At 43.1% G+C, this 70874-nt stretch overlaps 5 protein-coding genes across 5 annotated transcripts; 1 reads left to right on the top strand and 4 right to left on the bottom strand.

Annotated features, from left to right (window-relative positions):
- Positions 1-12987: 12987 nt before the first annotated feature.
- Positions 12988-15998, bottom strand: socs9 (suppressor of cytokine signaling 9). Its single transcript, XM_083637815.1, has 2 exons — positions 15957-15998; positions 12988-14984 (listed from the first exon to the last, which is right to left on the bottom strand). The coding sequence occupies exon 2, from the start codon at positions 14835-14837 to the stop codon at positions 13176-13178; it is 1662 nt and encodes a 553-aa protein (XP_083493941.1). The 5' UTR covers positions 14838-14984; positions 15957-15998; the 3' UTR covers positions 12988-13175.
- Positions 15999-16349: 351 nt separating this feature from the next.
- samd4b (sterile alpha motif domain containing 4B) lies at positions 16350-34007 on the bottom strand. The gene is made up of 13 exons (XM_083637814.1): positions 33462-34007; positions 31629-32153; positions 31007-31483; positions 29948-30190; positions 29684-29793; positions 29284-29370; positions 28901-29165; positions 27383-27468; positions 26178-26293; positions 25762-25963; positions 24839-24965; positions 20633-20716; positions 16350-19394 (listed from the first exon to the last, which is right to left on the bottom strand). The coding sequence occupies exons 2-13, from the start codon at positions 31822-31824 to the stop codon at positions 19366-19368; spliced, it is 2022 nt and encodes a 673-aa protein (XP_083493940.1). The 5' UTR covers positions 31825-32153; positions 33462-34007; the 3' UTR covers positions 16350-19365.
- Positions 34008-34858: 851 nt separating this feature from the next.
- Positions 34859-36906, top strand: gmfg (glia maturation factor, gamma). The gene is made up of 7 exons (XM_083637817.1): positions 34859-34968; positions 35391-35487; positions 35665-35714; positions 35805-35856; positions 36010-36090; positions 36333-36406; positions 36708-36906. Exons 1-7 carry the CDS (start codon positions 34966-34968, stop codon positions 36777-36779), a joined length of 429 nt encoding a protein of 142 aa, XP_083493943.1. The 5' UTR covers positions 34859-34965; the 3' UTR covers positions 36780-36906.
- A 111-nt stretch (positions 36907-37017) lies between these two features.
- On the bottom strand, positions 37018-44229 carry paf1 (PAF1 homolog, Paf1/RNA polymerase II complex component). Its single transcript, XM_083637816.1, has 14 exons — positions 44018-44229; positions 43520-43552; positions 43318-43410; positions 43099-43220; positions 42946-43012; positions 42752-42853; positions 42545-42650; positions 40834-40902; positions 40362-40465; positions 40139-40255; positions 39857-39985; positions 39395-39500; positions 38777-38855; positions 37018-38616 (listed from the first exon to the last, which is right to left on the bottom strand). Exons 1-14 carry the CDS (start codon positions 44062-44064, stop codon positions 38174-38176), a joined length of 1617 nt encoding a protein of 538 aa, XP_083493942.1. The 5' UTR covers positions 44065-44229; the 3' UTR covers positions 37018-38173.
- A 1703-nt stretch (positions 44230-45932) lies between these two features.
- Positions 45933-68704, bottom strand: taok1a (TAO kinase 1a). The gene is made up of 20 exons (XM_083637813.1): positions 68574-68704; positions 63520-63766; positions 60823-60894; positions 60618-60719; positions 60460-60505; positions 60224-60320; positions 60010-60123; positions 59810-59901; positions 59485-59578; positions 59304-59385; positions 58994-59161; positions 58657-58857; positions 58311-58439; positions 57572-57808; positions 57345-57473; positions 56516-56719; positions 54849-55088; positions 54088-54300; positions 53298-53480; positions 45933-50730 (listed from the first exon to the last, which is right to left on the bottom strand). Exons 2-20 carry the CDS (start codon positions 63649-63651, stop codon positions 50191-50193), a joined length of 3075 nt encoding a protein of 1024 aa, XP_083493939.1. The 5' UTR covers positions 63652-63766; positions 68574-68704; the 3' UTR covers positions 45933-50190.
- Between the last annotated feature and the right edge of the window lie 2170 nt (positions 68705-70874).

Here is a 70874-nt window from a genome sequence, read left to right as displayed (position 1 = left end):
GAAGGCTGATAAGCTGCAATCGCCCGGGTAAACCCATCTTCCACGTGACCTCTATGTCAACACGTTCTCACTCCGAGCACGTAGCATATTGACGCTTTGTCCCGTCCCTTATGCGCCACTTGTTACTAACATGGTACCCTTGAGCGACCCATGAAACGACTTGGGCTTTCCGACTAAACTCAATGCAAACCCATAGAAGTCATCTTTGACGCTTATGGCAACTGCTCCCCCATTAGCCTAACTGCTCCCCTATTAGTCAACTGCTCCCCCATTAGCGTCTGGGGGGAGGTTAGGTTTAGGTATGGGGGGTGGGAGAGGTTAGGTTTAGGGTCTGGGGGAGGTTAGGTTTAGGCATGGGGGTGGGAGAGGTTAGGTTTAGGGTTAGGGTCTGGGAGAGGTTAGCTCCTCCAGACCCTAATGGGGGAGCAGTTGACTAATGGGGGAGCAGTTAGGCTAATGGGGGAGCAGTTTCCATAAGCGTCAAAGATTACTTATATGGGTTTGCATTGAGTTTAGTCGGAAAGCCCAAGTCGTTTCATGTGTCGCTCAAGGGTACCATGTTAGTAACAAGCGACGCACAAGGGACGGGACAAAGCGTCAATATGCTACGCGCTCGGAGTGAGAACGGGTTGAGATACATCAGTCACAACGCTAAAGGCATAGCCTGTGATGTCACATTGAAGGCTGGGTTTACCCAGGCCAAAGCTGCAAGTCCTACAATACTATGAAGGACTTCTACCTGAATTGGCAGGAAGTGGGTAAGGATTCAAGAGTGGCTTATTTCTCTGACCTTATTTCAAAGAACCTTCATGAATACTGTCATTTTTTTTAGTGTAACCCCTGTTCTAGTTGTGTTTTGCCCTGAAAAGCGTGAGGATAAAGGTAAATATAAGATGTCTCCCTCTGATAGGGACCTTCTGACACTGTTGATAATTCTGCTGTGATGAGGTGCTTTGAAGCCATTTCTCCTCTAGCCCTGTAGAAGACATGATGTCCTCTATCTGTTCCCTTAAATACATGATGTCCTCTATCTGTTCCCTTAAGGATTTCCCTAATAAGTGTCTTGTGTTTGATGAAGTCAGTGTGAACATTTTTGCCTAATAGCTCTCTGCCCACTGGCATTTCCCTTCTAGTTTTAAACAGGCAATGGTGGATCCTTTCCTTAAGCCCCAACTACAGACCCATCTAGTGCCCTTTTTTTGCAATCGTTTCAAACAAATTGGTATCTTTTAATATCTTTGATCAATGACCTTCTTTGAGTGGCAGATGCCAGGGAATGTTACATTTGTATAATTTTAGATGTAGGTGCAGCCTTTTATCCCCATGGGGAAATGTATCCTCTGCATTTGACCCATCCTCTACTAGGAACCTTCCTAGAACTAGGACCAGTGGGCAGCCGCAGTGCAGCGCCCGGGGACCAATTCCAGTTCTTTTGCCAGTGCCTCGGTCAGGGGCACTGACAAGAGTATTAAACCTAACATACATGTCTTTAGGTGGTGGGAGGAAACCAGAGCACCCGGAGAAAACCCACACGAACACAGGGAGAACATGCAAACTCCACACAGAAAGGACCTGGGACGGACCGGGGTTCGAACCCGGGACCTTCTTGCTGTGAGGCAACAGTGCTAACCACTGAGCCACTGTGCCGTCCTGTTCAAATGAGACCTCATGGGAGCCAGATAACTTTTTGCTAAAAATCGATTTGACTCGTCAACATGTGGATATTTACTGTAGTATTTGAAATAATTCAATAAGGCCTACAGATTCAATGAGAAATTGCATTGTTGGCACACATGCAATGTAAAATTACATAAAGCAGAAGAGATTACTGCAACAAATAGAAGTCAAACAGAAAGCATGTTCTTATCCATGCAACATATTCAGAAGAATAGCCTGCATTTCAAGTAGGCTAGCCGCTAGAAGAGAGAAGTGCAACAAATAGCCGATCATAACTCCCATAGAAAAGCAACAATTACATCTTGTATTTGATGATTAAATTGCATGTTGGCACATGAAAACACGACAAAATTACAAAGTAGAGGGGTAGAAAAGTAGAAGTGTAGTAGAAGAGAGGTGTAACAAATACTAGCCAATCATAAGTGCTTGAAGGCATTTCATACAACTATTACCAACAATAATTACATGTTTTGTTTGAATATCTGAGTAATACATTAATACATGTGTCCAGAATAGCTGGTTCCAATACCGTGGTTAGCTGTCCTGTGAACAGTAGGTTTGAGGCTGTTTTATGGTTAGACAAGTGTTGACAGGTGTCTTACGAAAACTGTCGGACGAGACTGAGGCATTTATACTTTTATACGTATCGGGAGAGATCGAGTTCGAGACGTCTGCACAAGCTGTCACACACACACACACACACACACACACACACACACACACACACACACACACACAAGCTACAGTAGCTAAGTTATGTCCGCCCAGTTGCAGCAGTTTGTATATAGTTCCCCCCAGTTCATTGTTTTTTGTGCGTCCCTCTGTGGGCTCGTAGGCTGCAGAACAGGGGAATCATCCTCATCACCTGTAGCCTACAAGTCGCCACAGAGGGCTTTTCCACCCTCCACCCAAAACAACTCAGGGGCGGATCCGGCCCGCATGCCATATCTCTCACATCTCTGCCATAGACCATCCTGTTTTATTAGATCACTTGAGAAACTGGACTGATGGGCAGGAGTTGACCCCAGGCTCATCAGACTCAACCTCCTTCTAAACATATCCTTCTTATGGGTTTCCACTGGATTCAGGTTTGGTGGTCCCATCTTATTCCTCATGTATATGCTCACATTGGTTATTTTATCAAGCAAGCATATGGCACTGGCATGCCAATGACACATACAGTAGCTATCTGCCAGTAAGGTGACCATAAGGTGAGTCACCAAACCTTTGTGAAATAAATTGTCATGGCCCGACCAGATAGTCAAGTGCAAATTTAGGGTAATGCTGAAAAGGCATGTAGTCTACATGTCATCTAGGTGATCAAGTCCCAAGTTTATGTTTACTCGAGTTGGACTTCAGTCCAAGTCGGCGAATTGGAGTACTCCAACACTGGTATTTTATGGCTGTTATCCAAATGATAAATAGTCTAGCCACTCTTATGAACGCCAATAATGATTTACTCTGGATTCATTTTCCACAACTTAATGAATCCAAATACGAAATAGACCTTTTTGGCTCACTCAACTCCATTAAATTGATGAATCATAAATGAGGTACTCGGTCTACCAATGCAAAGCCAGTATGTTTTTCACTGCAAAGAAATGTCCCCATGGGGCAATAAAGTCAGTCAGCAACAGCAAGTACGAAACATGTAATTTTTGATTAAAATTTTGATGAATGGGTAAAAAAACTGCAACTAAGTTCCAAAATGAATCATATTTCTTTATCCTTCAGTCATCTGGAAAAAATGTCCTCAAAGCTTTAATATAGCAAAAAAGAAGTCAAGATCGAATCACCCCAATTTTAGCATCTTCTTGACAATGGTTACCTTTTACTTTTAGAATAGATTTTCAGATGAGATGTTACTATATCAAAGTAGGGAAGAAGCTGTGAGACTGCGCTGACAAAAGGCATCTAAAAAATCCTCTGGACCTCCTCTGTGGCTTTTTTAGCCCTGTTATATCTGGTGTGCGGGTATTCCCTTTGACCTCTATTGTAAGTACTTTTGCACCGACGCACCCAGCCGAACTTTTTTAGATGCCTTTTGTCGGCGCGGTCTCACAGCTTCTTCCCTACTTGGACACATTCTTTTTGTGAACTGCTGCCACCATCTTATATGGTCTATTATGGCTAACTTTGCTGAGATCAATAAACTGACAGACATTGATTCAGGCCAACACAAGAACTTTTTCTGAAAAGGACATCAATGCCATCCTGTTCGCAGTAGCAATGATGATAGTCCTAGACTGAAACGTTCGCTGCCTTTTGCTGTCTTTTAAATCCACTTTTTTTTTTGCACTGTTTTGTTTTGCACCATGTGAAAATAAAGTAAGTCTATTTGCTTGATCTCAGCCTCTGGACCTCCTCTGTGGCTTTTTTTTAGCCCTGTTATATCTGGTGTGCGGGTATTCCCTTTGACCTCTATTATGTTACTATATCACACATCTTGTAACCCCAGGCAGATTGCAGTCCGAGGTCCAATTGGGTTTTCCAGTGTGTAAATTAAAACAAGAGGGTCTTTGTCATCAGGGCTCCTAGAGTTGGAATGACCTGCCGGAAGAGGCTGACTAAATACTGTCAAGAACCCATCACGCCAAGCTAAAGTTGGAAAAACATGATGTCACAAGCTGTTAGCTCAATTCAAACACAAGGTGTTCTTTCTTTCAATTGAATTTGACACACACACACATTTCTAAAAATTGTCATTGTTACTGTGGATCTCACATGAGAATCCAAAAACTTCTTGCATATACTGTACATTTAAAGCTCCAATATGCAATTGTTAACATTAAAATAACAACTGTATAACATTATCATTGTTACATTATTATGTATGCCTAGAAATCCCCCCAGTTGTTTTACAGTGATGTTGGGGGTGTTTTGGGGCGTATACCTTTTGCTGTGGGTGTGGCCTGTGGTCCGCTACATTGTGGCTATTAACTCATTCATGGCCAAAGACGTCTTTGACGTGTTATCAGGAATAGCCCAGAGGGCCAATGACGTGTTTGACGTGTTTTTGTTTTTATTAGTACAGCGCGTAGTTCAAAGACTTCCCCAGCCTGTGACATGTTATCAGGTCCCTAGCCTCAAAGCCAAGCCGACAACACGTTATCAAACACATACCGCAGCTGTTGTTTTGAAATGGAAGAGGAGGAGAAAACGGAGAAACGCTGCCTGTTGCATAGAGGAGAAACGCCATTGAAACACCCCTCGGCGCGCTGCGCTGGTCGCCTCTGCTGCAGGGCGAACCTGTTGTTCGCGGTAGTCAAACCAACATGATCGATCCGGTTCCAGCGCCTGGTCCCAAAGCCAAGCCGACCCCGTTCCTGTGTCGCAGCATTCGTCCCAGCCCGAACGAGAGGAGGAAAACGATGCAGAGGCAGAGGAGGCTAGACGCTGATCTCAGACCAGTTTGGTGTTCCCCTCTGCTAATTTGCGGGGCGATCAGTAGTGTTCCCTGGGAAGAGGTGCGATCCAGCAGCAGCTGTGGACAGAACTCTCTCTGTGTGTGTGTGTGTGTGTGTGTGTGTGTGTGTGTGTGTGTGTGTGTGTGTGTCTGTGTGTCTGTCTGTCTGTCTGTCTGTCTGTGTGTCTGTCTGCACACTCACTCACACTGAGTAAACTGTATTGTTGAATGTAAAAAAAAGCACTTCATGTATATATATATATATATATATACAGTATATATATATTTTGTCATTTGTGTCATAACGAATAATATTTACATGTCTGATGTCAATACAGTTCAAAATAAAAGAATTGAGAGCGAGTTCTGCCTGAGATTGTGTATTTTACAAAAATGGCCTTTTCTCCTGTTTGTCTTCTCAGAGAGACCTTTTTGGTGAAAACAGGGTGTATATAAATGGCTATAAGTAGAGTACAGAACATGCTAAAAGCTCACTTTTTTTTTCCTGGTGAACCCAGAGACGTACATCTTCATTTTGAGGTATTGCAAATCACTTTGGTGCTAATAGATAATTTACTGTGGGTCTTGAAAGATGACCAACAATTATGAAAATCTTTGGCCTGTGCTAAATATTGGCAGTCCTAAACTGGCCATGAATGAGTTAAGTGCAGTGAAGTCATGGCTTGGCAACAACAGAAACTAAAGTACAGTGAAGCTAAATGCAGCAGACAAGACCGGTTCAAAAATACGGCTGAACATAAGCATTGCTGCTTTTATTACAGATTGCCTCTGTTCAGCTCGTGCTTCAACGCCTGTGGCATCTTTACAGATGCTGGTTATCTCCGCCTCAGTCTAGATTCCACTAGACAGCTCCTCCAGATGAGTGACAGGTGTTGGGACATGAACTTGCCCAACTGAGGGGGAGGAGGCTGGAACTGACGCACTTCTTGCCTCAAGGCAAAAAGTTTCATATTGCGGCTATTGCAGCCCCAAAGACTGACAAGTCTCGCATAGATGTTGTTTTTCCGGGATTGATTAATTTTATTTGCATCCGCTGCTGTCACAGCTTTATTATGGATCGTTTTTTTACTCTTCTATTTTCCCCTTCCATAATTCAGAAGTCTACTCAATCAAACCCAGAAAAAAGTATAACATCTGGCCTGTTCAGTAGACTGATGTTGGAGACAAATTTGCCAAGCAAACTACTTTCAAATTCAGTCAACTGAAAAAACTCTACTGATGTACAGGCACAGTACGGTTCAGTCGACTATTCAGATGGACAACAGATGGCTTCATCATTGCCCGGCTTGGAACTTTCTTTAATTTCCTTGACTTCTTAAACTCTTTCGACACTGAAATTGCTAATAAACAGTTACATGTCCATTTCATGGATAGCCAGACACATTTCCCCCCGTTTCTGTAATAGATTTGAATTGTTTCAGAACAGCATAATTAGTCACAGGGAGTTTGTCATTTGTGCATTCATAAAAGTCATTTTTGCTGACCTTCTTTTGGCTAATGCATGCTATTTTAGCAGTAAATGATCTGAAAGAGCAGTCACTAATCAAACAAACGAAGCTAATCTAAAATAATATCTGTATTATCTGTAGCGCCATTACTGAGTCGGCCTGTCAAAATGCATTACAGTTTGCCACTACATTTTCAAGTCAAATAAGTCCCACGTGAATTATTATTTTTGCAAAGCTCTGTATACAAACAGACATCATCCTCCCAAATCCCCTTGCTGATAAACATATTATTTCCAGGGCATTGGTTAATAACTGCATGGGTTATGCATGCACATACATATTTGGCTGTGTGTCACTTACACAGCGGTTCCATCAATCTGTACAAAGCACTATCCATTGGCCTGGTGGTTGGATGCCCAACAGCCTATTATTCCATCAACAAGCTGTCACTGCAGAGGAGAGTGAGAAGCATAGTGAGGATATGGTGCAGAAAGAAATGGGGATAAAACAAGCAGCAGGGAATAAAGCCATGGCGCTTTTCTGTAGCAAAGGTCCTTATGTGAGTCCCCACATGCCTGAGAGAATGGGATTGCATTTGGATTTGAAAAAAGATGGCAAAGGAAATAGTGTGTTGTGAAAGGCTTGCTCCCAGGGAAACAAACATCAGACGTATGTGTCACTGTGTGACAATGTACTGTATAGCTCCTAGGGGGGGATTGCAGGACTTTTAAGAACTGAAACATACTGTAATAAATAACTCAGTGGTGATTTATTTGGTTTTGACAAGATGCACTTGGTTTGAAAAGGTATGACTCAAGATACACAGGAATGTTCCCATCCATGTTCAAGGTTGAAATTCAGCAGGATTCATTTACTGACCAAAAATAACTCCGCCGGAGAAATGTATTCCTCCTCTCTGGGTGGATAAGAACGAAGAATCATGTCTAGCCATATGCATCCGGCAAGAATTTGAAATCAGTTTGATACACCTCCTCCCCAGAATGAATGGCCTAGATACAGAGTGCATCTGATAGTACTTGAGCTCAGGACGCTATATAGGTCTACATACAGAAGCACAAATCACAACGCCACAAAGAAAATCACTCGCTGTGCATTTTTTCCCATCTCAAATGAGCAGGGTCCATGACAAAGACGGGCGCTTTCGGGGGCATTTGTTCGATTATGACCGACAGATTATTTGGGAAACTATTGTCCCCGGGTGTTATGAACATTTTCAAGCTTATTCTCCACCCCCATGGTTTTCCATTCTAGAGATTAGGCTCAGAGGAAAATCTCCTTGCTCAATGGAAGGGGAAAAAAGAGAGGGCCAAACAGGCACAAACACTAAGTATGTGTAGCCAATCAGCTTTCTACTTTGCTTGAGCCTGATGTCCCCCCCTGGGCCTGTTGATCCAGGCAAAGGAAAGTCCTCCTTTCCCCCCCAGTGCCTCTGTAATACCTGCATGATGAGTGCCACGCACAGCCAGGCACACTCAATCCAGCCACTTCAACCCACCACACACACAGCACACAGCCTGCACACAGGCAGCAGGCTGAAAGACTACAGCTCTTTACAGCCACCTACTGTGATCTACGCAATACAGCATTCTGTGCAGAGCACTCCGATTACTGAGAAAATTACTTTTGTAAAGTTGTTCTGGGGGAGATAAGCATAACTATTATTATTGTGCTTTTAAAAATGTATGGCTTTCTGAATATGCACTTCCAGTCAAAGTGTGGTGGAACATAATAATAACAACAACAACAACAACAACAACAACAACAACAACAACAACAACAACAACAACAACAACAACAACAACAACAACAACAACAACAACAACCACTTGACTGGTGGTAGTGTAACATTACCTCATAACTTGAGGCCCTATTTAACAATGACACCAAGCGTTGGTACTTAGGTACTGCAGGCCAAATTCAAAACATTGGAGCAAGTTGTCTAACAGTCAGCTAGCTAACGTACTGTAACTTGTACTAGCTATGGAAATCGGTCAAATTTGGTATTTTTTTGGAAAATGTTGAATATTATTCTGCTACTAGGAAAGTATTTTATAGATAAGTGTAGATACTTTGTGCCACTGGAAGAATGAGCTTAAGCTTCTGAGTAAGTCTCTGAAAGTCATGAAGGAAAAAAGCTCTGAAGTTTCTGTCCTTGCTGGATAGGCTTAAATTAATCTGAGATAGCCCTTGTTATTTAATTTTGGTAGGCTATATGTTTTATTCATTGTAGTTATTTATTTTATTTTCTTAATCGCCGTTTTTTTGTCTTTGTTTGAATGCTCATACTGCTGGTTCTGATTGTTATATTGTGATGTTTGATGTGCCTTTGTTTGTATACTTTGTTAATAAAAAGAAATTGAACTAGCTATAGGCTATATTCCTAACTTTTAATTAGTTTATCTTTGTCAGTACATAGCCAGCCACTGCCAGCTGCCGACAGAGAGTGGGGGTACACAAGGGAATAGTTTTACATTTGCAAGCAGACGACCATGGTGTTCTCCATATCCGGTGTGTGTGTGTGTGTGTGTGTGTGTGTGTGTGTGTGTGTGTGTGTGTGTGTGTGTGTGTGTGTGTGTGTGTGTGTGTGTGTGTGTGTGTGTGTGTGTGCGTGTGTGTGTGTGTGCGTGTGCGTGTGTAGGATGTTGAGTCCGTATTTGACGTTTGGTTGCGACGTCCTGTGTCCGGACGGTTCCTGTGTCCTCCTGCCAGCTTGATCCACATGATACAACTCCTCAATCCATATATTATGTTACTTGTTTTTTGGGGGGTAGTTGTGTGTTAGCAGCATCGACATATAACGCTAGCGGTAGATAACTTCGAATTTTCCATTTAGCTGAAGCTCGTATCCGAAGTGTTGGATATAAGCTATGTTCACAGTCTCCATCTTTGAAATGCATCTCCAATATTTATCTGTTTTACCCAATGGTTTTACCCGGTTTTACCACGACTCTCAGGAGCTTTTTCAAAAGAGGACGAGGCTTTTAATGTCGGCTATCTCACTTGCCTTGATCCAGTAAGTTCGTTCGCTTGCCTCCATGGCTGCAGCACGCTGTGTACTAGTGTTTGCGTCGTCTGTCAATTAGTTTTATATCTGGCAACCCGGGGTGTCGCAGTGGCAGAGGGCGGGAATCACTTCACAGACCAAAACAAAAACCAGAAACAAACGTTCCACACCAGTTCACTTCAAAGGCGAACATGGGGCGTAGATATAGTGCAGGCGGGCCCTGGGGTAGAGGGGCCCGTGCTCTCTCCAGTGTCTCCACCAAGTATTGGGCAGAGAACGGGCCCTTGCAAATGACTTAAATCGCCACCCCAGAAACACGCCTGTGTTCAAATAAGAACACATTACAATAGATCTAAAGTGGTGCCATTTGCAATGCTCTCGAAAGGCAAAACCATTATGCTATGCTTTTCCCTTTTTGGTAATAGTCAGTAGCAATGTATAACAAAATGGAAAAATCAACATTCATCAACATTAAACATGTTAAAATCAGCAGTCATTTCAGAACCACATTGAGAAGAACAAGAGACAGCTCCTCTGCTCTCAGGTGCTGCTTACTTTGACTGTCTTACTGGGTGTCAGAGCGCTGTCCATGGTTCTAGCTTAGAGAGGTCATAGAGCAAGGCTTGCTCTATGACCTCTCTATTTTCCCCATACAATAGCCTAAGTAACGCATTCAACTGTAAAATCCAACACATGTTGGTCAAATAATATATCCTATGCCTAATGTGTGTGTGTGTGTGTGTGTGTGTGTGTGTGTGTGTGTGTGTGTGTGTGTGTGTGTGTGTGTGTGTGTGTGTGTGTGTGTGTGTGTGTGTGTGTGTGTGTGTGTGTGTGTGTGTGTGTGCCTGTGCGTTTCTGTACTAACTATAGCGTGTAGGGCCCGGTCAAAATTGCTTGCATTGGGGCCCTTCATGACTACCCTACACCACATCATGATTATGTTGTTTGACCCCCATAGACTCAACAATTGAGCCAAGATAGCCTGATATTGCTGTTTGACATACTTCAGACAGACTACACCAAATACATAAAACGTCTGTCTGAAGGCATTTATTTGTTTCTGACTGGGGAAAGTGGGGGAATTCCAGTCAGATTCCCCAAAACTACTTTATCTCTGAACTATCTATTTATCCTAATCACACACATTTTGGCTATTCTATGAGATCTCGATCCTTTTAATAGCTCATGTAATATTTTTTCACTGCCATTCACTGAGGCTCCCCTGAAACTGCTTGGAGCCCCCCTGGGGATGAGGCCCGCCTCCCACTTTGAAAACCCCTGCTGTAGCTGGTTGTCAGAGAAGCAGTATATTACATGTTTTCTAAATCTCTGATATCAGATTTATAGTCAATAGACTAAAATAGGCTATACATGTAGGCTCCAGCAAATTTGTATCATCTTTACCATGGATGCCAGTAGGCTTTGGAGAGCATGTCAGTTCTACTACAAGACAAGAGGCTGAAATCCTTTGTGTAAAGGGTTTACACATGTAACTTAACCCCACACTCAACTCCACGGTTGTGTATGAATGATTGGTCAAATAGTCTTCCATCACAGAAAATTGTATTTATTTACACAGTGACTTAATGAAGAACACACACAGGTCAAAGTAGGCTACCTGCCAGTGCTGGAATGCATAACTTTAATGCCGCCATGGACAGGCTCTTAAAGTGGCTTCATTGGTGAATGAGTGCTTGCCACAGATGATTATTTTCCTGGATGGATCAAATTGCCCATCTCAAGGAGAAAACATAACCATTCTCCATGCTCCCTCATTAAAACTGGGATGGTTGTCTTCTGCGATTATTACTTAGTGCACACAACAATTAATGCATGGCTATCTGTGGTGTGTGTGGTCTCTCTTTGTGTTTTCATTAATAGCCTACAAAATGCTGTTCACACACAGCAGTAAATCATTTCACCGCATAGGTAAATTATGCAATTAATATTTGAATAAGTCCCAGATAACCAGTTAAATGGAAGTCCTTCTAGCATGAAATCCTTTTGCTCACCTTGTCTTGTTTGGGAAGGTTTATGCCATATTCATTCATTTTATTTAGCTACTATGAGACAAAATTATGATTTGAATATGCAAATAATAATAATAAATTTTCAGACTTGCTCAAGATGCAGTTCCAAGACAAAGCTATATTAGTCTGTTGATTTTGTTTTAGATTTCTTTATCCAACTAAAATGCCCATTTGATCATTTATAAACAAAAAATAACAAGTGTAATTATAATTTTTTGGTAACTCTGGAAATCTATTCTTCTTTTCAGAATTTATAATTATATTTTGGCAGTGTGATTGACTTTGTCAAGACCCTGAGAAAGCTGAAAATGATTTTCCTACTCCCAGTCCCACCATCCTTTGTGTTAATTACGAGTGATTCATCAGTGCACTAATTATATGCTAATTTTCTCATTGAACTCTGCAGGAAGATCAGTGTGTAGACATCCCCTCACTGAAAGAAATGCACAGCAGGCAGTGCAGGGGAAAGATGATAGCTAATTTCCTTGTTCAGGGTCTGGACATCAAATCAGATGATTGGGGGAGGGAGCAGACAACACCTAACTTTGCACACAAAAAAGCTCCAAGGTGTCGTAGTAGCTTGTCTTCACCATGTTTGCCCATTTTCTAATTATGAACGCATGCATCTATCTTTCCGTATTTTCACATGAATCACATCACATCATCCTTTACCTTTATTAGCACTCACATAATTAATAAATAAAAATACGGGCATTTCTTCTTGCCATTATATTAAATATTAACTTCAAAGAAACCAAGAGTGCATGATGTGTCTTAGAATGAACACAGCTTCATCATGAGGTGGATGTAAATATAACATTAACAAAGTATTACTGATAGTGGGAAATGGAAAGCAATGCGGATCAAGAATGATATGGAATTTCAGCTCAAGAGCCATCGGTTTTCTTGGCAACTGGTATCTCCGAGCACTGAAAATGAATGCCAACATTTAATCACCACTTCTTCGTCACATGATTGACATCTATTTTGGAGCCTGCCTCACTTTTTTTTTATAAGAAAAGGTGATGCCCCTAACTCTCTTTCCCTTCTATTCAACTCTCAGCAGGATCTGAATATTAATACACCAAAAGAGCTACAGTTCAACACCTCAGTAACAAACGGAAACGCTTGTCAGCATGTGTTCCACCTTCTCTGTACCTGGCTGATGAGCACCTCGATTATAATCATCTTGACTCACACTACAAACCTTTCCCAATCGTCAGGACAATTAAGCTGATTTTGTCAGTCACAAAGGAAAAGACAGATGATGTGATGACAAATCTCAGAACACAGCAGGTCTATTGTTAAAATGAGTTTGTTTAATGTGAGCATAAATCATTTTTGTGAGTGTGCAAGGTAACTGAATTAACATATTGTATTATCCATATAGTTTAATACAATTGTAAGACGTATACAGCAGAAACAAATAAATAAGTACAGTGCAATGTAGATTAATATAGCCAAATGGAGTGAGGAACAAGCCAACCCATTGTTCAGTAGGGCAGGGTTTTGCATCAAAGATGTGATTTAGTACTTTCTTTTAGTCTATACTTTTCATTAGCCATTGTTCATTCCCACCAGGTATCCATTCTCCGTACGCGCACTCTCTGCTTATAGTGGTATTCTTGTAGGGGCTTTTTAAAAGCATTTGGAATGGGAAGCATGTTGATACCGTCGTAGGTGGTGCGACTGCTGATGACCGCTCGGCAGATGTGCTGCAGGCTGAAGGGCTGCATGCGGTGGATGGGGTTCGACAGCAGGGGCTCGAAGAACATGCAGGAGTTGGGGTCCTTGTAATGCTCCAGCAAGCCCGTGACGGTGGGCGCGTGGAACACACTGGGGTCGTGCACGTCAAAGCTGAAGTTGTGGTTCCATTGTTCGATGCGAGCGTGCAGCGAGCGGCCGTAGCGCCGGAAGCTGACGGAGAAGAGGTAGTCTTCCTGGGCAGAGTCGCGGAGGAGGAAGGTCCCTTCGGGCTTTCCCTCCAACAGCGTCTCCGCCTCGTAGCGGTCCATTACGCCCCAGTAACAGGGGAGGTTGGTGATCTGCAGCAGGTCTGGAACTAAACAGTGAATGTAATCGATCTGAGTGTGGATGCGGTAGCCGTCGTGAGGTTTGGGATGCTCAGTCTGAGGGGCTACGGTTCCAGAGGGGGGCGGCTCGCTCGCAGCCGCTGTGACCTCTGGGTCGACCACAGGGTCAGGGAGTGGATCACAGGCGGGGGCAGAGGTGGAGGCTGCAGCCGAAGCCGAGGCAGAAGCCACCACCTCATCCAGAGTGTCCAGACAGCTCTGCAGCAGGAGCTGGTGCTGCTGCTGCCTTTGGAGAAGCTGCTGTTGTTGCTGATGGACAGTGGCTCGTTCATCGCCTGCCAACTCATTCATACCGTGAGCCAGTTTTGGGCCCAGCTTGTAGAGAGGGTTAATTTGGGCCGTCACCTCAAACGTGTGGATCTCTACGTTAGGCGGAGGCTCCACACCTTGCTCGATGCTTATACGCCTGCGTTCTCGTAACCGGTCGTCTACGTCCTCCACCACGGTAGCTATGGTTGAAGTCGAGGCGCTGCTCACTACCATGGTATCCAGCAGGGGAGGCTGGGTAATGGGCGCTGTGTGCTGCTTGATGAGGTACCACTTCTGAGCCAACTCCGAGCCTACAGGGAAAGGGCAGTCATCCAGCATCAGCTCACTCAGGTGGATCTTGCGCCTTGAGGAGGCGCAGGCAGTCGACGAGGCCAGAGTCTGTGGAGTCGGCAGGGAAGCCGCGCTGTGTGTCTTTATGGGGAAACACTGCCCCATGGCATCTTTGATTTTCTCCCGGAGAGTGCGGCTGCCGCTTGACCCTCTGCCCTCAACATCACTGGTTGGAGGTAACTCCCCTGTGGCAGAGCTGCTAACTGTTCCCTGTCCTGGCCCAGCTGCCCCTTCTTGCCCTAATAATGAGGCAGCAACGTCCGCCCCCTGCCATCTCCTGTTTTCATTTAGAGGAGAGGAGGAGGAACACTGGTCCCTGGACTCTAAATCGCTTAACAGCTCACCGTACTCAAAGCCATCACTGACAGGCCGCTCAGCAGCTGCTTCATGGGAGGTAAGGCCTTTCTTCTTCCCCTTTCCACCTTTACGTCCGGCGCCTGTGTCTCTTCTCTCCTCTGAGCGGCTCTGCCTCACCTTGGGACGGGCTCCCCGCTCTCTGTCTTTCCCTCGATTCCCCGACTCCTTTGGTAATGACATGACAGTTTAATTATGTGCTGAAATAGCAACAGCTGCACGAGATGACTCCACTCCAGTTAGCTTTCAGCGGCAAGTCTCCTATCTAGATCCCTTGCTCGAGACGTCATTTTCACGGTCCATGCATCGCTGTCACAGTCTTCAGGCGATCTGCAAAACAAAACGACAGCTCCTGTTAAAGACAGCAATTAGGATGTTGCTGGGATGATTCTGCCTAACGTGCTATCATATTACATGGTAAGATAGGTAACATATTGTCTTTTTTTCAGTGATAATGAGTGTCTGTAAGATGAAGTGTGATAATGCATAACATTAGGCTGGCATAGTTTAAATTCAAGGCATACTATACACCAGTGACCGACAGAAAGCAGTCGGCAATGGCAGCCGGAGGCCTACAGTTTGATTAAATCAAACATTAGTCTTGGTTCTGTGGCCTGTAGAAGCTGTGTTGCCAACTTATCCTGCCTAGCATGTTACATTAGCTTGCATCTTTGACGAGCTCTAGACAACTATACTTTGCTTGGTATAGCCTAACTTATTATTACAAACACAACTGACAACCGACTAGCGCAAGGCTGAGCAAGCCACCTCCTAGGATGAGCAACAACTGATGCGTTTCGCTCCGATTGCCTGGAATGGATCTGAAACATCTGGAAAGACTGACAGCTACCATAGCAGTTTACAATTGGGATCTAAAAAGGTGCAGTCAATGCTCAGAGACCCCGACTCTGCTCTCGTCTCTCCCATCAGACAATTGAGACAAAACTAAAAACAAAAGGACGTTACACTAAAAGGAAAGGCCGTTACACTAGGCAGTAATAACTTGAATATGGTAACTTTCCATTGCAACTTGAACTTAAAAGTTGCAAGATTTCAGCTGCCAAGGTACACCCCTGTCGTGGAAACACATCAAGTAACGTTAACGCTAGTACAGAGGCTAACGTCTTTAGCCAGGCAGCTGTTTTTGTTCAGCTAGCTCTGGCTAGCTAAGTTGCTAGACACTTTTCACTCTGAAAAAAAAGGTATAACGTTATATATATTTATATCTGGATCGTTGGCTTTGCCATATTATATTACTCGCATTATCCACCTACCTAAGCAGTTCATATCAAATGACGTTACCTGCTGAATGAGCTTCTTTTTAATACTCTCTTGAGAAGGTAAAGGCGGCTAGCTAATGTTAGCTTGATAACCCCTGAAACCATGCAACCCGGAAGTGAAAAATAATAAACAAATTAAAAATATTTTCTTATTCAAAGTGGTCTACATGGCTTAGGCGCTCAGTAACATGCAATTTATGTGAGCTAAGCTAAATTACAATAACTTTGGTAAAAAGAAAAGAAGTGTGTGTTGGGGGGCTTGATCAATCTATTCTGCATTGTGGAATGGACTTTCTTTACAACTGTGAACATGCATATCACTAACTGTGAAAATGCATACTACTTTGAAAAGTCCGATTTATGCATAGACCGTTAAAATGCAAGTAAGAAAACAGACATAATGACAAGCCATGAGTCAAGTAGCAAAAGAACTGAACTCCTTTATTTGGACTGTCAATCCGATGAATGCTGCAGTTCACTTCAGACCATTCAAACATACGAGTGACAGTAAAAAAGTAGAGTGTGTAAGCATGGGATGCAAAATGTTCATTCATAAAATATTAGAAAATGTCTGGGGAGTCGTTAGAATTAAATATAAATTGTACAAGACAAAGATGCAATATAGCCTACAACTGACTGCTTTATTCATTAAGCCAGGCAGGGACATTGACAATATCTGACGGACCACTTGATAGGAGTATTCATATGACATAGGCTTTGTACCTCATAGTGGCTGCTTGGTGTGTGAAAATATACCCAAGGCTGAACTGATGAAGTGCATTTTCTAACCCATTTTGCGCATCACTGGAATGTAAACATGGAGTAAACATATTCCTTGGCCTGTTATTATTAGTGTTCAGTTATACACATAATCACATCAGTTATGGCTGCAGATAAGCATTGTCACCCCCTGCTGCATCTCCATTACACACAGGCACCTGCAGAAATCTGCTGCATCGTGCACCATGTCACTTTCTATCTGCACTCGTATGTGTAGGTCTCAAACTTCAGAGAGGTTATGAAAAGGATCATCTGAGCCATATAACATGAGAGTATCAATATACAGTATGGGTAATAGTTTAAAATAAGATAACTGAATCTTAAATTTGTCATCATTAACCCATTGAACTCTTTGCGGGCATGAATCGGATGCATTCACTAAGTCAGATCTATCCAAGAGAGCCTGCTCTGAGAAAATCCATGACTAAAATACTATTCAGGACCATTATCCAAATTAACAGAAGCTGGAGCTGTGCGTTTCAGGCACCACAGGGACAGTTTCTCTCAGCACATCACGTGACAACTAACAGTTCAATCACAAGGCCAGGAAAACTATTCTGTTGTCTCACTCCACAACCAGAAAGGCAAGCGGTACATGCCTCACACAAGTATCACTTGAGATATCTATCGATGGGTAAGGGGTAGAAGGCATCCGTTGTCAAGCTCTACCCAGCCAGCTCATTGCGAGAAGGCTTCAGTACTTTAATACGTTACATAGTGTGACAATGGAATATTCATGACATCACATAACATGAAATGGGCATTATCCCAGAGAGATGTAAACAGTGACATTTAGGCGGTATCAACATAGAACATTAGTTGCAACATTTCTGCTCTCTAGCTTTTGGTGACACTGGGCACCATCAACCACCGTGACTATTCTGTCCTCTATCTACAACAGTGCTGAATTAGTGTGGCAAAACATGCAATTATAGAAAAAAACGCATAAGTTATCGATATCAAGGGAGTAAAAAATACAATTGGAAAAGATATCTGTAAATAACCATGTTTACTAGACAGACCTCCTGTGGCTCTGCAGAAATAAAATGTGGATGGTTATCCCTGCCTTATGATGCAACCAAAGATGATCCAAAAGTTTTTTAAGACCATAATTACACATACATGCACCTCCGCTCTGCCACATTCAAAGACAGCGGCTGTAGAAGACAGTTTTTGATTCAACACTGATACCACATGATAATGTTAGGGTTTCTTTTGAGACTGAAACATGTCGAGACACAAATGGAAAAAATGGGACATCTTCAAGCACCTGGAAAAGTACGAGTCATCAAATCACCACCCTGGCCATGTTGAGGAGAGGGCAGTGCGAGGGTGGAGGTGGGTACTGGAGCGTTCATTACAGGATCCAGCTCCATTTCCCAGAGCCAATCATAAGGGGGGAGGGGGGGGGGGGCAGAGGGTTGAGATGGGTTTCATTAAGTTTCCTCACCCGGCATTAAAGTGTAAAGTGAAAACACTCTAGCCTCCCCGCTTATATCAATTTGATATCAAACCAGCTCTTAGACAGTACAAACCTCAGCAGCCCTTATTCAACCCTGTGGGGGATTCCTCGGCACAAAATGAGATTCATCATCATTTGTGTACTAGGCGTACGAGGGCATAAAATATCAACACAGACAAATTGCAGCTGGCATAAATTCTTCAAACTTCTATTGTTTAAAAAAAAATTATACCATTCTCTTGCACCTCTCTACAAATAGCTTTCTCAAATTAACAATCAACACAGCCCTCCTCTTTGGCTTTGTAGTCGTTTGAGAGTCGGACAGTCATTTCTAGTGTGACTGTGTTTGATGGGAAGTAACCGACACAAAGGGTAAAGCCTATGGTTGAATTACAAGCTGCTCCTTAATACTTGTGGTCCTCGTTTCCTGCCTCCGTCACACACCCAAAAAGACGACATTGTCTTCTAATGCATTTGGGTGTGTGGCAGAAAGAGAGGACATGAAGAACCAAGACTTCTAAGCTTCAACCAACACAAGCCCTTGCTAGCACTGGTTCCAGAACAAGGGGTGGCTAGGGAAGTGTGGTTGTGTTTGTGGATCGAGCCCTGGCAAACAAGCGGAGCCTCTGAGTGAGTGTGTATCGGTGTGTCAATTACAGCCTAGTGGCCAATTTCAAAGATTAGCTATGCATGTGAGTGGAGGGTTTTAAAAGTGCCTTACTCCTGGTTGGGGAAACATTTGAATCTACACCTTCTATGGGGCACAGGAGCTGTGTGGCTGTCATTGTGTTCAGGGAAAGATGCCTTGCTCCAAGGCAGGAGAAAAAGAAGAGAAACTCATAGGGCCGAACCCCTTTTAAGACAGCACCAATCAATCCACCTGTTTCCTCTCACACCGGCAAACTGAGCCTCTGCACATCATGTCACAGTCCTGCAGACGACATGGAGCAGTTTGCACAATTCACCTTTTCTCTCTCCTGCAATATAATAATCATCTGTATTCCATTTATAATAAACTTAGTTGTATATAATAAAGTACAAAAATATCAGAGAACATATACACAGTTTTTGTCATTTTGTAGTGACCGCTTTGCCTGGTTTTCTTAAGCATATATCTTTGTGCTGGGCGATGAGGAACTGAGCAGGCCTCAACTGAAGTGAAGTGTGTCTCGCTTCGTTCCACTGCTTCTCATATTGTTGACGTTCGGTCTATTCCATCTGGGGGGGAGATTGGAGAGAAATGTGCTTCAGCGCATTTATAATCATCACATGTAGTACCGCCACCTTCCACTTTCACCCTTTGGTGCTGCGTTCATCAAAAATGTATGGAGCGGCGACGCCATTCTGAGAGGATACTAGAAAAGGCAGGGCGCACTAAGATGGCACAGAGCAAGTGAGGCCCCAGATTCACTTGACACTTTCATGCAAATTTGGTCATCCAATTACACTAGGATACAAGTGACGGGTATGTAGATGCTCAGAAGTGGCTTCAATTGGTTTTCTATGCCCCTGGATTGACTAACCAATTGTTCTATTCTAATTCTAATCCCTGTTCTCTCGCTTTCTGTCTGTAAGGGGAACCTGGGTGTGACTGTGACGAGACTACTAATACTGTATTATTAAAATATACAGAATGATACATGAATTCAAAATAAATCAATTCACTCTCTTCTCTTGTCTTGTCTTGTCTGTTCGGATGGGGAACTTGTTAATGGGCAAATCATTTAGTATAATTTTACTTGTCAGTGGTTGTTTGTGTGTTGTGCATTGTTCATTGAAAATGCAGCGACTTTCTCCAGACACAAGAGGAACATAAACACAGTGGGTACATAATGATGACACAATTAAATAAATAACAGGCAAAGTATGGAGAAGGAGCAATGTCTATAACCTTAGATCAGGGGTGCCCAATACGTCGATCGCGATGGACCGGTAGATCACAAAGGTGCTGCTGGTAGATCCCCCCTCACAGCTGCAGCATCAGGTGATTACATTTGACATTGCGTGTTACACTCCTGTCGCTATGCTTAGTGGCAACAGGTTTTAAAATATTTAAAATATCAGTGGTGGTATATGGAAGAAAACTAGTTTCATGACACGAGGCCGTACAGCGCACTGTTGAATCACACAACAGACGACTCTGCTCAACAGAGTCTGGAAGAGGAAGAGAGCACCGGACCGTACCTGAGACATGCGTGCAGCTATCAGGCTGCCCTGTGATGATTGTCAGAGAGACAGACAGAAAGCTCCACATCGCGCTGCAACAAACTTCACAGTTCTTTGGTGAGACTGTTATCTGACAGAATATTAGGTCGACTTTGCCAACTGAATACAGAACGACGACGACGACACATTACACAGAGGAGAAATCTGAATGTGTTGTGCAGTCTGTAGTTCTGTGAGGTTTGCCTGCAGGGCAATGGTCTTTTTCGTGTTGGGCTGCTGAGGACACTCACCCCCTAAGGCATGCTCTGTCATACTGAGGCACAGTGACTCCAGCGTGGGGTTGATCTCCAGGTCGGCACCTGGAACTTGGCATTCTAAAGGAAAGAGGAAAAAACAAAGTATTCAGTCCACAGAAAGAGGAAGGATTATGTTACCATTGTGATTGCCATGCAGTCATTTTTACTGCACCACCAAACTTTTTTTTCCAAAAGCAATTCAATATTTTATTTCTTTACAGTAGATTATGTCCAAAATTGAGGAACTCACCATCTTAAATGAACAGTTTTGCTTATTGGTCTTTATTTTAGGGGGAAACTTCCAGCCTTTTGCACCTTCAAGGATAACTCTTATTTTAATGTGATGTCACGCAAGGTTCTATGGGGGTGAAAGAGCATGCATTGCACCCTCAGTTGAAATGTGATTGGCTCGCAGATGCCAGTGGGCGTTATTAGTGTACAGCGGGCTCATTTTTAAAGCTACAGTTAAGATCATGGTATAATTTGAAACTAGAAGACCTAAGGCATCCATTAGTACCTCTCTGATCTCTATTGGCTAGGTACAAGGCCATCCACTTGACCCCTAGGCAGTCCATGCCTAGTGCCTTCAATTTGGAGAGAAGAATCTGGTGGTTTACGGTGCCAAAGGCCTTTTGGAGGTCCAACAACACCATGCCACACAGATTTCCATCATCTATCTCCCTTCTGATGGTATCAGTTAGATAGAGTAGGCATGTGTCGGTGGAATAAGACTTTCTGAATCCTGATTGCAAAGCATACAGTATATTATGTTCATTGACATACTCTGAAATCTGTTCATGTACTATCCTCTCCAAGATTTTAGATGTTACACTGAGTATTGATACTGGCCTATAATTACCAGGGTCAGTCGTAACACCTTTTTTATATAATGGGATGATCTTGGCATGTTTAGTGGCCTGGGGGACAATACCTTGATCTAAAGAGATGTTAACAAGATGGGTGACACAGGGGGCAATTTCATGAGCACCATCCCTTAAGAATCTGGCTGAGACGTTGTCTAAGCCTGTGGCTTTTGATGCATTCAACATGGCCAGCCTTTCTGCTATACTTTCCACAGACACCCTGGAGAAAGTACGACTATTGGCTAGAATCCCTCTGCTGCCATAAAACCTGTTAATAAAATCGTCCCCAAACACTCCCGACCTAGTGGGAAGGGACTCAACAAGGTTCTTCGCTATAGAGGAAAAGTGGGTGGTAAACTCATTAGCCACCTGAGCTTTATCAAACTGAAGAGCGCCGTTTATGTTTAGACCTATGTTTATCTTTCCACTTCTTGTTTTACCTCCACAGCCGACCTCTTTCAGAGCTTTCCATAGCTTCTTAGGATCATTTTTGTTTTCCTTGATCTGGGTGTTGAAATACTCTTTTTTTGCTGATTTGATTCTTCTCTGAGTTTCATTTCTCCATGTCCTGAAGCTATCACTATCTGCCTGCTCTCTTGTTTTATTGAATCTAACCAGTGCAGCTTCCCTTTGATTGATAGCTTCAAGTATGTCTGCATTAAACCATGGAGGTGTTCTTTGTTTAATCCTGACTTGCTTCAGATGGGCTACAGTGTCTATAACCTTGAGGGAACAGGCATTAAACATGTCCCAGGCCTCATCAACACAATTGTTTTGCAGCACAGCAGACCAGTTTGTCCTGCCCAAGAGTTCCCTAAAGGTCTCAACACAATAATTCTTGAGTGATCTGATTCTAATAGTTTTATGGCCTGAAAACCTTTCCCTGTATGCCTTTCTAGTACAGAATGTCACAAAAAGGTCGCTAATCTCGTAAGGTATTATGCCATGTTGGGAAATATTCACTTTATCAGACACCATGATAAGATCAATAGTGGTTTGGGACACTTGACTTACTCTTGTGTGTTCACTAATCAGCTGATTTAGGCTTATTGACTTACAAAACTTGATAAATTATCCATACGTTGGGCAATTTTTCCTGGACACGTCCGTATTAAAATCACCTAGGAGAATGCATTCATTTTTCATAACGCCATTTCCAGCCAACAGGTTTTCTAGGCCATCATAAAAATTATTTTGGCCAGGAGGTCTATAACACACACCCATTAACAGAGGCTTAGTTTTAGGTAAACGGATGTCTAGTAGCAGAACTTCAAGGTCGTCTTGTTGGTCTCTAGTAGTGAAATTTAAATCATTTCTAATAAAAGCGCACACACCCCCTCCGTTACGGTCTTTTCTGACCAGAGTGTAGTTAATTATTTCTAATTCTGAGTCGGACCACACTCGGGACCCGTAACACACCTACACTATTTTTTTCATTGCTGTTGCCAGCCCACAGTCACTACTAGTGCACCCCCACTAAATTCAGTCATTAAGTCACTAAGTTATTTTGTTCTGAAACCGGGCCTGTGTGAAGTTCAGATAGTTCTTTGGTCTAAGAGTAGTCTAACAACCAGATGATTAATACTGTGTGGATTGGTTCTGTTCTAGTAGCCACATCAGCAAAAATTGACTACCCCAACGTTAAATGAATAGGTGTCAAAGTGGCAACCATGACATGTTACATTCTTGGTCAAATCACCGTAAATCATCTTAAAGCAACATGTGATTTTATGTTAAATCAATGACAATTTTGCCCCAAATTTGTGGATGTTTGTATAGTTACTACCTGAGAACCAAACCATGCAACCAGGTTTCCCTTGGTTTTTGGGCTAATCTCAGGCCAAAGAACCATCTAAACATCACATGAATTATCCTTTAAGTGCAAAGTAAGGTATTAACTTGGAAACTATGCAAGATATACAGTAGAAATTACGCTATGTTCGGCATTACTCACACTACTTTTCATCATGAAATCTTAGCCTACAAAATTAATTTACCATCGCTGATTAATATGTCGCTCAAAATAAATTAAGTGTCAGAAGCACTTCAGTTGGATTTGCATCTTTAGAGGCCTTGGCCCCTAAAGTAAACTATTGCTGAAACATTATCTCATGAAACATTACAAATGATGGAAAAATCTGAATCTGATCTACCCCTAACGTTAAGTAATTCACACGCAAATCTGTCAATAACCACATGTAGACCACCTGTAGTAAAGCCCCCTGTCCAGTTGGTGGCGAGTGTGCATGCCATGTTTACTCATCTTGTCTTTAATCTCACTCTCTCTCATGCTGGTCTCACATGCCTCGTTGTCTAGCTGGCTTTAGCCAGAACGCGTTGTAGAAGTCATGTCCCAGCCGTGCTGGGCTGACACGGCCAGTCAAACCCAGTCAAGCACATATATTAATCGTTTTCAAGACACCCCTCAGACTTCAGTGTTTCCCCTCGATTTTGGTGCCAGAACGCGCAGTCTGGCTACCGCTCTGTTCATCTTTTCTCTTGTAAATGCATCATCTAAATTTGTTCTTCTGCAGGCTATATTAAATGTTATTGTGATCAATTGTTTTTGGAAATTAAATGCCATTAAATAGGCTATGTCTCATTATCATATAAAAACGGGTAACAATAGATTACGACCCTGTTCGTAAAAATGACGGACACCGAGAAAGTCTAACACAACCGCTGCTTGTCAGATGACATGTTACATGTAGCAGCACACTGGCCACAGAGTGCAATCACCTGAAAGATAATGATTTAGTGAACACTGTCCACCGTCCTCTGAAATTAAGGATTCATTTTGAGAATGAACACTTGCATTTAGAGTATTTATGCTGTTTTTCCTCATATAAATCATATACATTATATGTGTTGTTGGTGGTGGTGGTGGTGGTAGTAGTCTATATAAAATCCCACATTTTGTACATATTTTGGAACAAAATTGGTGCATGTTGTCCCAGCAGTATGAAGTAGCAAATGCTATTGCAGATTTATTACACCATACCATGTGCAATGATATCATCATATTTGTTTTTGAATCCTCATACACAGGTCTTCAGAATTTCCTGGTATCTGATTTAGGCTAGAAAATATCAACAGTAATTTGAGGCTCAAAATGAAAATAATTCTAGATAAGCAAGATGTAGATAGCAATATGAAAACGCACACAGGAGACGGAGGGGAGGTTTGACTGTGAATGATGGCTGTAGCTACATGTGGGTAGAATATATATGAAGATGTAAATGGGACAGTGGTGGACAGTGGGTGTGATGTTTGAGGAGGCCTGTGTATATCCATGTTAATTAGAGATTAACGAGGCTTTGACATCATCACACAGTACCTTGCTGCTGGAACAGGAGCATGGTTTGCGGGGACGTGTGGACAGGGAGCGAGTGGGTCCGCTGCACAGAGCTGCGACTCTGACTTGGCATGCTGTTACTGCCCCCAGGGTTGGCAAACCATAGGTTCTGCAAGGGGAAAAACAACAAGTTCTCACTACACAAATGCCACACATCCTATGGGGGTTGATCATTTTTTGCTCATCTTTTCAGCCAAGTGATTAAATAGAAACTCTTCAAGCTATGATAATGAATCAATTCATGTCAACCTGTGATGCCTAACTCCTTGTATCGGCCTCATGTATAATCATTAAACTGTCACAACCTCCTGTTATTTGACTTGTTTTCCTTTCAGAACAAATGTTCACTGAGGATCATCACTCCTTGGACCTATCATCATGTAGATCGCCACCTTAAGACATTGAACGGAGATAGCGAAGAGAAACTCTTTGCAATTATAGCAAAATGTCAATGTCAAGCCGTGTAGTGAGTGTTTGGCAAAGAACAGGAAAACCTTTGATATTTGGAAAAAATTAACACAAAGGGAGAAAAACTACAATGTCCACATTTGACTGTAATTATCTCTCTGAACTTGTGACTCATGAAATATATTTTTTTTGGGGGGGGGGGGGGGGGGTGTCTAAGAGTCTCCCTCCGATGCTGAATTACTGTATTACTATGCAATGTTTCATGTTTGGTGTGCGATTTTAATCATGTGGTGATTCTTGTAGATCTTAAAGCTCTTTGACACTACAACAAGTTATAGAGCAGTTAAAACAGCAGAGAATGGCCACCAAGTATCACAATAATGGAAAATCAGTAATATGGGGTTTATTTTATAGCTGCTGTCGAGGCAAGATTAGCAAGCCACAAACCGGTGGCGTCGCCCATTAAAAATGTCTATCCAATAAACAGGAAGACTCACTTGTCTTCCCTGGCCCGCCAGTGCCGGATTAGTGAGGGTGTGGCGGGGAGATGCTCCACCCATCCCGCCTGGACTCAGGAGGGCCATGCGCCCGGCTGCGAGTCCCCGAGGAGGAGCGATCTGGAACGGCCTCTGGCCCCGCCGCGCTAGTCCTCCACTCACAGAGCCTGCTGTGGGGAGGGAGTTGGACCCATACGCCCAGCTAGAGTAAGAACAGAAGAAGAAGAAAAGTACATCAGTCAATGAGAAGGGCTTAAAGAGAGCTGGTGTTTCATGTAGTACAGTTAAGAGAAAAGGGGAGGGAAAGAACAGAAGCAGGAAAAGTTTGGATGAGTGGAGGCAGTGTGTTACATTCAGCCGGCGTGACATCTCCTCTGCTAAGAAAGAGGGAGATCAAAGCCAAGAGTGTGTCTCACCCTTTCTGTCGGTACACAGGCATGTCCAGCATAGCTTTCCGAGGGAACAGGCGGAGCAGTTTGAGGACCTGCTGCTTCCAGGAGACCAGCCTTTTCCTATGTGTTTCTGAGAACGCCTGACAGAGGGCACAGAACGGCATCAGCATTTCAAACCGCACTGCAGGCTTTTCCACAGACAGACAGACACTTTTGAATTTGTTTTATTTTTCATTCTAAGAAAAGAAAACTTTAAATCCTACCCATCAGTACAATCTTTTCCACGAATAAACATTCAATACATTTCCCCCATGACGGTGCAAACGGCACACGCTGCTGCCAAGTGTGAACTCAGCTGGAGCAGGAGCCTGGCCGTTCACACCAGAATAGATGCACTTTGCTTTGCTCCACGCCGGTCACAACTTGTACCAGACTTCCTGCCCGGCTTGACACATTCGCATTCACGGCTCGGGCAGAAAATAGACCGTAGGCCGAAAGTGGCGCTGCAGAGCGCCGGTCTGAGATGTCTAATCTGTTAACAAGGGTGCTGAAAGGAAAGTGGCCACGCTACCAGGTGCTTCGCGGCTATTCACGGCTCTTCAGCGTCTGGTGTGTTTCAGACGTGAAGCCTGTTGTACTGTACTACTGCCCATTATGTACGTTTGCAACAATACTCAAAAAGCATGCACACAAATCACTTAAATATGTTAAAGACCCCCTAAAATTATGTTTCAAGATGTATATAAAATATATTGTTAAAATCCTTAAAATGCCATCCCCTCCTTCTGCCTCATTAAAAATCCAAAGCAACCAATCAGGGTTACCTAGAACCTAACTAGCCAATCACAGCATACAACATGGGCTTTCAACACATTCTCACTCGTGACAAAGAGACGACGAGAAAGGTTCCTGACCGATCTGCAGTATATGACGAGTTGGGAGTGAGAATGTGTTGGGCCTTTCACTGCTGAATACTGGACAGGGATTGGCTCCAGGATCCGTGATGTCACGAATCATGCTCGTTGAAAACGGCCTTTTCAGTGAGCTCAGAGAGGTTTCCACTTTCAGCAGACGAGTGTGAAAACAGCTTTAGTTTAGTGACAAACTCTGCAATTATGCACAGTGAAGCTCAGATATCCAACTGAAGGAGCGAGAAGGAAAACTCATTTCTTATTTTTAGGAGGTCTTTAAGTTCTGTGAACGAAAAGCTTTGGCTCAGATTCTCTCACCTCATGTGTCAGACTCTTCTCAATGAGCTGAAGGTAACAGCTGATATTCTCCTCGTCTGGCCTTGACACCAGCAGCTGGGTGCACACTGAAATACAGAGTTTACAGAATAAACAGCGTAAATGACACTTTTTCCATACCAAGTAAGCACACGGTGTGGAATGACACTATACTGTGTGTCAGTATGTGGTTCGGTGGATATGGATGTGTGAAATAGCTTTCTGTGCTGTGTTTCTATGTGACGTATATGTGGGAGGACATAGAATTTCTATGGCTTGCGCTGCCAAAAGTGGATTTGTTGGTGCCGGCCTACGGCTTCCACCAGATGAAAGAAAAGACATAATGTGATGTTGTTGACTGATGTGTTTTTATGTGAATGTGCACATTGCTTGATTAGTTAACTACATCATGATACAGGATCAAACGAGGCATCAGTCAACGATCACATCATGTATTTTCTTTCATCTGGTGGAAGCAGCATTGTTCAATCAAAGGTGAAACGGAAGAGATATGATGGTTTAGTGGGACTTTCCATTGCAGCCGCATTTACTTCAATCCAACTGGCCTTAAAGTCTGGCACCAAAGCTAAATTCGAACGCTGTGACGTCAGTGTTGTCTTATCCTTCCTTTTTAGCGTCCTTGTGTACGTGTGTGTGTGTGTACGTGGCCTCCTCTCTCTCCTCTTCTCTGACTCCAGTGCAGTGTTCAGCCTGGCAGTGGCAGGTGCTGCCCTGGCTCTTCATCGTCAGTGCTGCTGCTGCTGCTGCTGCTCCCACCTGGGCGCTGAATGACCACTGCTGCCCTCGCTTCACCTGCTCTGATCTCAGCCCCGTCTCATGGCCGCATGCTACCTCTCTGTCTTGTTGTCTCCGTTTTCTCTTGTCATTATTGTTGCCCGTGACTCTGACAATGTTTTGCCCGAGGTTTCTTACACATTTTCTCTTGGGAGTTTTTCATTTTTTTAGGGTCTAAGGCTGGCGGGCCGAGTAGTTGGGCTATGTAGAATAGGCAGACTGTTTGTCTCACTAAAATATGCTCTTGCATACCCTGTGTTTCTTCCCTATGCTTGTCCTATATCGTTTTGTGCACCATTGAGTGTGTTTAGTTAAGCTCTAGCTAGACACATCCTCTATAAAGTCCTCTGAGACATGCCTGTGACAAAAGACTATGTAAACGAACTTGACTTGGGTTTGTACAGGCAGAGCAGGGAAGAGGGCGGCAAATGTAGTGTGTTTTTGTGTTGGATCTTTTTCCCATCAGCTTTACTGTGTCATCATGTCTGTAGCGTGTTGTTATGTTGGGTATTGTGTCTCAAGTGTGTGCTACTGCAATTGGCACAAGATAATAATTTCCCACCAGGACAAATCAATTATCTGTTGCATCTCTACCTCCTTTACAGGGACCCAGGGGGAAAGGCCACGTGTAAATCTCACACATAGAGTGCAGGATCTAAGAGTATTCAGTTTCAATCTAGAAAAAGAGAACTAAACAAAAAAACAAAAACACCTTCTCAGTCTCACCTTTACCCATGACACGGGTGAACTGTCCAGCAATGTCGCCGTCTGAAATGGGTGTGGCTGAGGACTCTCCATCACAGGGGGGCGGGTTGTGGGACTGGAAGCCCTCTGAGGCCAGCTCTTTATCTGCCCCTGGCTTGGGGGTGTCTGGAGGGGTGTCCGAGGCTATCTGCAGTGCGCTGGGTGGGCTGTAGGCCTTGATGGGCGTGATGACGATCTGTTGCAGCTCCTGGAGGGCGTTGCGCAGGTTCCCCCCTTCCAAAATGTCCTGCCAAAAGATGAGTGCATTAGTACCATATACACAGCGTCAGCAAGCATCTGCGCTACTCAACACAACACACATTTCAGTATGATAAAAAAAAAAACCTTGATTCCATCTGAATTACCTTCTCTAAAGACTTGAGCACACTCTGCCTCTCTCGCAGCTTCTGGATACTCAAGGCGATCTTATGCCGCGCGCCCTTAGTGACATTCTAAAAGGAGACAGAGAGGAAATAACAAGAGGACATGAACAGCAGACGGGTCATTTCTCGTGGGAACACTGACCAATTTGTACAGTTCCTAAATAACAAACCTAATCACCATTTGTTTCAGGGGCAAAGGCAAAATCGCACCATTTATATGTGTGAGTGGCTCTATATAACCGTAGGGTGCATTGCTTAATTTCATGCCTCATTGAGAGTTGATGTATCATCAGGTTTGAGGACAGTAATGTTCACAATTGATGGGGAAGGGTGGAATAATCAAAGCCCAGCCCCAGTGTATGTGAAGGGAAGGCGTATAAACCTGCGACTCCAGGTGGTGCTCTGTGAGAATCATCATCTCCTCATAGGTCATCTGGGAGAAAAGTGATGCATATTTATGAAGACGGAGACTCTTCAACCATGTGGGGACATCTTGAGCAAACAGACAAACACACCAAGGGGCAAAGAAAACAACAACATACAGTTACATTTCGGCTTATATCGCCACAGCTGTTGGAAGTTTACCAAAGCAAAATACCATACTATGTGGCCGCCTTTGGCAGTTGTGTATTTGATGAACTCTGACCTTTCATTCCACTGCCATCCTCCTGGAAAGTGTTTCGCGAGGAACCTTGTTCTTCTGTCTGCTCACTGCCTGAGGAGGCCACACTACTCTGGGGGGACAGGGGTGCGTGGTCTGTAGGAAGGAAGGCCTGCCGGCCCCCCAGGTCATCCTGGCTGACCCAATCAGAGCCACAAGCCTGGGGACTGTTAGGGATTAGGGACATGGACTTCTTCAGAGGGCTAGGCTGCATCTGCCCACCCAGACCTGGCAAAGGAACAATATAGGTAGGTAGATCATTATTCAAAAATGTATAGAACACTTTGGAAAAGGGAACATGGATCGTAATCTAGATTCTCAGACGAGAGATGAAGACACAAATTATATTACTGCAGTAAAAAAAATTAAGGCCTTAAAGGGATAGTTCAGATGTGTTTTATGTGGGGTGGTATGAGGTACTTTCACACAGTAGAGTCAGTGTACTACATGCAGTAGTAGAATGTTTATTGTGGATCCCCATTTGTCGACGCACAAGCGACAGAGTAGTCTTCCTGGGGTCCATAGTAGAATGTAGCTGACGTGGTCCCAGTTTGGAGAAATGGAGACCAGCCACGTCAGGCAAGTAGAGCTGTCTGCTGAGTGTGAACAGGGTCACGAGCAAAAACTTACATTTCCATACTGCTCACCGGTCGTAATCAAAGTCTCCACAAGCCTGAGATGCCAAGTTGACTTTTTTTTATGCCTCGCCCTCCGCCCGGCAAAGCCGTGGCCGGGGTCATTATGTTTTCCAGGTGTCTGTCGGTACATCCATCTGCCCCCCGCCCCCCCCCCCCCCCACACTCAGCATACAGCTCTACTTACCTGCCGCGGTCATTGCTCCAAACTGGGACTGCGCTGGCTGCATCCTACTGCATATTGTAGTGACTGTCGGCAAGTACCTCATACAACCCCACATCAAAAAAATCTGAACTATCCCTTTAGCAAAATGCTCATTCACAAGTACAATGGTTTCTCCCACAAAACTATATCCTTCCTATGATTTTTCCACAGCTAGAAATGATAGGAAAATGAGGAAATGGTTACCTGTGTTATTGCTGTTGATGGGAGAGGACATCCCGCCTGGGAAAGGCATGTGTCCGTTCTGGCCTGCTGGAGATGTGCTGGACGAGGGGGACTTGTCGTGCCAGGCGTGACCAGGGTCCAGGGCCTCAGCGGAGCTGGGCCATTCATCTGAGCCCTGGCGTGGGTGGTACGGGCTGGATGGCGCCCGAGAGGAGGGCGCGTAGCCACTGGAGAGGTGCTCCTCTAGGTGGTTGAGCCACATGGCCAGAGAGGTGCGGTCGTCCAGGGTGGTGGCAGGGTGGATGAGAGCATAAGATAGCAGCTGTCTGCTCTCTTCTACAAACAGGCTGCTCTCTATAGTGTGACTCAACACCTTCTGCAGCAGCTTCATGTACTCACATTTGGCCTCGCTGTTGCGTGGCTGCAGCAGAGGCAGGTGGGACAGCAGCAGAGATACCGCCTTCTCCTTTGGCTCCTGGTGCCACTGGCTGACAATAGCTGATGACAAGGGAGACAGAGATGACTTGGATCAATCATTTTTACAAGTGTCTGGATTTTGGTTTTGGTAAAATACAAGGCTTTCTCAACATCCGAAACAGACAGGAGCAACAATGTATCAGAGAATCAGATTTTGCTCAGCTACCTGCATTGTTGGCTTCAGCTTCTAGGATGTGTATCTCTGTGCAGTCTGCCAGCCAGTGTTCAAGGCAGATGTGTAAGAAGCGAGCCTGGGTGCGGGACACCCTCTTCAGGAGGGACAACAGTGCCACCGTCTGTTCACACTCATTCCAGCCCTTGAACCAATCCGTCAAGATGCCCACCTGGTCTCGGAACATCATGGCGTGTCTCCTCGGGAAGGAGAACAGGAATGTGTGGGTGGGGAGGGGGTACCGGAAACACTGTTTTCTCTCACACACAGGGTCAGTAGCCCCGCACAGCGGGGTTGTATTTGGAACAGTCCTGGGATCCCCTCAGATTGGACCGAGGGGCCCTCACATGGTTCAGGTGCAGGAGCGACTTGCAGATTATAGGGTGGCGTCTGGATTACTTGGAAGAGGTCTTATGTAGTGAGGGTGGGAAAATGTGTCAATTCTAGTTGGTGGTAACACAGAAGGCAGAAAGAGGGGTTGTCTCACTCTGGCATGTCCAGGTTCACATCATCCGTGTCCTATCAAATTAACAAACATGGAGAGAGAATACGTCTTCCATTACTCATTCATTCTTTCAATATTCAGCCGATGCCTAAATTTCAAAATCCTAGCGAACCCAATATCATGACTTAAGTACATTAAAAATATCATTATCAAACATACCCATCCATGGTTAGTTTAATATATATATATATATATATATATATATATATATCAGTCAGTGTGATGTTAGAAATGTATCAGTCGGTGTGATACCAAGCGTAAATAAATATATCAAGTGAATATGAGTGATTTGACAGATAAGGTCCAATTCACAAAATGTGAAAAGGAATATCCATCCCTCAGAATGAACACAATATGTTATGATCGTAGACAGTTTTGATAGAATTTGTGAACATAACTAACTACAAACTCCTACAAAGCTGCAAACAAGAGATGCAAGCAGACTTTCTTGGATGATGGCAATGGCATCAAATGAAAAATATTTGAGCTGACATTAAATAAATAAAAATGAAACTGACAATCAGTGGGAGACTGCCTTTGTGGACATAGCAACATACATGTACAGTACACAGGATAATAATATAATATGAGTTTAGGGCCCAATACAAAACATTCAAAACACACACTGATCAGCATAGGCAAACCTATAGCCTAATATAACTGGATACTGGAGTCCTGGACCTTGTTGATTTCAGTTATAAATTAGCTGTCCATGGCATGTATGCCTATTAGTCATTCTAGTTTCATCAAGACCTTACAGGTTTGTTGTTAAACACGATGCGATATATCTAGACAAATCTCGTGAAACATTTCCCGAAACTCTTTAGTAACAAGTGTGACTTTAGGGTGTTTGTTGTTGTTGTTGTCTGTGTTTGCATATAACTGTATGCTGTGTATCTATCGGTTCAAAGAGGTTTGCCAACATTACTCAAGGTACCTGAGTCATGTCATGGTAATAAAGGCGCAAGTCATTCACATAAAGGCAGTTGCGCAAAATAATTAACCAATAAATAACAGTTGGTAACGCCAAGAGGCTAATGCGTAACGCTAATGATGCAGGAGTTTGCATCAACATAAAAAGGGCACTGCTGGCCAAAGCAAAAAAGGCTGTCAGTGTCACCCATATACCCTGTATTTAGAACAGAGATGATCTGCTACTGTGCAGAAGTAGAACAGAACACATACCGTTATAGTCACTAACCAGCTAACGTTAGCTAGCTAACGCTACATGTCAAAAGCATAAATTGCAAACACCGCAAACAGTGATAACGTTACACACATATATCGTAAGTTATTGTTTTGAGTAACAGTAATTAACAAACCTGGGAGAGTGACGTTCACCAGACTGTTGTTTTTGTTATCCGTGCACGATTTAATTAATTGACTCGCTTCAGTCTAGCAATAGGTAGCGGTTAGCTAGAGTTAGCTTGACGGCCTAGCCCTAGTCAGTGATGAGGGATTCAGGATTTGTATTGTTTTTCGTAGACGATGTTGCTGCTAGTATGCCCCTTTTCCCCGTTCCGTACTTCACTATGCAAGGTGCAAATTGGGTCGTCAAACTGCAAATTGTCCTCAACAAAACGTTATAGGTAGTTTGATTAAGTCAAATGGCTAGCAATTTCCAATCAGCGGACTCAAAAGGTTGGTTGTTTACCTTTGTCAATTGTCACTTGTTAGCGAGCTAGGCTACAGTGCTAGTGGACAACTAACGCTAGCTCGACGGGTAAATGCTAGGCTAGCTTATTAGCTAGCAAGTTTGCTTATAAATGCAATAACGTTAGCTTAGCTGTGAGGAGCGTCGATTTCCATCCCGTGTGTGGCATTCAATAAGCATATTCCTTTACAGCGACGAGCTCCCGTGATTTCAAATATATAACGTAAAAGAATTATGTACAAAATGTTTATTACAATACAGAAAAATAAAGAGCGTACGCCTGGAGAAATCTACTTCGATTTAGAGTTGACGTAAGGCGTGATTACAACGTCATACGTTGGGACGGTACGCAATGTTTTGTTCCACCCTCTGGTTCCACCCACATTAAAGCGGTGGTTCTCAAATGGGGCTCGGGGACCCCCAGGGGTCCGGAGGTTCCCGGGGGTCCCCAGCAAAAAGGATGATACATTATTTTCACTATAATTACATCCATAAGTAACACAATGACAATGTATGACTATTTTGGTCATGGGTTTCATACACGTTCTAATAAAACATCTAAAAGCAAAACATCTTGTCAGATGGGGATCCATGGTCTAATTTTTGTGTCAGTTTAGGGGTCCTTGATGTGAAAAAGTTTGAGAACCACTGCGTTCACTGCCAAAGGAAAGGCTGGTCCACCCTGCCAAGTGCCAACCATTGACTGTATAATAGTGCCAACTCAGCCAGGGAAACACTATGCAGGTCAGGCACCATGTGGTGCTTGATTTAGTTTACTTCAAATAATATAGATGATCTATTCAAGGTTGACAATTAAATCTGTTGTGTCAGACTGGAATGTATAATTTTGGTCCAAATATTGTTTTATTTCTTTGTGTCGCAGACAATTATATATCACATTCACATTGTTGAATACAGCACATTATCTGAGTGCAGAGCAAACTTGTGCTACCTGACATCAGAGGGAGTTTGCACAATGGCCAATGTCATCATGTTCTGGAGAAAAGGGGAGGGGGCACTGATGTGCCTTTGCCCCATAGACTATAAAAGAAATTCACTAGGAGGATTTGAGACTGAGAGTAGCTGTGTCAGCTTGTCACTAGCTGGTGTAAGGAACTTCAAGAAAGGCAGTGTCACTGAAGACAGGAAGGCAGGCGCAGACCCCTTTGAGAATGGTATGAAACAAGTCTGTTGAATTTGCTTGAAAGATCATGTTTTTCTGTAGAAATTTAATAGATTCAGATGATTTGACTGTTTTTTTAGTTGGTTTCTGATTACCGTATTACTTTCTTCAAGTTTACCATCCCCCTCGCTCTCTTCACACAGGAAACTACATTCGCCCATGCTGCAACAAAAACATTTCCTGTCCTCAAAATATATCACGATATTATTCTGAATGTTTACTCAGTCCATCCAGGCATGCACATTGGATGGAAAGCTCAATGTTTGAAATTGTTTAAACTGATGTCCCCAACATTGTTTTTGGGGCTCTAGATTATTTGCAATGTATAATAAGCCACATAATATTATTTAAATATTTTTACATTTCTTAGTCTGCCTTCTTAGTCTTTTACTGATTTTCTATTCTATTTTGCAGTCAAGTTCACTGGTTGTTTGTGAAGTGGACGAGAGCCTGAAAGAAAAACTGAGGAAGTTTAGATTTCGAAAAGAAACCAACAATGCTGCCATATTGAGTGAGTATCACATCACATGCTAGTGTTGAATGTTTATTATCTCAAGTCTAATTATTCAATTTAACCATTTTTAATAACACAGTTGTCATTTGTTCTGCCAAATTCCAAATTTTAACAAGAGTGTGGACAGGCAAATGTGCAAAATAAAAAAGACCAATAATCATTCTTCTTTTTCAGTGAAAATAGACATGGCGAAACAGCTTGTAATCCTTGAGGAGGAATATGAGGCAAGTAAACTGATTTAACTTTGTCTTTTGCAGATGTTAGTCACAAAGAAAACTGTCTTTCAGGATATTTAAGAAAACTCTGTCTTTCAGGATATTTCCCTGGATGACTTGAGAGATGAACTTCCAGAGCGGCAGCCCAGATATCCTCACTGAACATAACAAGCACATTCTTGCATAGTTTTCTTCTTAAAGTCTGCACATTTACACACAACAGTATTTAGGGATTCTGTACTAATATGGCAACTATGTTATCAGAACATCATTCAGTTTGATGTTCCTTGACAACAATGCACATTCATTGTCTACAGCTACAAATATGTCCATGCTGATGGCAGAGTGTCTTATCCTCTGTGCTTCATATTTTCCAGTCCAATGGGTAAGTAATCATCCTGGCTGTCACAAGCCAAAAGCACTCTCTTTGCCCTTCATTAGACTGAAATATTCTTGTTTGGTTTGCAGAGTAGAACGAGAAAACTTAATTAACACAGATCTTCACTGCTCTGAAATAGTTTAATTCATGAATATTTATAATGTGTGGAGTGTGACATCTCTTGGATGTTCTTTATCAAAGTTAGGAATCTCTGTGGGGGTAATAACGTTTATCACACAATTCAATAGGGTGCAAGCCTGAACAACAGATGATGTACGCAGGCAGCAAGAACCAACTGGTCCAAGCTGCAGAGCTCACAAAGGTGATTATCCCAAATACCTACATTTGATTATATAAGTCCAGTGGTGTTGATGTAACTAAAGACAAGTGTTTACTGTACATATGCAGTTATTAAATAAATAACTACTTTCTAGAGTAGCTACATTTAAAGTTCAGCACCTCAACTTGATTACTGTTTCATTGTTGCTTGACTATAAATCTGACATTTAAGTAGGCAACTGTTTATTGATCAGGGTGTCTATATATATATATATATATGAGTAATGATGGTCACTTAAAATGTTTCACATTTTGTCTGATCTTCTCTGCCTTTACTTTGTAAGGTCTTTGAAACAAGAAACAATGACGACTTGTCAGAGCAGTGGCTGAAGGACCAGCTGTCATTTTTCCGCTGAAAATGCATCTTCCTACGGCTTACAACTATCAAGTTTAATTCTTTATTAAAAAACGAATATCTGTAATTTCACTCGTTTTATTCATACTTATGCATATCATTGCTATTAAATGATTTATTCACTCAAATGTGAATGTTTTTGTCTTGTAATCTTATTAATTTTGGACATCAAATACAAATATCAATTTCATATTGTATTACAACCAAATTCCTCTCAAATGTAGATCTGAACTAAAGCTAATAAAATACTTATTTAACATACAATAAAATGGCACAGGCACTTCTGCAATGTGTGGACTGATAGTAAAATCAGCATGCAGCTAAATTCACAGCATTATTTAGATGTTCAGGGGGGGGGGGGGGGGGGGGGGGGGATTGACCAATGATTTTCTTACAAAACATTACCTGCATTTTATTGTTTCAAAGCCATATTAATGCAATGACAAACTGTCAAAGGTTGAGAAAACAAAAACATTTTTACATCCTCCATTGATCTATGCACCAAATAAAGACTTTGTAAGATGAGCCGTGTGCACCAGGACTCTCCTATCTGATCCTGCATTGAATATCTGACAGACAAGTCAGTCAAACAAATGTAGAGGAATGGTGTACAAATAACTACTGGTAGGTGTCAGCTAAATCTACAAAATCATTCAAACATTAACTGACAACCTCAGGGGCCCAAATACCACATGGATCTCCCTCACAAATTGCATTTATTATTTTCAACCATCAAGCGACTCCAGGCCGAGACTGAGTCAGTATGAGACAGCAAAACATTTCCATGAGGCAGTCTGGGCTTTTTTTTTAAACCCCATTATTTTTTTTTACCTTAATATAATTTTATATACGGTAATCATTTTGATGGTACAGTGACTTCTAATAGGAGAATGACGCCTCCATCATTCCTACACTGCCCTCCAAAGGCCTGTTCCTGCACTATGTATTTTTGGTGGCTGCATCCCGGAGCCTGTCAAGTTGCCTGGAACTTTTAACTCTGCTCCTTCAAATTAAAAGTTTTCACCTGACAAACATAGTGCAGGTATGCTTTTATTGTGACGTTCATTTCACTTGCTAGCTTGATTAGCAGTGCGATTAGCCACCAGACAATATTTGGGGATAATTTGAGCTATTTTCCCTAGCAAATCAGTTACAAACATTGCAGAAAGGTAAGCAAAGTAGAGATTACAAGCAGAAACACTAAAATAAGGCTGATATCTGAACATACAAACGGGGAAGTGTAGCATTTATTAACATTAGCATCTGTAACTGTGCGGGTGCAGTTTCCACAAAATAGAAAAATGACATAATGGGGCTTTAAAACCAACTGACCGGCGCTAAACATACAGATAAGATAAGTGGCCTTCATCGCACAGGTCTGGACAGGAGGGGATCTCATTCGCTGTCACTGGCGTCCGTGGACTCCGAGCCTTGTTCACTCCCGCTTCGGCTGTGAGCGCGGGGCTCTGCCTCGGAGTGCTCGCTGCTGCGGTCGCTGTGTGCCGGGGAGGGGCTGCGGCTCTGCCGGGCTCCCCGCTCTCCACCTCCGTCCTCGCTCCCGCTGCCCTCCTCCCCGCTGCTCCTGGCAGAGTTCTTGGGCTCGTTGTCGTCGTCATCGTCTTCACTGTCGTCGTCGCTGCCGAAGATCTCCACCTCGTCTCTCAGTTCCCTGGTCCTCTCCTCGCCGCTCTCCTCGCCGCTGGCCTTCCTCCTCCGCTTACCGGCCTGCTCGTCCTCTTCTTCGTCTTGTGCCGGTCGCTCCCGGTCTTCGTCCTCCTTCTCGGATTCACTGTCCGAGTTCTCCGCCTCGCTCCCGCTGCCCTTGTCTTTCTCGTCGCCTAAAAAGACATCGGAGAAACAGCAGATGGTGAACGATTTGGCGGGCACATGCTGAGCTGACTGTTACTATGGTGCTGCAGGTAGCTAATTCAGTGCCAATTAAGTGAAGAGAAAATCCACCAGCTAGGTGCCACTGGATAAAAGAAACAGACAACTGACCAGAGTCCTGCAGGTCTTTGTCCAGGTCTTCCTCTTCATCTTCCGGCTCATGGTTCTCCAGCTGAGCCTTGCGTGCTTCCTGTGGACAATAAAGGGGAATGACATCACTACACTACTACTACTGAGGAATGAAGAAGAATCCAAGCTTACAGGTATCATTATAAAATGGATAGTTCCAGTCCTCAGTTCTAATTGGCTGTTATGTTTCAAGTCATTGTAAAATACGTCCAAGTGCATACAGTGAGGACATAGCAATTCATTTGTATAACATGCTTATAAAAAAAAAACACTCCTACTGATTACATTTGATCGTTACATTTTGAATTTGATCAGATTTACTGAACATTTGCATTCTTTTTTAGTAAGTATGCCAAGTGTCAATGCCCTAGCTAAATTAAAACAAAAGAGAAAAACAGCAACAGGGCCAACACTAAAGCACTGTTGTTGAGTGGATTTTACAAGATGGCGGCAACACATCATTGTATTTAAAGATAAAGAACGTGAATGTTCAATCAATAAAACTTAATTTTAATCAGTAATATAAATGAATGCTGTTCTAACAACAAACAAGCTTGCATGATGGCATGTTCAGTACAAAGACATGCGGGCTCGGCTCACCTGGGCTTCCAGCTCCTTCTCGTTCATGTCTCTGTGTTTACACACCAGCACAGCGTTTGTGGTGGACTGAGCTCCGGCCTTGGCTCTCCTCTTGCTCAGACGCACTCTGCAATGCACAGCACAGTGTGTCAGGAAGTAGAGAGTAGACACAGCCAAACACAGTTTCTCATCAAAGCCCCCCCCCCATGCCAGTGTGGGTGGTATTGATGTGCAGGTTTCTTTTGTACCGTAACAACTGGCATCAAAGTCAAATATATATTTAATGATCTAAACATATTTGCGGTGAATAATCTCACTACTATAATAAGGCAGCGAGGTGTTCCGCGGTGGCGCACAATAGACGAGCAGGTGAGCACGCTAGAAATGAGCTTCCGATATTTCTAGTTCATGTCAAAATTGGCTTTCCTCTTCTTCATAGTGAGGCGAAATAAAAAACAAGCCTCTTGTCTGCACATGAGTTACCTGGTCTCAAGCTCATTGTAGTAAACACCATCTCCATCTCTGAAGATGAAGAAGTAGTTCTCCTCATAACCCTTGCTGGCTTTGTTCTTCACATTCCAGTTGTACTCCCTGGCTATCTTGTAGTCATACCTGACACACACACACACACACAAAACAACAAATTACAAGGTTAATACATACGTATTGTAACTAAGGTTGACATGAACAGGCAAAGTAACAGAGGTCTTGATTATAATGTGCAGCAAAAGAAAAAGTTGCTGCTGACGTCATAGCTTTACTTACAGCTCCTCTGGCATGTAATCCAACTCCTCGTCCACGTCTCTCTTGCGCTTGCGAAGTGTTTCCTCATTTGGCAGGAAGTAGGCCACAAACTGATTTCCTTCCTCATCCATCATACCTCTGTATTGTAGAGTAACAGACCAGGTACATCAGTGGCCATACAAAAATATCTACTTCATATACGCACACAGATATCCACAAAACCTATGTTTTATTATCTACACACCGGATCATGGCCTGAGACATCATATCCACTCCCGCAGTTGCCGACTGGTCTTTAGGTGCAGGGTCAGAGTCAAAGATGACCTGAGCACATGGGTTGATCCACATCTGGGGAAACAAGGTACAGATAAAATCAATATCCACAACCACAATGTGCATGTAATACTACTATGGCTGCTCAAAAATGCGCACAAAGCTAACGATTCAGATTTCAACAAAAGAAATGGAGTAAACATGTAGTATGCCTTCTGTATCGTGTATTAAGACAATAAGATAAATGCTTGAATGTAAAACTGCCAATAAGAGACAAATAAAAACAAGAGGGAAAAGGAACAAAAAACATGATGGGAGAAGGGAGAAGAAATGCCTCCTTATTCCTGTAGCTCCTCCCACTGCTCAAGGCATTTGAAATCATCACAGACGCTGAATGCCACTAAGTGGAGTGAAATGTTCTGCATGTTAAAAAGTCTGCTCACCTTGAAGTCAGGGAACACAGGCATGACCTCCACAGGAGTAACTCTGGGTTTACTGTAGTGCTGTGCAATCTGGAGAGGGGGAAAAAGCATGTTTACAGCCCATACAAGTCAAAAAGCCCCCCCCCCCCCCCATTTATTAAACTAGGCAGGTTGACCATGAATACATTTATAATTTATTTACAGCCTGGGAGGGAGCAGAGGGTTACAAGCATGCACAAATTCACATCAGCTGCCCATTACAAACAGAGTCTTCCACAGCTGGCCACAGAGCAGCTACACAGGGGCTGGAGGCAGTGGCGTTAACGTCATTGCCATGGGACCCGGTGCAAATATTTGCTCTGGGCCCTAGCTAACAATTATATCGTTATCAAAAATATGGACTCACTCATAATTTTTTCGTCAGGCCGATTGTTAGCCGTCTATTGTGCGTTAGCAGGATCCCCAAAGGACACAAGACAGCCAGAGCTATGCGAAGGGATATTCCTCCTATCTGACCCCGTTGAAGACACGTTGGAAAGAGGACGCGTTCGTATTTTCCCGTACGATGAGATCGATCGATATCTATCTCTCTCTCTCTCTCTCTCTCTGGGGAGGCCAGCGGTAGATTCCCTGCCTACCAACACGAGGGGCGCAGGTTTGCACCCCCGTGTTACCTCTGGTTTGGTTGGGCGTCCATACAGGCTTGATTGGCTGTGTCTGCGGGTGGGGAGCCAGATTGAGGGTATGTGTCCTAGTCGCTGCACTAGCACCTCCTCTGGTCGGTTGTGGCGCCTGGTCAGGGCGGAAGGGAACTGGTGGGAATATCGTGATCCTCCCACGTGTTACGTCCTGCCCGTGAAGCTCCCCGCTGTCAGTTAAAAAGAAACTGCGCATGTGTCGGAGGAAGCATGGTGCTAGTCTACGGCCCAGATCGGCAGAGGGTGGAGCAGCGACCGGGACAGCAGGGGGAAATTGGCCAAGTACAATTGAGGAGAAAATGGGGGAAAATCAGAAATAATAATAATAATAATTAAAAAAATAATACGCTGTCTAGCCGGCACCACATGGGGAGCCACAAACAAAGACACTGCGCATCTCCACCGCTGGTGTTGTCCCCATATTAAGAAGTTGGATGTTACCCTGAGGACTGTCTCCGGTTGTCTACGAGCCACTTTGGTAAACCAACCACCCGTCCTAGCTGGTATCGTCGGACGAGTAGCAGCCACACTGGCCCTCTCTCGAAAGGCACAGATCAGTGAATGCCCCCACCCCCACAAGATCATTATGGAGACGCCATGAAATGTACGTATTCCGGAGCCACGCACACCCACGAGCTGACACGAGAGTCTGAACACCACTAGCTGACACCCCCAAGACAGGACGAGACGGAGTGACCAGTGAAAATCAGCAGAACCATCTAGGCTGCACTGCTACAGTGGACCCCATGGACATTCTTGGACAGGATCTGGCTCGAAAGCAATGAACAACCCTCAACTGTTTGAGGACCGGTGCTACGGTGTAGTAATGCAGAGCTGAAGTCTTACGGACAGTGCTTCCTGCGAGTGCGGGGACCCGATACAGACTGTAGATCACATAATCACTAGCTGCCCCAAACACCGGCCACCAAATGGCAAACATGGCTTGATTGACATGGACAATGACTCGTTGGCCTGGTTCGCCTCAATGGAGGTGCAAGTCTAATGACATATGACCTAATAATACGCTCCCTCACCGATTTATGTGCATCCTCAAATGTCTTCTCAATGGCAGCAATCTGGCTGTCTCTGTCCTTGTAAATCTCCTCCTCCGTAAACTGCTGTTTGACAGACACACCAATTCTAACAAAAGAAGACAAGAAAGTCACATACTTTAACATTTCAATAACAGCAGGTAATGTAAAAGGTAGGGGTATAAAGTCTGGTAGCTCTTAGTGACTTACTTGACTTCCACTTTCTCATTGGAGACACCATATCTGTTAAACTCTGTAGAAATATATTCCGTTTTCCTCATCCATGGGACCACCTTGGCATGCTGCTGTGATCTGCGGAAAGACGAACAAAAGGTTCAAACTGAACCCTCCACACAATTCTTAAACAGCGGTTCAACATGATGTCACACATTTGGTGATCTTACCTCTTAGAGCTGGATGGAGCCTGGATGTCTTCTTCCAATAGCTTTTCATCAGCCGGATCCAAGAGAACTGAAAAAATAAAAATGAAAATATTTAAATCAACCAGCATGTCTGAAATTTGGTCATGAAAGGATGTGGCAAGTGACAAGACTTACCGCTGGGATCTATGCGGTAGGTGTCTGGGTTGATGAGATCAATGGTGACCCCAAGGTCTGGCTCAGTCAGGAGCTCATGCTTGTGCTGCTTCTCGAGAGAAGTGGCTTTATACTGTACAAACCTGTCACAACACAATAAGAGATATCAGGTCTTGTCCGTGTTCGTCCATGTCAATTCTAGTGACAGTGAATGGGGAGGGGGGCAATGAGGGCATTCACCTGTGCTGGTCAAATGGATATGTGATGAATTTGGGGTCAAAGGGGATGTCAGGCAGACTGTTGCAGTATTTCACTCGACAGACCACTCCTGACCTGTCACAGGAAAGAGTACAGCCCAAGACACATTTTTACACAACTAATACTTTTAAAGAGAGACATTTGAAAATATATGATGACACTTAACATTGTTAAATCCCCTTACCTCTCTGGGACCGTTCTGTGAGAAGAGTTCCTACTGTAAAAGAAAACAGATGACGAGACATATCAAACATGTTAGGTATCGGGTCAATGCTGTACTACTGTTTTTTCCACTGTCATTTCTGTACAAATTATGTGAGATCCTCTTTACGATCTCTTGCACCTAGCCTCGACGAGGCTGAGTCTCGTGTTGAGGCTTGTCCCAGGTAAATAACGTTAGTTTGTTATGTCGCAGGGGAGAACCACCGTTTCATAAACACGCCACGTTACGAGCTGTAATGTTAGGTTAGGACTTCACTACAGTGTCACAGTTAGGTTAGCATGAGGTTAGCTAACTTATCCTTGAGCTTGTTTGTTGTCGTTAGGTTTCCTAAGATACCGCGTTAGCTAACTAGGCGCCGACAATGAACGATCATATAAATTAACGTTAATGACCTGTGTAACGTTAGCTAACGAACACGAACTAATCGAAAGCAAGCCTATTTTTATTTATTTATTTTACCTGTGGCCGTCTTCTCGTTGAGCTTGCGTCTGAATAGTTGGAGCCATGTTCAAGACAAATCGCCCACAACTCGCAGGAGTTTATTTGTAAAAAATGATCAACAAAATGACGCCCGATGAGAAACTATCGCCTAAATAAACTCTTAACATGTAAACTACACTTTCCGCCACAATGTGCACTATGCACTTTTGTTTTTCTGTCCGACTACGTTAGCTGTTGACCCGGGTCTTGATTTGCAGTTCAGTCCTGATGAGGATTAACTTTATAGTGAGCGCCCCCTGCTGCATAGGAGGTGGAGACACTGGCGCGTGGACGCTTCAGTTCAGTGCAGCAATCTAATCTAGTTAATTTGGCAAAAACGTGCACTTTCAAAAATACTTGCATTTATTCAGTACGAGGCAAAAAAATACACATAGTTCCTTTCAGATACAATAGTACCCCGATCAATGCTATCCATTTGTTTTGTTTAATAGAGGTTTAACTCATTGGGAGCCAGCCAGCACAGAAGTCCGGGCAGGGCACCATTCCCACTGCTTCCCAGTGTTACATATTTCTTAGAAGAGTTACATATTGCATTGACGGAGTATTCTTATCATAGGGTACACGCCCTTGTATTATTCGCTGATCTCTAGACAGTATCATTCTATATACCGTATATATATAGATTTAGATTAGATTAGATTAGATTTATTTCGAACATGGTAAAAACAAAAAACAAAACAAAAAATAAAATAAATATAGGCAAGAAGTGCCAAACAATCATAGTCAATTGACAGCATACAGTGCTGTAATCACAGTAGTATATCAGAAAACTGTAAACAGTTTTGAAGTCTGTCATTTAATTTTACAGTTATTGAGTGTTAAAGTGTGGACCAGTGACATCACTGGTCCACACTAACTCAAATTAATAACTCATTAACTCAAATCAACTCTCAATAACTGTCAAACTATTCATCATTCATCTAGTTTGACAGTTATTGAGAGTTGATTTGAGTTAATGAGTTATTAATTTGAGTTAGTGTGGACCAGTGATGTCACTGGTCCACACTTTAACACTCAATAACTGTAAAATTAAATGACAGACTTCAAAACTGTTTACAGTTTTCTGATATACTACTGATGTTCTAATGATACAAAGCTGGTTGAAAATGGGCGGAGTGTTCCTTTAATACTGGACTATATGGGAGTAGGTTTGTTTACAGAGTGAAAACTATCATTAAGCTACAAGATCAGCAAAGACGGCAAGGTTATCATACCAAAATATAAAGTAGAGACATGTAGGAAGAAAATAATACCAAAATTGTTTGGCCACTTTGGGTGCTAGCAATTTGTGGAAATTTCAGCATGGGGTCAGTCAGTAGGGCTGAGGCTACTTTCTAGGCTCTTTCTAGGCCTGCCCTCCTGGGTCCAGCATCACACAGAATTGAGCACTATGGTTTGCGGTGTGAATGTAGCCATAATAATCACGCCCTCTTCCGTGTTCAGTATAAGAACCAAGGGATTTCATCCGCCATTCATTTTTCCATCTATATTTCATAAAATGCATATAAAAATAGTTTTACTTGGTCAAACCAAGCACTTGAGCTATATTTAGAATCTGGAGAGACCATAGGCTATAACATTTCACTCAGTCTAATAACAACATTGAAAAAATAATTAGTCTTATTTAGAGCAAGGTTGATGCTAGAATGGATCAGCCAGAGGGACATAAGCAGGTGACCCCAACCCCAAACATCACTGCCTGTGTCCCGCCAGCTGATCCATACCAGCATCAACCATAGAGTAGTAGTCTCTCCAACTGGAGTCCAGAGACCTCCTCCAGGGGCATAGACTTAATTCAGGGGTCCCCGGCAAAACTATGAAGTTAACGTAATTTTGAAAGAGGGGAAAGAAAAAACGACAGGGCAAGTTATACTAAAATTACTTTATTACAGCTGATTTCTGTTCAATATCCCTCTGCCAACACAATAGTAATTATAATACAAACAAAATAGTACATTTGATCCTATTCTTTTTTATTCTTGTTTTATGAATCTTTTTACACAATTTAAATCCACTTTTAGTACTTTTCCATCTCGTGTAGTATCTTCATAATCTCTCAGACATTCAATATAACATGTTTCACCATCTATACATTTTAATACAGGTTATATGAGTTGTAGTGGTAATGTTGTGCCAAAGAAGAATACTGACATCTTCAAAGTAATGCAATCTCTCTTTTCATAATTTGCCTGTCACCGCTTCATCTTTTCAAGCCTCTTTATATTGGCCACTAGACCAGAACCAACTGGTTATGTTTCATACATTTCGTGCCATTGGCCCAACGATAGGTATAATTATGGAGATGAAACAATGCAGTGGTGTCTGGGCTTGGCAACTCGGGTATGGCACAGTGTTTGACCAGAGGAAAGATCTCCTTTTTCTGTTGCCGTCTCTCATTCAGTATCCCAAATGCTTTCAGTCAGTAGGACAAAATTTGACATCAATGTTAAAGTAAAAAATAAAAATAAAATCCAGGTTGGTGGTCTTATGACAATTATCAACAACAATATCAGCCGCCCTCAAACAGAACATGGACATAAAAGTGAACAAATAGTGTGCATAAAACTTAAGGTTGGCATTATATAACCTCCCGAGACCCCAAAGAAAACTTGCTTTTTTTAGTCTCACGGATGCTGGATTGCAGTGAGATTTCTTTCAAAAATTGAATGAATTCATGTTTTATTGAATGTCCTTTGTTGAGGACATTAGGACTATCTTCATGTGAAAAGACCTCCAGGAGGCATCGTCCTCCAGACATTCCTCCCACAAAAGCCTCCACCCCTTTCCGTTTGTGATCGTTACCCTCTTATACCCTCTTATACTCCGCTGATGCCGCCTCATCTGAACTCTCAGCAGCATCCTCTACTACTGTAACCTGTCCCATTCCATCGTCATCCTTCTCGCCTGTTTAGTAGATAGGGTGTGTCCTAAATAAAATCATGTAAAAAGTTAAGTATTTCGCCCTGTTGTCCTCATACGAGTACTTCGGGTTTAGCAATATCGTAGCTTCTTACTATTGCAAAAAAGAAAAAAAATCTAATCGGCATGCCTGTACAAACTACAAATAGTACGAAGCATAAATCAACAAGTTTCAACCATAACATTTCAGCAGGTACCTTGTCCACTTTTGTGTCGGGGGTGTGGCTGTAGAAGGATTTGGTGGAGCCATTTTTGACAGGAATTAGTGTACTGTGCTTCTACCACCACAAGATGCCCGAAGAAGTGTCTACAAATGAGGACAACAGAAGTATTCTAGTGTAAAAAAAGAAGAGCCCAAATGTAATGTCCCCGTATGCGGTTGCAGGGTCTCAGGAGGTTGAGGTTTGATTGGCCTGACATTCAAATTATTGGCCTTGGGTAAGATCCCAATAATCGTAAATACATTCCCACTTTTCTTTGTCTTTTTTTTAATGAATATTAATCATTCAGAAAAGACTACAACCTGCTGTGTTACAGTAGCTGGAGCGATTCATTTGGTGTTGTAAGGAAAACAAAGAGGGAAAGTGTTTGAGAGTTTTTGGGACAAAACCTACGGTATGTAACATGATATAATGCATGCTTTCTAAAGTAGGGCAGGGTATATACAAGTGGAAAATAACAAAAACCCACCTATTGAAGAAAAGATCCCAGCATTTGTGTGCCCTTAAATCTGATAAGAATGTATCACAGCATGACATTCAAAAAAAGTCAACATTTAAATTGTCAAATCTAGTGGCTGTGAATGAGTGGAACGGGGAGAAATGATCAAATAAGCAGAGGAACAATCGCGTCTCAAATGGCCAGTTGACAAAATGAGTGGCATTTAAAGAAAAGGACAGCAAATGCATGCACATACAGCATTTTGAGTCTGTGTATACAAACCACAAGCTTTTTTCTCCAGACAACTCAAGACCATTTCTGCTTTGAGAGCCAACGGTTTTCTAATATCAGTGTAGTCTGTCAGTTAAATGTTAGTTTTAGAAATGTTCTTCTTGTAATGAGTTTAGTTTTCAAATGTCCCCCCCCCCCCCCCCCCGCGTAAAAATATGCACAATATGAACATTAAACTCCAGCTTAGTGATTTGTGGGATATATTGTAATCATCTCTGGATCATTTTCCTTATAGGCCTATTAAATGTTTCAAATTCTCTTGAAAGCCCACTTTCAAAAGAACAGGAGAAAGAAATGGTTCAGGGAAGTTTTCTGGTAACAGGAGAAACTGCTCGGGGTATCAAAGGACTACTTAAGTGCTTTTGCCACATTTATTCATTTTGAAATCTGCTGTTCTTACCGAGTGTCCGCCTTTTCCATGTTATATTTACATGCTACAAAGCCATAATGGGAACATGTGCTTGATTCACTCACCATTGTTCTTAGGTACTGATGAGATGGTTTAACATAGACTATTTAGCACCGTTTGTGTTCATAGTGTTGCTCAACTGGGCCCCAACATATTTTTAAACAGTAGCTTTCAGTTCTCAATATTCGTAGTATTGCCAAGTCTGCTGTCATGGTCAAGACAATTACCTTAAAAAAAAACAGCCTGCACACTATGGTCTCTGTTCAGTTTAGTCAATTTCTTTGATGGACATTATGGTCAATTTTTGGGGGGGGCTTTATACTATAGACCCATCATAAAATGCCTGCAGCATCCTCACATCCTGTAATCTATGGATTCACATGCATAATAAGAGATACCAACTGCAGCTGTTTCCAGGACACAGTGAAAAAGGAAAAGCAACCAAAAACTACGGTAATCAAATGGCGATTCTCTGTTAGGAGACATGAAACTGCCTCATACTAGGCCTCATCTGCACTTGGGAAATTGTTCCCAAGAAGCACAACAACATGCTAACTAGACTATTTCTTGACCATTTCCTCCACTCAACTACATACCAAGAAAACACTCGTCCTTCTGGTGCTTCACTTATAAAAAAAAAGGGGGGGGGGTGAGCGAGCGTAAAATATCAATTTTAGCATTATACATCTTTAGCTGTATAAAGTGCTTTGAAAAGGCAGCAGTTTTAAAAGGCACTAATAAAATCAACAGATTAATTCTAGGGTCATTTTAAAGGCAAAGGAGTCTACTCTTTCCTCAATTCACATCGACGTTCTCCTTAAAAGCAGCTGTTCCCAAGTTCACCTCCAGAGCACCACCACTCTAAATCTGTTTGTCAGACCTATAAATATAGTTACTGATATGCGGAAATAACTTTCTATTTTTCACAATTTATAAGACTTCATAACACCAAGATTACTGCGTATATACATAGTCAATATAACAAATTTGAGAAGACTTTGGAACCTTTTTTGTGAACGACAAATGCCAGTGTAAACAATGTGAAAACAATAAACTAAAAATACACTGGCATTGATCTCAAATTGCTGATTTGAGATTTAAAACATTAAAATATAAACATCTGACAAGACTTAATTCTATTATCAAAGGTTAAAAAGGCACGATATTAAGAGTTGTAGCATAACTATTAAGCCTGAAACAGCTAAGATTGGTTTATTTGGCTCTGATTTTGTAAAGTCTCATTTTGGCTGATGACCAGGAAACCAAGTGAAATATAATGACTAAGAAGGCATCTAATTTATCATAATGACCATTACAGCAGGCTGGCAAAGCATCCTCCTTTAGAACTGCTGGTTTTAACCACCATGTAAGACTAGGCCAGTGTATAAATGAATATGCATCAGGGGGGTTTCCTAAACAAAATTAGCTTACTGTGATTGCTTGACACTACATAAGGACATAGCTAACACATGTCAAAGGCTTTTTAACAGTGTTTCATGTGCAAAATGAGAGCAATGGCTGTGAATAGCACAAAATATATATTTATAAAAATGATTTTCATAGGAGAGCTGTAAAAAAAAAAAAAAAAAATCTACTCAAATTGTTTATGTAAAAACAAATGAAAGGATCTGTATGTGTGCTGATAAACTGCTGTGAGGAGGGACCGTGCCTCTTCCAGCCCTTTTGACCTGAGCAACATTTATGACATCACACATCCACATCTGTACAGGGGAGAAACGGAGGGGAAGTGTAGCAGAGAGAGTTCTGTCTCGCTGTGTGTACTGGACTCTACAGGGCCATGCTCACACTCTGACTCCATGGCCGATAAGGGGAGGGGGGGGGGGGGGGGTGTCTATGTGTAGGAAAGGTGCGACCCGTTTGATATTTGAGAGGTGACACTGGTACTCCTACTCATGCTCTGCTCACTGCGCCCCCCTGAGGGTGTCCTCGTCATTGCCTGGGGGCTGTTCTGCACACCTCCGCTGCTTCGGGAGAGGTTTCCTGCTGATGGATGACCCCATGGCTGGGGGCCGCCGCCTCCCTGCATGCCAGGCCCCCAGCCTTGCTGCATAGGTGACCCGCCCTGACTGGAGTGATAGTGGTGATGGCCGCCGCCTTGGTGGCTCGGCCCCGCACCTGAACCACTGCCGCCCCAGTGTGGCCCTTGAGAGCCCCCCGACTGGCGGTGTTGGTGATGGTGACTCCAACCTCCTGGTGCCCCTGGAAAGCTATTGCTGAGGGCCTCTGGGGAGAGGTTAGACAGCACCATGTTGCTGAAGCCCAGGCGCATGCTTTCAGAGTCAAAAGCCTCAACCTCTCGGGCTTGACGCTCCAGCAGGCTCCGGATTCGCTCCGAGCGTTCGTTCTGCAGGGACAACATTTCCTCCTCAATCTAGAACCAGAAACAAACAGAGTCAATGTCAGGATTCAGACACATTTTCTAAATCTATATAAAAAAGACGCCACACAAAGCAACGGAATAGTTTAAAATGAACTACAGTTTTTCAATAAACATTCTACAGGCAAGTGTGTAGTTAACGTGGAAGGCATTTAAGTTTTCGTGCAAACAACATGCTGCCATCCACTCTTCTGACAAAAAAATATTTCCAGTATATTCCATGTCAAAGAAGAACAATGTAGAAATTTTGTCAGTGTTAGATGTAATAAATGACTGTAGGACAGGTTGAGGCTTATGACACACAATTGGCTATTTATAATTAATGGAGTGAAGCCTATGGTGATACATTTTTCAAAAGAAGACCAATAACCACAAGAGCCACAATATTAGGGACAGAGCAGAATTATGCTTCATGCTTGCAGATCCTGACTATGAATTCAGCTCTGCTGCATCCCTTTAATATCTGGGCAAGACCCAAACGTTAGTTCCTACTAGTGCATGTTGTTCCCGGGAACAATAACAGTGAGACACCAGTCGGGTATCCATAGCAGCTAGACTAGAGCGAACGTTACGTTATATGTATGTTGATAATACAAGTTTTAAAGTAAGCAAGAGTCTATGCTTTAACCGTCCATTCTGTAGGTTCATAGAGACAAGACGCACGCTGCTGCTGTTTAAAGTACTAACGTTAGCATGGACGCTCACAGTCATACAACACTGGCTGCATCTGACTCGAGACAACTTTTCAGACGCCCGTGGAGACAATCTTTCTCAAAAGAAACTAACGTTGGCGACACACCTGGAGACTTTTTCTGACATGGGATTAACAATACCAGCACGCAGCAGTAAGCAGGCAATGACTGAATGCTGGTAAGTCCTCCCTCCTGTTAGAATTGATGCTAAGTTAGCATCGACTTTTCGCTGTGGAAAAAAAGGCACATTTCCAGAGATGGCCCGCAGTGACAACAGTATGCACACGCATGCAGGCTTAGCTAAGGGTCTTACCTACATGTGTATGAGGAGCGCATCATTTGTGTTCATAAGATGTATAGCGTTAACTCACGTTAGTTGCTGGTCTAACCATAACAGCGGAGCCACACTGCAGCCGAGAGGGAGCGCTTGTAATTTACACCGGCGCACGCTGAAACTGCAGAGTTTTCCTTTCAATTCTAATGAGGAGGGCATCATTTGTGTTCATAAGATGTATAGCGTTAACTCACGTTAGTTGCTGGTCTAACCATAACAGCGGAGCCACACTGCAGCCGAGAGGGAGCGCTTGTAATTTACACCGGCGCACGCTGAAACTGTGGAGTTTTCCTTTCAATTCTTCCTCCATAAAAACAAAAGGTGTTACCGGTGGGCACGTTATGTAATCGGTGTATCCCCCAACACCGTGTAACACCGGTAACACCTAAAATCGCGGCAAGCCTACAAGACACATTTCAGTGCAGAGTAGTGATGCGCGCCGCGGGCTGCCCAAAACCCGCTGGGGCCCCGCGGGCGGTCTGAGTTGGCAAATTAGGAAAATATTGCGGGTGCGGGCAGGGCGGTTCCAAAAGTGACAAAGCAGCATTATTAAATCACTTACAGCAGCAAAACAAGCAGACTAACGCTTTATTAAAGACGTGAACTCTCTCTCTCACACACACACACACACACACAGGCGAGTCGTGCTGTGATTATAATTGGAGGACATTTTTTTTGCATTATGCATGGGGCAAAGAAAGGCATACCCTGACAGTAAAATACATGAATGAGGTATGTGCCCTCAAAACAAATATTTTGGAAGGATTATTCGGTTGTAAACATTATTTGAAGTCTCCATAAACAAATTCCACCACAGATTTCCGTCTTAATGGACTACTAGACGACGTTCATATTCAAAGATCGTAGACCTAAATGTAAGGGTAAGTCTTATTGTTCATCGTTAAGATGTGAAGAATGCATCGTTTGTGTGTGTGTGTGTGAGAGTGAGTGAGTCAGAGAGAGAAACCGAGTTTGGACACCTTGGAGAGCTCCGCGCGCTCATCTCGACTCCTGGGACATATTACATTAAATTGGCCGTTTGCGGGCCACCAGGTTGGGTTGGGTTCGGCATTAACGCATATTCTAACGGGGCGGACTGGCTCTCTTAACAGATTGGGTTGGTGTGGGCCTTAAAAAAAACCTGAACCGCGCATCACTAGTGCAGAGCACAAGCACCGTCTCCTGTCTGATGTGAATCTCCAATATCAGGCAGTCCTGCTAGTCCCATCAATTTGTTCATATTTGGATACATCTTGTAACTGACAGGTTCATTTCTAGAGATGATAATTTTCCAGATTTACATGAACATTAGACATTTTGAACTGTATCTCTTGTATAATAAAGTATCAAACTTTTGTTAACCACAGACCTAATTTCAGGCATCAAAAGCCCATTGAGTTTGAGACGTGGGAACCCATGCTAATGCATTTCTGGGTTTTAGGACTCATTTGGACTCAACTTGAAATGAAATGAAAGCATGTCATACTGTGCTGAGCAGAGCAATGCAATTATTGACATAATGTATAGAGGAGCACCTTCTGTTCCAGTAGGGCCCTCCTGAGAGACACCCTCTGCTCCAGGTCCCTCCTCTCGCGGTCGTGCTGGGCGTCCGTCTGCATCTTGATCTTGCTCTGGTAGGCATTGAGAAGCTCCAGCTCCTGCTGCAGCTGCATGCGGAGAACCTGGCACTGGGCCTCCTGAGCCTCATCCAGACGCAGCTGAGGACAGAGAGAGGGTGGATCAGGGGTCAACATGTCAACACCCTACGCTAGGGATGTAACGATAACTGGTTTTAATGATAACTGTGATAAAATTCCTTACGATAACCGTACCGTTTAAAATTTTAATTAATTAAAACCGTGGTACCGTGATTACCATGTTACCATGATTACAGTGCTCAGTGCTTTGAAATACATGGTAAATACTGTCCATCATCAATCAAACTTGGCAACCATCTCCCAGATGCAAATGTGCAGCCTTGGAGAAATTATATCAGTGAGTGTATCAATCCTTTTTGGGTCTGAGTTTTCAATTTAAAACTTGGTGAAATGATTTCTGTGAGTGTATTTAGTACTTTTTGAACATTCTCAGCACATTTTAACAAACCGTGATAATACTGATAACAGTGATAATTTTGGTCACTATAATTGTGATATGAAAGTTTCATATCGTTCCATCTTTACACTACGCAATCATAACTGGGTAGGACCATTGTGGTAGGACACATTTTCTTAAGTTAGCTCATTTTAATGTAGTCTGGCACCTTCATGTTTGTACGTCACTCACAACCCTGAGATTCTGCATTCCCGAGATTGCCAGACTTACCGCCTGAGTGGAGAGCATCTCATTGATGGAGTGATCATACTGCTCTGCCAAGATGGCGAGTTTGCGGTGCTGCTCCTGCTTGAGGCGCTTCAGGACAGCCTTGTGGTCTGACTTTGGTGTGCTCTCTAGCAGATGGTTCCTCAGGGCCTTATACTGCCGGGTCTGTATCTTACAGGTGTCCTGGAACTGCTTCTTGATCTGTAGCTCTTTGGACTGACATATGGTGGAGAAAATGTAGCGTGAAAAATGTCTTCACATATAAAAGAAACCAGTATAACTGCCTATGATCCAGTGCAGCTCCAAAAGTATTCAGAAAGCAACAGATCATTTGAATGTGTTGGCTATACACTCTTTAATGTGCAAAAACAACTTTTGGTTAAATGTAAAACAACAAGACTCATTTAAAAGAAAGGGAAAAAATGTCAGTCACACATCCTTTCCAGCCTTGTATTGCACAAACTGGCAAACTACTAACCGCATGTACTGCACGACTGCACGTGGAATTGAAAGTGTTTTTATCTTTTGGCGAGAGACTGTAGTAGGCATGTTAACACGTCTGCTACACAGTGCATAAATGCCACAGCTGCATTTTACTATTATAAAAAAAAAATCTATCTATGAGGAAAATGTCATTGCTGGCTCGGCTGAGTTCCTACCTCTGACTACTACATCTTAACATGTATGTACATGCACACACATGCCCACCACTATTCAGTTGCACATTCAGAGGTCGTCATCAGAAAGTGAAGATGAGTTGTCACCTTGAGGCTCTTGGGCTGCTGGCGAACCTCCATGACGTGTTTGCGTCTGAGCTCCCTCTCCCTCCTCTTATTGTACTCCTGCTGGTTGGTGAGCTCGGTCTGGTGCTGCAGGCGGATCAGCTCGGTCCTCATCTTTTGGATGTGGTTGACCTGGCGGAACTCCAGCTCCTGCATGGACTCATGGTGTCGCAAAAGCATAGCATGTTCCAAGTCCTTCTGGGTCTGGCGCTTGTTCAGTTCCTACGCACGCACACACACACACACACACACACACACACACACAGGGATAAAGACGAGCTTGTAATAAACCAAAAATAATACAGGATCTTAATGTTGAGGAAGGATTTTTTAATGATTAAAACAGAAGTTATACATCATATGATAGTATACAAATGGTAGCCGGAGAGAGTAGTGACGCACTGTTCTCAGCTCGTATAATTATTTGCAGATACAAATCAGTTTCTGATCTCTTGAGCGGGCTGTGAAAACAGTAGTGAGGAGCCGAATTCAACAAAATATCTGCGATGGGAGGTGTGTAATTGATAACCGCAGTGACCAACACTCACCCACTCAACCCTGTAACATTTAGATTAGCTGGCTGGTGAATGGGCTGCCTCTGTGAAGCCTAGATTACATGACAACGCTCCCGGCATCAAACGTCAAACCTTTGTTGCGTTTGGCACTTTGTTGACATCTTCCTTGAGCTCATGTACACACCTACAACATTTCCCTCTAATCACCATTCCTGAAGTCATGCAGGGACAGGTTAATTTGCTCCAACTAGTGCAGTGCCCGTTCACGCCACTGCTGCACAGAGCGCTGTTCACTTGTTTATTCAAAGTGTATCAATATTGAACATGTCCAAATTGCACCAAATCAGACATTGTACATCCTTGTCCCTCAGCAATAACCTACTTTTTTTTTACCTGCCAAAAGAATAAACTGCTGTTTTGTGTCAGTAGGCTACATTTCATTGAGATAATAAGGTATTAAACCCATAAACGTCTTTATGCATGCAAACAAAAATAGACCAGTTTACTTCCCATTTAATTCTCATTCTGTTTACAGGACAGTCAACCTGTTATTTGTATTAGTGACCTCTCATAAAATTAGAAACGGCAAAACGGCTGCGCAAGCATGGAGTCTATCACTGCTGTAAGTCTATCGCATTTGGCACAATGCGACTGTTAAATTGGGATCCCCGTCTCGCTGTGATGTGAAGCAGTTTACATCAAACAGCCCCCGCTGTTCAGCCAAAGAGCTGAGCGGCTGGCTCGCTGTTGGCTTGTTTAGTCAAGGTTTATTCATATTCAATGTGTCACTTGTCCAAATTACACCAAATCTAACAGCACATCCTTGGCCCCCCAGTCCCCAGCAACACACCTGCTGGTGTCAAGTGTTAAGTTGACAGAGATTCCTGGAATTAGCATAGATATACTTATGCCCTATAGAAACTGAGGGGACTAGATGGAAAACCAAGCATAAATTTTCAAACATGTTTTGACATGTAGCTAAAAAAAGAAAAGAGGTAAGTATCAATAACTGACAGTTTATGCTGTGGCCTGAGCTACAGTTCTATTCTAGTTTTGAGTAAAAAGAAAACAAAAACTACTGACAAAATACCTTTGCCACAAACAGCATAGCAGACTGTGTAAGACAGAGCTTACCTCGCGCACTAAGTCTTGTTCAATGTTGTGGCGAGCAATCAGGATCCTCCTTTTGAACATGCGGCACTCTAGTTCTAGGTATTGCCTCTGTCTGCGCATCAAGTTGGCCTCCTCCTCGGCCTGGAAGTGCTGGAAGTTCTCCTTCTGCTTGGACAGCCACTCCTGCTTCTCCTTCTTAGGTGTTGACTGATTTTCATTCAACTCCTAAAGGGAGTACAAAACAACAGGCCATTAGAAGAATTTACTTCTTAATACTGATGGTGGTGGTGTAGTTAGGGATTGTTTGTTGGTCATGATTAACGGTCCGCATCAACAGGGCTGAATCATTGACAGTGGTGGTGTAGTCAGGAATGTCATACCGAATCGACCTGGATAGCTAGGCTTAGATAGTGAGGTAATATGCAGTTGTGCGGTGGTAGCATGGAGGGGGGTGTTTCCAGGACGCTGGATTACACCGTTAAGCCTTCTTGAGGTGTCGTGGGCCTAACTTAACGAAACGTCGGTGAAGGAAGGTGCCCACTTGAAAACCCCAATGACATGCTTCATACTGCTGTTGGCTAGGGTAGGTAACTGGTGATTTGTGTCTTGTTTATTAGTTTGTTAGCCTGTTAGCTTGTTTTATTCTGGATTGGGCTTCTAAATGTGTTTTTCCTCGGATTTTGGCACAAGGGATAGTAACATCTTGTCCTGTGTATTAATTAATACATTATTATAACATTGTGATATCAACTGAAGTTATAACACTATGAAACCACACAATCCAAAATATGTCACAGTCAAAACACCTTTGGAGCTTGCTGTAGGGAGCAAGAATAAAACTGAATCCTACCTCTTTGAGTTGTTCCTTACGAAGTTTGTACTCGCGTTTCTGTGATTCTAAGAAGCTGTTCAGCTCTTTCTTCTGCTGGCTCTGGATGTGCTGTTGGAACTTCTTTTCATCATTGGTAAACGTTTTTGCCTGATGGAGAAGATCACACTGTAAATCTTGCCTGCTCTAGACGAAATAGCAGCCTGTGAACCATCAGTGACTATAAATAAGTAAGGTGGAAAACATACATCTTTGTCCATGGATGCCAGGTGCTTCTTGATGAGCTTCTCCATCTCCTGGGCAAAGCTATTCCTCTGGTTTTCCAGCTCCTTGTCGAGGCGGAGTCGGTGCTCATCCATCTCAGCCTTCAGCTTGTTCTCCAGAGCCATCAGCTGTTTCTGGTGCTGCCGCCGCATGCGCTTATAGCCGGACATCTGCTCCCGTAACTCAGAATCCTGCTCGTGCTCCTTCATCTGGCGGGTGACCTGGCAAAGGCAACACACACATTCTCATTATACTGTTGGTGGCTGGGTGGGTTTGGGGGAAAGCTAAAAGACAAGTCTCATTGTATGCCAAAAGACAGAGAGAACAGGTTTTTGGTTGGTTAGTTACATTTTAGTCATTTCCCTGGCACCGATCCACAGCGATTTTCCAGAGCTGACAATGAGTGTATGCTTCAATTCATAGACCAACTTTATAAGCAACTTTATAAGGGGATCAGAGCCTTAGTGCCCAGACAGCATTTCGGTGAGCATAGTAAACATCTTTTGTTTGGGAGAGAGGTGCTTCAGAAAATAAAACCAGAGACATTTTGACGTACAAAATCCTCACATTCTGGGATTCACTGCTCTTATTGGGCAATATGTCAATAGAAAATAGCGCCTACTGACTTTGACAAAAACACTGATCATATTGAAGATTTCCAGGAGAAACACAAGCAGGTCCCTTATTTGAAATGATCCGTTTGTACAATAACTGTGCTCTTACCAGAGAGGCTGTGCGTATAGTGGCAAAGTGTTCTCGGTTGCGTTTTGGACGTGGAGTGTGTGCAGGGGCAGACTGTGGCTCAGTTGGCCGGGCGTGAGGTTCAGATTCTTCGGGGTATGTCTCTTCCTCCTGGGGGTATGCAAAAAAAAAAAGCATAGCAAAACACGTTAACGGCAGAAGAAAATACTCCAAAGGAATCACGGCAAACCAGTGGCTTAAATTCGATTATGAATTAATCTAATGCACAATATTTTTAAATAAAAAGACCCTATAATAACAAGGCATAACATAATAAGACATGGTTGCAGAGCAGATTGGAACCTCAACTCCTTCCAATGGAACGCACCGGCTTGAGGTGTATGACAGAGCTATTGGACATGACCGTGTGGCCTCCCTCCATATCCAGCTCACTCTTGTCGTCGCCAGCGTCCGTTAGACTGTTGACGGAGCTGCTCTGGGAGCTGGCGCTGATCGACATGCTGGGGATGGACTGGTTGCTCCCCACGCTGTTCACTGTACCCGTCCGGCCCACACTGTGCTCCGGCTCCTGAGGGCAACACGCACACGGCAGGAACAAGGTGAAAACAATGAACTAACGCACACCCTCGAACAAACGGCAGAAGACATGGGAAAGGGAGAAAGAGAGCGGAGCAAGATAGCAGCAGCTGAAGCCGATGACAGACCTCCTCCTCATCTTGTGCCTCGGTTGCGGGGCCATTGTGCGCCTCGTGAAACAGGAGCTTCTTCATTTTGCGATACTGCAGATTGTCCAGCTCCCGCACTGCATCCTTAGTTCGCAAGATCAGGTCCATTAGAACAGATGCTGGTCGCTCACGCTGTACAAATGCATGCTGGAAGAGGGAGACAGATTCTTTTTTTGTCACAAGACAATCCAAAATTGTGATAAATCTTTGACTAGTACAGTAGTAGTATTAATATCTGTTCTTTGGTTAGCGTCAAAGGTTTGTCACCATCGACCTTTTAAATTCTTACCTTTAACAGCTCCTCTGAGTTGGGTCTGTCTTGGGGAAATTTCTGAAGGCAAGAATCTACAAAATTTCGGAAATAATCCGTCCTAAAATGTGGAAAGAGTAGATTTTTGTGTGCGGCTATTTTAAAGAAGCAATTTTATTTACAATAAACAACCCCTTGAAGATTTAACTACACAACTTACCATTCACTAGACAGCAGTGTTGGGCTCTCATTCTGCGCTATATGGTATAAGGCACTCATCGCATTCATGTTGAACAGTGGAGGCTTCCTCTCAGCTGTGAACCAAGTGGCAGGTCACATGGGAGTCAGATTTATTTGAAATGTTCAATAGAAGAGGAAGGAAACGCTTCAATACATGTTACTGACTGAATTAGTGAACACATTAACACAAATCAAATGCTTGGATCCTGGCTATGAGGCATTGTCAAATGAGATGTCTGCATGAAAGCAGTGAAACAACAGGCAGGCTAGATCTGAGATAGGCCATAATGGAAAGGTGAATTTACCTAATTCAATGCAGGTTATTCCCAAAGACCAAATGTCCACTTTTCCATCATACTGACCCTCGTCCATAGCCAATATCACTTCTGGGGCCATCCTAAGAAAACAAACATATTTAGCACAATAACGCAGATGCAAGACACGATTTAAATATATTGGTAAAAAAAAAAGGGGGGGGGGGGGGCAACACATTTTTGCAACATACCAATATGGCGTCCCCACAAAGGAGTTGGCAGGAGAGGCAATGGAGGCAGAACCAAAATCTGCCAGCTTCACCTGCCCTGGCTCTGTCAGCAAGACGTTCCCCGCCTTGATATCTCTGTTGAACACATAGAGATTACAGCTCCACCCAGTGGTCACATCGCCTCAGGGTGTAAGTACTTGATGTCCAGCATGCCCCCAAACACTAGCACACTCACCGGTGAATCATGTTGTGGGAGTGAAGATAAGCTAACCCTTGAAGAGCACCGTGGGTAATTGCAGCAATTTCCACTTCTTGTAGAGGTTTTTTGTGAACTGGAAGGGACACATTCACCAAGAGCAGATTGCAAAAGCATCGCAAATCACGAGGATGTCACAAGGACACACTTCAGAAGAGACTACTTGCTTTGAATTAGTCACAATGATCATAAGTTCAAAGAGAATTTCGACTCACCTTCCAACAAATCTGAGGCGGAGCCTAGACAATACTCCATCACCAGCTACAACGGAAAAGGACATTCTTTGTGAATTTGTCTTATCTCCTCTTAATCAATCAATCAATGGCACTAGATTGTTGTCATCATCCCCACTGACGCCCATCTGTAATCTTACCCAGGCAGTGTGCTCTCGCAGATAACATCCTTTGTACTCTATGCTGTTAGGGTGTTGTATTCTCTGCAGGAATTTAACCTCCTTGATGATGTCTTGCCATTTCTAAGAACATGTCAAAAAGACGACAAATTAATGACAAACAACAAACAAAACCAAAAAGAAAAGGTGCCACAAACTGTAACAACAAGAATATTAACTATCGTACCTCGGTGGATTGCTTTCCACTATAGGACATCTTCTTGATGGCCACCACCTCATTTGTCCGCACATCCCGTGCCTGAATGGTAAGCACAGCAAACATTAGTGTGACTTCTCATGCCTCCTTTCACAAGTTATTTTTGGTCAGTGACTTAAGCTAACTGGGCTACACAGTCGTTGTAGCAGCACCAGTTTTTAGTCATTCATATCTTGTAAGACTTCTGGACAACAGTGATAAGTGTTTGTTTACCCCACCTACTATTTACTTTGTCCATCCTCTTAAGCCCTATTTGGTTTCACTATGAGAGGTCGCGTAATTTATTTTGTCACAGTGCTAGACTAGTGCTACTCTGTAATGTTAATCCCATCCAGATCGGCCATGTCTCTGTTTTTCACCTTTTACCCATGAGGAAATTCCAGGCCTGTGTTTCTACAAACTCAAAGAATGATCTAATAATTGTTCATGCGGATAGACATCTTGGTAATATTACGTACAGATTCTTAAAACAATATTTTGGCTCTTGCATGTCGGAAAACTCGTTCGTTTACTGCCATTTCCGCATCGACTGTATTATCTTAAATAGGTAAACATGTTAAATACTTCCACTCCGCCCACTCTCCACGTAGTTGCGTTTTGGCAGCTCTTGGTCTGGCATCGTCATATGCAAATGCCTTTTCCTCGGTTGACAAGAATGCCGGCTGAGGGGGACTAACAATTAGCCAACCAGCGCAACGGGCGGAGCTAATGCCGTTCAATTACGCTGACAGCAATGGCGGCCACCATAGATGAGAGCGATGCTGCTATCGAGGCAGTTTTAAATCGATTAAAAGTACCACTTGCTTTGAAATCCAAACGGCAGTCTGCTTTGAAGGCATTTATACAAAGGGGAGATTTTTATTGATTTTTTTGCTTTGCTTTTGCTTTCTTCCGACTGGATTAACCAACATCATCATCATGTCTGAAGAAGAAACATCACTTGCTTGTGGATGGCTAAATAAATGGTAAGCAGGAGCTCAGTGTGCGGACCTTCTGATTTCATTTACACCTGGCGTTAGCATGCGTTTTGGGTGATCAGATTGCAATCGGATTGCAATCTGACCCCCCAATATCGGTGTCCTCTCAATCCGCATACAGTTGCTGTATGCAGATTGAGGGGACACATTGCATTTACACTTGTGTTCAATGAGTACACAATGCGTCCATGACCACCTCCGGAGGTGGTTTGGCCGATCAGATTGCAATGCGATGCGTCTTCAATGTGTATTGCGGGCATTTACACCTGTACTTTCAAGTGGTCAAGCACAATCTGATTGCAATCTGATGACAGAAAACACATGTTAATGCCAGGTGTAAATGGCCTCTCTTTATTTTTTCCTGTATACTGTTTTTTGGTTCCTGCACCTGCATTACTTTGTTGGATGTGTGCGACTGTGTCAACTACTTTTTGGGATTCCCCTCACAGAAATAACATAAACAGAGGGCAACCTCAGACTAGAGGATGGAAATGGATTGTAATGAGTTGACAGTTCAGTCTGATATCAGGCTATTTAGGTGGAGTTAACAGGAGTTTCATTTTTTTATTTCCTCTCATCAGGAAAACAATATACACATTTTTAAATTTCAAACCATTGAAAAAATTCTACTAATTTATTTGGTGACCCAAATAAAATCTCCTGCGACCCTGGGCTAGACTAACGTATTTTACACAGAAGCAGTTGAGGAGCCTTTCGTTAACTTTACTGGTACATGTATGTGTCGCATCACATGATGCTCATCTTCCCTTGTTCAATGCCTCATTTTCTTTCCCTTTATCAATGCTATGTTTGCTACAGGCTCACTGTTTGCCATCAACGAATAGGCTTTAGCCTGTGAATCAGGGCTAGGCCACGGAGTGTTGAGAGCATGCAGGTTGAAGGTGTGCCAATCAGTGAAATCACCTGGTGTAGCCTTTTGGCTAGGGTTGGGACAAAATACTTGAATATCGATATATGGTGATACTTCATCTTGCGATACATTATTGATGCGACTGGAGCATGTCGTGTACCATAGATTTTGGATGAATGAAAACCTGCATCTGTAAATCAGGCTAAATCATTCAAGGAGGAAAAGCATTTCCTAAACCCATGTTACACACACAGGGAAAAAACTGTCACTACTAGATTCCAAAACAGTAACAGGCGATTTTGGCTAATAAAAATGCACCATGTAACAACAACATTGTATCTTTTAGATTCTTGAATAAAGTTTTAGAAGCATCACCATTAAATATTGAATTTACCTTGTTGAAAATATACTGTACCTATACATTTCAGCCTTGGAAAGTTTGTGCTTGCTCAATTATTTATTTGAAGTTTTAGGCTGAAAAACCAAAGATTTTCAGGTAGGCAAAAACAAAAATAACAACAAGAATCGTTCTGAAATGTTCAAATTATTCTGAGGGCCTCCAGGGTTTATACAAAAATGCTCTCTGATGGACCAAATCGAGTGAACGAATGACTCATCGAGATCATCTGGATGACCTTTAAATGTCTAAAAAGCCTACTCATCATGATGTGAATGTGAAATCAAGTCAGCAGTGTCAAATAGGGAAGTTAAAGTTCTATCCATGATTGTATATGGAGGGGGGGGGGGGGCAACACAATATTTCTTGCAACCTTTGCAACCTTGGGATGAGGCTACAGCCTGATATGTTGAAATACTCACAAAATAGACAGCACCAAAGCTGCCATGTCCGATCTCACGCAGATCTGAGAAGAGCTTTTCTGGATCCTCTTTGAAGAAGAGCTCAGCAACATCGGGGTCCTTCAGGCTCCCCGCCCGAGCGCTGTTGGGCATAATGAGGGGGGGGGCAATGCCGCTGCCGCCAGGAACTATCTGGATCTGCGACAGCGACTTGATAGCCCCCACTGATGGCTCATCTGCAGGACAGTGGCCTCATACGTGTCCAAAGCTGAGGGTACAAAGAAAGAGAAGATTGAGAACAATTTAAAAAACAACAACAGTAGTAGTCGGACAGAACATTTGAAAAATAGCCTAATGTAGGGCAGGGCTGTATGCTAACTATTTTTGCTCATAACACTGGTGCTACAGAGGTTGACAGTTTTGTAGCACAGGCCACAAAATTGTAGCGCGCGTATGAAACGTCTGTTATCATCTCTAAAAACAATGTTCCATACAGGGCACACAAAATCCAAACCTTACCAAGAAATGTTTTCAGGCAAACATTCTCTTTATTTGCCCATAATGGTAAATTGCAGGGACATAACAAGTTACTGTATTAATTTAATTTGAATGAATGAATGGCAAAAGGGGCAACATTTTAAGTCTCTTGCCCTGGTATACTGTGCCATTCACTGGTGTCCTTAGTCCACTGAATTAGGCTACAATATGAAACATAATGGGGAATAGATATATGGTCCACAGCTTTTTTATTTTAAAAGGTGAATTGCATTAATTAATGAATACATTAATTTGAAAGCATCTTAGTCTCCTATGTGTATGAGGATAACAAAAAGAGGGGGAGGCAGAGTGCTACGCTCTGTTGTTACTGACGTTATGTTAACATCATGTTATTAACGTTTTAGTGGAGAGCAGCCACTCTGCTGCATTGTTAGCTCCGGGGAAAAGTATCGTTGTCCGAGACGTTGAGCAGGTGCAGGGTTTTTTGAGGTGAAACAGACTGAGCACCGACTTCTTTTCTTCACCTCAGAGTTTAAGTGCTGCAGTGCGTTGGTCAGCCGGCCTAATCGGTTACTGCTGACAGCGCTGAGCGATGCTCCGCTACGCTAACGTTAGTCTCTGAGTGATGGCGAGTTCATAATATAATTCACACAGTCAGATGTGTCTGTAAGGACGTCTGACCAAGCCGGAAGTACCGTTACCGGGAATTGAACCTGGGTCTCCGCGGTGGTAGGCGAGCGCACTGTACAGGCCTGTAGTGTCCTATGAGTTCCGCGATGGAGAAAGCACGGAGGAATCCCATGATTTGGTAATACAAATTTAATCAACTGTAAAACATGGAATATTGCAGAATATTTCCCCCCTGGTGACTATTTCTCAAGAGGGACTAGCAATAAATGTGGCCACTTTTTCTGACCATGACAAGCAATCTTAATGTGAATCCCAAAGCATTTGGCAATAAGTTGGTACAGCTGATGTTAGTTTTCTCTACTTGCTTGTAGGGATGTAACGATACACTCAACTCATGATTCGATATGATTTTCTCTAACTTTTTTTTTTTTTGTCCTTTAATTATTTCTTAAACAAAAACCACAAAATACGATTTGTTTCTTAATTCAACGAAGAAATCCCTTTTTAGAGAGTACAGCAGGGATGGCGTATTTTTCTAGGCCAAGCAGAAGTCAGTGCCCTTATGGTTCCCTCCTCTCAAAGTCAATGGGACTTTTGTATGGACATTTTGGTTAGATGCTTGAAATAAGGTCTGTGGTTAACAAAAGTTTATGAAATGGCAAACTTCGTGTTCAGCAAGATAATCTTCACAAATGAGGATCACTTGTATTATATGACTTTTGAAGCATTTTCTGAAAATCACATTTTAAAAACAAACATGCGATGCTTAGCCCGGCAGGGCTCAATTCAGGCTTGTAATACACTGGGGGAAACCCTGCTCAAAACAGGAATGACTGAGAAAAGACTGGGCAAGTGAGCAGCGATGTCAGGTGGAGAATGGCCAGTTGGAAATCCTGAGGTAGGAAGAGATAAGTCTCCTGTTTCCATAGTAACAGCAACTACAGTAAGAAAATCTGAGCTGTCCTGACAGTCTTCGCTCCCTCACACCGTCAGTGACTGGTATGTAGAGATACACAGATGTAATAAGGATACAAAGAATTGTCTTGCATTTGACATCCTCCCGCTCGAACAAAGAAAGCGTCGCGACATAACACCCTGAGTGACAATGAGACGCCACGAGTTGTGCCTAGAAACAAAGCATTCCAGTGAGCGGACTACTTGTTTAACCTGTAAGGACTTGGTAAACAAGACACTCAAACCTACCAAGTACAACATCCTTATAGCCTCACCACAAGTCATTAAAAAAATTGCCAAGAACAACAGACCGAGAATAACACGGGGCTATCGCTGTCAAGAAAGATTAAACTATTTGCTACCTCTAAAATGAATATTGTGTGGACCTTATTGTATTGGAGACATCACTGAGGGAAGTTTACTGAGCCCATGCGGCTCAGATGATCAGCTGCAAACAGATGCAGGGCTGACGCCAGAGTCACAAGACTTCTCCTCTCCCAGCCTGGGAGGAACAGCCCACAGTGCCAGCAGACATCTTTTGTCCCACGACAACTCACTACTCCACACAGATGCAGCCACAGCCCTGAGATAAAGCCTCATTACCATGTGGCACTGGGCCTCTTCATTGCCATTGTTCTTGACTGCATTGTTGGCCATGAATGAGCTTTGTTGTCATATCTCATGATGGCATGTTCAACTGCGAGCACGTGAGCCCAAAAAGTGAGTGATGGTGATAACTCACACCTTCATAAAACACTCTTGCATGCCAACCAGCATGCAACGTGTGCACGCACGACAGTGCACGCGCACACACAAGAATGCAGTTGGACAGGACAACAAAGCTGGAGGGCTGAAATTCCCAATGTATGCTCTCACTGCACTGCATTTCTCAGCATTTCCTGTTCGTACAGCTATAGGGAGGTAGGAATGGGCCCTGAGTACTGATCATCTGTCTTCTTGACATGACGGCCATGGCACATTTTCAATATGCTCCCAGACAGGCATATCTAACCCACGGTTAAAGAAAACACATTTCAAAGCATGACAAAATGTAACTTGGGTACAACAAACATACATGACAATTAAGTATTAAAATAACGTTAGGGCTGGTTTCACGGACCGGGATTAAGCCTGAAGTCCTAGACTAACATTAAAACTCAATGCCATGGAAGATATCCATTGAAAAAGTCCTTAGTCTAGGGACTAGGCTTACTCCCTGTCCTCCAAACCAGCCCATAATGTATATATGTAGGGCTACTACTAGATACTACAAAAATGCAACATCCAGCTATCACTTTACGTTGATTTATTAATTAGTAGCTATGCGATATGAACCGATAAACAAAGTTAAGTCCAGGTGTTAAGTAATTTAATTTGACACTCCAATTCAGATAAAATAATTTTGAATCACCAGTGTCAACCAACACTGAGGTTATTGATCTCTCTTTGCCACCAATGTAAAGGGACAAAAAAAGAATGATTCAAAATTATTTGCCAAGATATGTTGGCCTATGCTGCGTTCATGTGCTCCTCGGATATATCGTATTTACGAGTTTCCCAGTTGTGACGTTGCGTGAAGTTTCGGAACTACAACAAAGGCATAAAGTATGACGTCTGTGTCACCAATTGATTGTAAAAAGTGATATATATTGTTATTCTGTTCATTGTAGCTATCATATCATAGTAGTTGTACATTATGGCCGACGTTGCTAACATAATGACCCACTACTTGCTTTTGGTAAGAAAACAGCAGCCATGAAAAAGCAACCATCCATGGTTTTTGCTCTTTCCGACCAAGAGCACTTGAATAGAGTTAAACAGTCACATGACTTTCCGTGACGTTTCCAGCCACGGAAGAGAGTTTCCCATTCATTTTCTCCAGACATTTTGAAAAATCCTTATATAATTCGTTTTAAGGCTGGAACCAAGCCAACCCGTGACCTACTGAATCGTGAGTGACCATAAAACATTTCAGTTGGAGCAAAAAAAAACATGTTTTTATTTTTGCTGAAATGTTTTATGATCACTCATGATTCAGTAGGTCACGGGTTGGCTTGGTTCCACCCTTAAAACTCATTATATAAGGATGTTTCGAAATGTCTATGGAGAAAATGAATGGGGAACTCTCTTCCGGGGCTGGAAACGTCACGTGACTGTTTAGCTCTATACTGTCATGTCGTAATTACCACTGCACAAGTGGTAAGTACGAGCTTCCGAGGAGCACGTGAATGCAGCACTAGTTCAATAAAGTAAACTGACGGTTGGGCCTAGTCAGTCACTGTTGCATGTCTGTTGTGATTCTCATAAAAATGTATCACTGGTAAAAAGCATGATATGATATTTGTCTCAAATGTAAGGTAAAATTCATATATGGGGTAAAGCATTGTGATATACAGTGTTACATTCTTATGCTTCAGCATTCCTCTAATGTTAAATGGCGTACCTGTGGCTAATGTTAGGCATCAACTCGACTTGCTAATGTTACTCAACTAGAGAGAGCACTTGGTAGAATTGCTCAAAGCGACCGGTTTCCAACAACTGTCGCAGCTGTCTCCAAGAAAGTCAAACTAGCCAAGTCTGAAGTCCACCACAATCTACACACACGGGCAGTGCGCACGCACACGCACACACGTCAAGCTGGTAGCTCCTAACTAGTAGCTAACGCTTAGCTAGCTAACGCTGACTGTATGGGTTAACGTTAGCTACGCCATGTCATACGGAAATGGAATGCAGTTAGCAAAACTCAAGTAGCGTTGGTTTATATACGCCATGTTTACTTCGTCAATTGTATAGCAACGTCATCGACATTACCAGTAATATTACTAGCCACCCTGCGAAATACTGCTAGCAAGCTAACCAGTTAGCTAGCTTAGCTAACGCTAGCTAGTTAGCTGAAACTCAGCCTTCTCTGACAGGCCAGGCTTCAGCGGAGCATAGAATGTCGCGTAATTCAAACAATTTGAGATAACAAAAGTATTCGTTCTGTATCTTACCCGGTGTGATAACTAACTGTACTAAATCCTCATGATTCTCGGTGTTGTCAATCGATTATATGGTACAGATTTCCAGATTATTACAGGTTCAATTCCCCACCCTTGAAGTAACGGTGGTGCCAGAATTGTCGGATCCCACTCCCAGGCAGGTCCAAAGATGGCTGCCGAGCGTTCCACCGCCTCCCACAGTGAAAACACGTCGGGCAGAATGTGAGGGAAGTTCAAACACCCATAAACAAACTACGCCACTGTCCCTGATGTCGTTAGAAAAAAAGTCTACCTTAGTGTCGCACACTACCGTTTTAATATTTCACTATTATGTTTATGTTCTGATTTGCTGTCCGTCGTCCTTCACTGCAAACGCCAGTTCCGCCCAAGCCTGTCGCAGTAAACTCCCTCTGACCCAAAAACTTCCAGAGGCGGAGACACTGTCCTCCCCGACGAAAACAATCACTCACTTTAATATTCAGGGATGTAGTATAGTCATAGTGACTCACTTTACTCATCTTTTCATTTGCCTTGTAGAGTTTACTCACCGTTTTAGCTATTTAGGTTCAAGCATTTCAACAAACAAAAACCACGATTTATGTTTATTGCTGTAGGCATAAGTTTGGAAAATATCCATCCAAACTACTAGGCTACTCTATGAAATTTGATTAGGAGTTACTCACTCAAGTTCCTTCCCTCATTATCCCATAATTATACTCGTTTGTCAATTCAAATGTGACCAGATTTCTGAAATGAAAATCAAGGAGATTTAAAATGTCCAATATTATTACGCTATATAGCCTATTAAATAAAATAGACAATTACGGGTTCATGTATTTTGACCATGGTAAATGACCAGACCAACTGATATCAAATAACACATTGTTTTTTATTACTTTCTTCCCTTATTTGTTTGTGGGGACCACTGCATCTAGTGCAAATGACCATGAAGACAGGCCACGCGTGAGTGCTCCCCACCACTTCAGATCACAGACACAGATAAGTGTATTGGGCCCTCCTCTGCAAACGACATGCAATTACACCTCTAAATGACAGTTTTAGTAGCCCTATTTTTCATAACTAGCTCGGCCTCGCCCGCCCTGCAGCTCGCATACGCAGCTCACCCACTGTGCGTATGCGACATACGCAGCTTGGCCGCTACATGGCTTCGCCTGCTCTATGACATCACTGATGACATCTTCACTGAACTTATAGCCTCAGCCAGGAAGGATGACATCACTGATGACATCATCACTGATGACATATCATCATTAGGTAATTAGGGCAATCACCTAATTAAAACATCTGGCTCTGTCAGGTCACCCACACGGGTGATCTTTACACACCCCCTGAAAGTTTCAGCCCGATCCTACGTAAAACGGCATAGCTGTGGCCGGCACAAAAATTGAAACAGACAAACATTGCCCACATTGCCCTAGCCTCAGCCAGGAAGGAAGACATCACTGATGACATCATCACTGATGAGATCATTAGGTAATTAGGGCAATCATCTAATAAAAAAATCCGGCTGGGTCAGGTCACCCACACGGGTGCTCTTTACACCCCCTGAAAGTTTCAGCCCGATGGCACAAAAAACACAGAAAACAAAAAACAGACAAACATTGCCCACATTATTGCCCCTTTTATATAGGCTACTGCTCTCCTGGACAATGGGCCACAGCATACTATGCTTCTTCCAGCTGCTGCTCAAGCCCTAGGCCTTCAGGGGATGCCAGAGGACCTAGCCTTGAGGACAATTCAGCAGGATGTCTAAACTATCAGCGGCTCATCTTTGTCCTTCAGCATTTCCCCGAAAGTCGGACCTGAGAGCAGCTATACTATTTCAGGGGCGTACACCACAGATCAGATTGGTCTGGCAGACTATTCCTACTCAAGAAGTAATACAAATACCTGGATGGACTGCCTATCAGGGCATTCGAGAAAGCAAAACCCTTGGTTCTGATTGGCACTGATCAGCCCCACATCCTTACTCACCTCAAGTGTAGAGAGCCTAAATAGGTCCTACTGGTGGTCCTGTACTGTAGCGATCCGGACCCGCTTGGGGTGGGGCCTCCAGGGCCCTATAGGGTTAAGTCGACCATCTTCACCGTCACGACAGGGCGCACGTACGCCCGAGAGGGCAGGATGTCCAGCCCAAAGAATCGTGTGACCATATGGGGCGGGGGCCTGCAGATCCAGAGCAACAGCCTACCATTTGCAGTCAGAGTGTCACCTCCACTGAATCCAGTGTACAGTTATCCGATGGGAGACATTATACCACCTGGGAGGGGCTGCGGGAAGTGAATGCACATA

This window comes from Poromitra crassiceps (assembly GCF_964638095.1).
Source record: "Poromitra crassiceps genome assembly, chromosome: 5".
NCBI lineage: Eukaryota > Metazoa > Chordata > Actinopteri > Beryciformes > Melamphaidae > Poromitra > Poromitra crassiceps.
Note: the sequence above shows the minus strand (reverse complement) of the source record. Positions and strands in the feature narration are given on the sequence as shown.

What these genes read in the sequence shown, in the direction of transcription:
- socs9 (XM_083637815.1), bottom strand. Translation starts at nt 14,837, where the DNA reads ATGTCATTACCAAAGGAGTCGGGGAATCGAGGGAAAGACAGAGAGCGG.
- samd4b (XM_083637814.1), bottom strand. Translation starts at nt 31,824, where the DNA reads ATGATGTTCCGAGACCAGGTGGGCATCTTGACGGATTGGTTCAAGGGC. An exon ending in AGCTGAAGCCAACAATGCAG is followed by an intron (nt 31,484 to 31,628) that starts GTAGCTGAGCAA and finishes CCTTGTCATCAG; the next exon opens with CTATTGTCAGCCAGTGGCAC. An exon ending in TGCTCAAGTCTTTAGAGAAG is followed by an intron (nt 29,166 to 29,283) that starts GTAATTCAGATG and finishes ATCTTTTGGCAG; the next exon opens with GACATTTTGGAAGGGGGGAA.
- gmfg (XM_083637817.1), top strand. An exon ending in TCCTTGAGGAGGAATATGAG is followed by an intron (nt 35,715 to 35,804) that starts GCAAGTAAACTG and finishes TCTGTCTTTCAG; the next exon opens with GATATTTCCCTGGATGACTT. An exon ending in AAGCTGCAGAGCTCACAAAG is followed by an intron (nt 36,407 to 36,707) that starts GTGATTATCCCA and finishes TTACTTTGTAAG; the next exon opens with GTCTTTGAAACAAGAAACAA.
- paf1 (XM_083637816.1), bottom strand. Translation starts at nt 44,064, where the DNA reads ATGGCTCCAACTATTCAGACGCAAGCTCAACGAGAAGACGGCCACAG. An exon ending in TATCCATTTGACCAGCACAG is followed by an intron (nt 43,221 to 43,317) that starts GTGAATGCCCTC and finishes GTGTTGTGACAG; the next exon opens with GTTTGTACAGTATAAAGCCA. An exon ending in ATGTCTCAGGCCATGATCCG is followed by an intron (nt 40,256 to 40,361) that starts GTGTGTAGATAA and finishes TCTACAATACAG; the next exon opens with AGGTATGATGGATGAGGAAG.
- taok1a (XM_083637813.1), bottom strand. Translation starts at nt 63,651, where the DNA reads ATGCCCAACAGCGCTCGGGCGGGGAGCCTGAAGGACCCCGATGTTGCT. An exon ending in ACACTGCTGTCTAGTGAATG is followed by an intron (nt 59,386 to 59,484) that starts GTAAGTTGTGTA and finishes TCCACATTTTAG; the next exon opens with GACGGATTATTTCCGAAATT. An exon ending in GTAAGGAACAACTCAAAGAG is followed by an intron (nt 56,720 to 57,344) that starts GTAGGATTCAGT and finishes TACTCCCTTTAG; the next exon opens with GAGTTGAATGAAAATCAGTC.